At 46.0% G+C, this 70655-nt stretch overlaps 2 protein-coding genes, 1 non-coding gene and 1 pseudogene across 4 annotated transcripts; 1 reads left to right on the plus strand and 3 right to left on the minus strand.

Annotated features, from left to right (window-relative positions):
- The first annotated feature begins 13342 nt into the window (after positions 1 to 13342).
- On the plus strand, positions 13343 to 25921 carry Cnot11 (CCR4-NOT transcription complex subunit 11). Of its 2 annotated transcripts, XM_060369915.1 has the most exons (8): positions 13348 to 13979; positions 14916 to 15080; positions 18517 to 18669; positions 21000 to 21202; positions 23077 to 23279; positions 24744 to 24848; positions 25294 to 25390; positions 25467 to 25921. In XM_060369915.1, the coding sequence occupies exons 1-8, from the start codon at positions 13469 to 13471 to the stop codon at positions 25662 to 25664; spliced, it is 1635 nt and encodes a 544-aa protein (XP_060225898.1). In that variant the 5' UTR covers positions 13348 to 13468; the 3' UTR covers positions 25665 to 25921. The 2 variants fall into 2 exon arrangements, with proteins under 2 accessions (XP_021511196.1, XP_060225898.1); XM_021655521.2 differs by lacking the exon at positions 24744 to 24848 and having other exon boundaries at positions 13343 to 13979.
- Positions 17533 to 18323, minus strand: LOC110559885 (large ribosomal subunit protein mL46-like; annotated as a pseudogene).
- A 3481-nt stretch (positions 25922 to 29402) lies between the features above and the next one.
- On the minus strand, positions 29403 to 29517 carry LOC132648420 (small nucleolar RNA SNORD89). The gene has a single exon (XR_009586822.1). It is a non-coding gene; the product is annotated as a small nucleolar RNA SNORD89 (small nucleolar RNA).
- Positions 29518 to 31665: 2148 nt separating this feature from the next.
- Positions 31666 to 55907, minus strand: Rnf149 (ring finger protein 149). The gene is made up of 7 exons (XM_021655523.2): positions 55331 to 55907; positions 45650 to 45900; positions 44455 to 44523; positions 41066 to 41148; positions 38754 to 38850; positions 35666 to 35861; positions 31666 to 32812 (listed from the first exon to the last, which is right to left on the minus strand). The coding sequence occupies exons 1-7, from the start codon at positions 55779 to 55781 to the stop codon at positions 32769 to 32771; spliced, it is 1191 nt and encodes a 396-aa protein (XP_021511198.2). The 5' UTR covers positions 55782 to 55907; the 3' UTR covers positions 31666 to 32768.
- Between the last annotated feature and the right edge of the window lie 14748 nt (positions 55908 to 70655).

Consider the following 70655-nt stretch of genomic DNA (forward strand, 5'->3'; position numbering starts at 1 on the left):
CTAAGTTATAACATGGGGACATCTTGACCTCAGGTTCCTAGTTTAGATAAGCTGGGTGATTTTCCACAGGACTCTCCATCAAGGGCATCTAGTTAAACCATTTATTTGTTTGTTTGTCTGTCTGTCTGTCTGTCTGTCTGTTTGCTTGTGGAGGCAAAACTTAACACTATGTAGCCAGTGTGGCCTCAAACTCTCTACTTTGGTGCCTCAACCTCCTGAGTGCTGAAATCAAGCACGGCATGTTAATTAAGCATGGGTGATTTGCTGTTGTCGTTTTCAGAGAAAAGATGGTCTTTCAGAATCCAGATTGTTGGAGTCTGAATTAAGGTTATGAGGGTCTGACGAACCGTGACATGAGCCACGGGAACACATCTGGGAGGCTGGCATTTCTTTAGAAGGGAATTTGGAGGGCCAGCAAATGTGGCAAGGAACACAGGAACGCCCGTGGCCTTCCTCCATTATAGAGAATAGTTAGAGGAAATCCCTAAGATATTTTTCTAAAGACATTATTGTGCTTATTATAGCCTTGGGCATGCTGGGCTGTGAAGCCGGCTTCTCTGACGGACTGTAACCTCCTCTGTCATCAGAGGAGTTTGATGTGATGATAACATTGAGCCTGACTTTGCAGCAGAGTCCCTGGTTTCCCATTCCACTTCTTCCAGCCTTGATCAGGAAAGATTTAGCCAAACTCTCACCAAATATGGGGGGGTGGGGAGGTTAATTTAAAAAAAAAATAACAGGGTTTCCCTAGTAAGGGGAACAGAAATTATTTCTGACATGAACTCAATGACTGGCTCCTTTACCCTCCCCCACCCCCACCCCGAGGGAGGAACAGCCTTGCTAGGCCACAGAAGAGGACATTGCAGCCAGTCCTGAAGATACCTGATAAGCTAGGGTCAGATGGAAGGGGAGGAAGACCCCCCTAGCAGTGGACTTGGAAAGGGCCAGGGAGGGGATGAGGGAGGGTGTGATTGGGAGGGAATGAGGAAGGGGGTTACGGCTGGGATACAAAGTAAATAACCTGTGATTAATATATATATGACAGGGTCTCACTGTGTAGCTCTGGCTAGCCTACAGTCATAGCTTGCTATGTAGACCAGGCTGGCCTTGAACTCAAAGCTCTACCCCCAGAGTGCCAGGCTTAAAGGTGAGTTCCACCATGTGTGGCATAGATTTACATCCTAAAAGTTTACATATTTATTATTGTCGATAAAGACAAGTACCAGAGAGACCAATGTGACCCAGGCTCCCCAGCAAATATGGAGTTAGACGGTTCACAGAAGGAAGGGGGTTAGTAAGGAAGGGACATGTGAGGGCCACACCCAAGAGAGCCTTGTCTTTCTGCTTCTGGTTCTCCCCTGGAGACACTGTTATCAATCATATTTTGTGTGCGTAAAATGTTTAAGGAAAGGGGTTGGGAGGGACTAAGCTTGATTCAAAAGTGTTTCACGTCCTGGATTTGTGTTCTCAGCCTGGAGGGGAGGATGTGGGAGTTGGCATTTGTGTGTTGGAAGTGTCCACGTAGCCAACAATGGACGCTGATATTTTTGCCCAATTTCAAAATGAAAGGGAAATAGCGGGTCTGTGGTTGGCAGTAAGAGCTAGGTCGGTGACAGTGATCGCTTTTTACTGCCATCTAGTGGCGAGAACATGCATAGACCCACCCTCCACCCCACACCTCCATTCTGATAGAATAATCTTGGAGTGTTTTCTCCAAAAGACTCCTCAGGTGGCACTTTTCCTTTTTGTTTTTCGATACAGGCTTTCTCTGTGTAGCCCTGGCTATCCTGGAATTTGCTGTGTAGACAAGGCTGGCCTGGGAGATTTGCCTCTGCCTCCCAAGTGCTGGGATTAGAGGTGTGCATGGATCTGATGTGATATACCTTGGTAAAAACCTAGTAAACACTGATTTATAATATAATATTTTTGACGTCTAGTTTTATACAAACGTATACACTGTTTATAGAGATACGGAATTTTATTAGTTTCATTTGTAGGCAATATTGATAGACATAAACTCTTTTTTAAAAAATTGTAGCCTCACTAAGTAGCCCTGACTGGTCTGGAGCTCACTGTAGATGGACCAGGATGGACTCACAGAAATCCTCCTGCTTCTGTCTCCTGAGTGCTGGGATTAAAGAATCCCTTATAGACCTTAGACTAGATTGGTCTGTGAACAAGCCTGAGCAGCATCTCTCACATGATTCTGGGCTCTGCCAAATGAACAGTTCAAGTTAAGCAGGGCAGCCGACGAGAGCACTTCCGGCCTCCCTGCCATCCAGAGGTCAGAGGCAGCCAGACGGCTGGCAGCCCTCACGGTCGGGTATTAACCAGCCATGTACCCCACCGGGCACTCTCACAGGTCCCCTATCAACCAAAGCTGTCACTCCTCAGCCTCGGGGCACAGTACCCTCCCAGCTTCCCCGCTTCCTCCTAAGGGAGCTTAAGAGTCTCTACCTTGCTTTGTCAGGCAATGCAGAGGTGAGGAGAGCTGCTCCAGGTCTTCAGCATGCTGCCGGCCTTTAATAAGCCACTTCTCAAACAAGACTCGGTGCCACTTTTCCATCTCCCTATCTCTCACTCTCTGTCTCTGTTTCCCTCTCTCTCTAACTTTCTTTCCTAATTGGCTAATATCTAGGAGGAGTGGGAAGCAATTTCCCATCATACACAGCAGATATTTCCGCTTCTTCAATAATTTTGTTGTGGTTGCTTTTTTGAGACAGGCTCTCTCTACATAGTCCTAGCTGTCCTGGAGCTATGCTGACCATTTGGCCTGCCTCTGCTTCGTGAGTGCTGGGACTAATGGCGTGTGCGCCATGCCCAGCTTTTAAGAAGTGTCGTCTTGAGGATGTATTTATTCTCATTCTGTGTATATGGGTGTCTGGCTGCATGACAGTCTGTGCATCCCATGCATGCTGTACCCTAAAGGAGACCCTAAAGGAGCGCCAGTCCCGGGAGCTGGAGCGCCCGATGGTTGTGAGCTGCCGTGTGGTGCTGGAATTGAACCTGGTCCTCTTGAAGAGCAGCCTTAACTATTAAGCCATCTCCCTGACCCTCAGTTAGTGGGTTTGTTAGTTAGTTTGTTTTGTTTTGTTTGCTTAGGTTTTTTAAACCTAAAAATATAAAACATGTTCATTTAGGAGTCAGATGAAGGTGGAAAGAAAGAAAACAGCAGGAGAGGCATGTTAATTCTGAACATGGCTGCTCTGGCAAGATCTTCTGAGTCTGTGTGATCCACCAGATCACACCTTTAATCCAGGAGACAATGACAAGCAGATGTGAGTTCAAGGCTAGCCTGGTGTAGAGCAAGTTTCAGGGAAAGAAAGCTTCGGTCCAGGTGTGATGATACATGTCTTTAATCCCAGACAATGAAGGTAAAGTTAGTTTGTAGAAGGAAGCACCCAGGTTTGAAAGTGATGTCTAATTGAGTGGCAGAAAAAGGTACTGAATCAAAGAAAAAGTTGACAGTATAGGATATGCCCAACTCTCACAAGAAGAGAGACTAAATGGAAGCTACTGTAGGGACAATGAAGAGAGAAAGGAAGCAGTTTTTACCAGAACAGTAATGGAGAGACAGGTTGCAGAGAAAGAACTCAGTTGAAAACCAAATGAGCCAGAGAATGAGAAGGAGCCAGGAGATTAGAGCAGATTGTTGGAGTTAGTTTCAGGCCAAGGAGAGCAATTCAGAAGAAGCCAGCTTTAATCAGTCAGCTGGGAGAGGAGTTTGAGCCAGAACAGCTGAGTTGAACCAGCCAGCCCTGAGCTCAGTAAGAACAAGACAGGGTGAGCTCATTCAGCAGGAAGTCTCAGAGGCGGAAAACATTGTAGTCCTAGGTCAGATTGTGTGGAGGCTGGAAGCTTCCAGGACTGGGCCTAGGTTAGCAGACGGAGGTGGTAAGCCTCCCAGACAACTGAAGCAGGCGAATCAGACATCGCTTTACAAACATCCGCTTAAAGCAGTCGCTGCTCATAAGCTGAGCCTGTGCGAGCACGCGCCGGCGGGAATATTCCAGCCTCGTTGAGAACAGGACTCATTGGCCTAGGTCTAAGGAAGGCCGCGACACAGGAAAACCCAAAACTGAGGGGGCCCCAATTAAACACCTCAGCATCACATGATTTTTATTTTTTAATGGCCAGGGTCTCATGAAGTACAGGGCAGACTCAAATCCTTAGGTAGCCTAGGATGCTCTTGAATTGACCTCCAGTTTCTACTTCACTGGTGCCACTGTGCTCAGTTTATGTATTTTGGCCATGGAGCCCGGGGCTTCATGCATGCTAAACTAGCACTCTGACAACTGTGCTACAGAGGTCAGGTGCACTGTGCTCCCATTGCCTCCGACACCAGTGTCAGAGGTCAGAGGTCAGGTAGGCACAGTGTGCCCCGTTGCCTTTGCTGTGATGACATCTCTGAGGTGTAAGGATTAGTTGATTGGAGCAGTGATTGTGTAAGTATCAGGACCTTGGCGGCTAGGTGCTTGGGTCTCAGCCTCACATCGATGAACCCGAGCTTCACTTGGGCCTTCCTGGGTGCGCAGTCTGTGTTCTTTCCAGGTCAGGCGGTGAAGAATCCACCCTCAGGGAGCATCAGTGCTCTCAGCTTCTAACCATGTGCACTAAGGAAATGCCGTGGAGTTTGTGCTCCTGAACACCACAGATTATCTCATTCCCCCAAGTCTCAAACTACCCTGTTTCCCGTCCCACACACACCGCAGAAACTCTGTCCCTCTGGAGGCAGAGTTAAGGCTCCCACCTCACATCTCCTAAGGAACGGCATGTTCTGACTGGGTTTTTCTTCAGTAAAATGTGAAGTTTTGGTGATTAGCAGGCTGGGGGTAAGGGGTGGGTGCAAAGCAGGTTTTATTTGGTGACAGATTTGGATTGAAGTAATCTTGAAAGAGTATCCATCTCGTAGATCCATGGAATAGAGCAGATCCAGAAATAAACAGCCTCTATCATCAGAGTCCCAGCCAAAGCACCCTAGACACTTCAGCAAATGGTGCTGGGAAAACTGATGTCCACCATGCAAGAATGAGACTAGGTCTCAACTCTATCCCTGTTTGAAGATAAATTCAAAATCCATCAAAGACCAGGGGTGAGCCACTTCCAGATGTAAGCACAGGTGATGTTCTGACTGGGATCCAACCGCTGGGGAAACAGCAGCAACAACTGATGATGGGATATGATGGAATGAAAGGCTCAAAAAGAAGCAACAGGACAGGGAGGAGACAGCCTACAGAACCGTACTTCCGGTTAGCTATTCATGCAGTGTGTGTGTGTGTGTGTGTGTGTGTGTATAGCCAGGTCATGTAAAGAATGAAAAAATTAAACAGCCCAATCAATCAATACATGAGAAAACAAACTGATTTTTTAAAAGAACCCAAACATCTAACAATGAAATACCAGAGCATGTTCAATATTTTTAATACCAGTGAAATACAAACTACAGTGAGATTCTGTCTTACCCTGAATCACAACAGTATCACCAAGAAAACAGCCAGAAATGTTGGTATTAAACACAGGTCTTGCTCCAAAGCAAACAGGCAAACATTTTAAGCTGGGGATGGTGGAACAAAGTATGGTCCTAGCATGCAAGAGACTAGCCTGGGCTACAGAATAAGACCCCATTTCAAAAAGAAGAAGAAAATGAAGAAGAGGAGGAGGAGGAAGAGGAAGAAAAGAAGGAGGAGGAGGAGAAGAAAAAGAAGAAATCTATTTTGAGCCAAATTTGAGTATACATAATCTAAGAATATGAATTCCAGTTGACCTGAATGACATACAAACACAAGCAATGCATTTACCAGTACATGACTGGGTGCGTGGCTCAGTGATAGAGCACCGCCTAGCCTGCTCAGTGCCCTGGTTTCAAGCCCCAAAACTTCAAACCAAAGCGAAAGAAAACACTTTGGTGCATACCCAGTTATGGCAAAGTGGAGAACTCCAGGAGCCAGGTGCTGCCTGGAATTACGTTTAGCTTCAAGACATTGAGAGCCTTTTTTCTGAAAGTGAAGCAGAGGTTAGAGCAGACACGGAAGGGGATGAGAAACAGCTCTACGGGGCTGACAGATCCAGATACCCAGAGTCCCAGAACTGTGAAGTTCTCACCAGTCTATGGAACCTTCAACCCAGGTGGGACTATTTCAGAGACTGCAGTTCACGCTGGAGAAGGTGTGAGTGGGGTGGAGCCGTTAGGGGAAAGGGCTCTATCCCGCACTGTCCAAGCTGCCTTTCTCCCGGCTACCACTAAAACTTCTCACGCGTGGCCAGAAGCATCCCTGTCTGCTTGCTTGCTTTCTTGGACTGGGATTTCTAACTGCACCAGCACCAGGCACACACGTGCTAAACGGGCATACATGTAGGCAAAACACGTGGACATAAAAGAAAAATGTCCTGTGGTTTTGCACGATGGTGGCTGTTTATAGTCTTAAATTGCACGGGGTGGGGGTGCTAATTACCTAATTCACCTTCTACAGGAATTACAGTTGGTGTGGCAGAAGCCAACCCGACACGGGTAGGTAAGGGGATGGGTGTGAGCAGTCTCCCTGCGGTTTGGGGAAGAGCCCTGTGATTCAGTAGGTCAGCAGCGGTTGGGAAACAATGTTTCGGGAAACTGTGGTTTGACCCAGCTCAAAAGTTCATCGGTGAATCAGTCAGACCTGACTACCCAGGGCCTGCAGATGAGGGTATCCCCGCAGTTTAAGCTGAGTGGCTGTGGGAGAACACGGGAGATTCTGAGAGCCTGTGAGACCCAGAGAGACCTGGGCCACAGCTCCAGAGAGAGAGAGAGAACTCCAGCAGAGAGGCGGGGCACACGCTGCCCCGAGCAAGTCTCACCGCCCTCGCAGGCGTGTGCTCCAAAGAGCCTGCGGTCCTAGAGCAACCCTCTTCGCAGGCATCACGCCCCAGCCACTCTCAGGGCGGCACGGAGGAGCCTTCCCGAGAAAGGAATCGCTGTCTGTTTGGATTGCTCACGGAGCCCACGCGCCGGCTCAGGGCTAGGCAAAGGCACTTAACCTCACAGGGGGCTCTGTTCTGCGGGGGACGTGGGAGGGCCAGCTGGAAGGCCGGGGAGCTGGCCCTCGTGGAGACAAGCTGGGTGTGCGCACACTCTGCCAGGGTGGGCCCTCCCGGGACAGCTCCCTTCGTCCATCTGACCGCGCACCGCTCTCAGGACTGGGTGCGAGTGCCACCGCAAGGGGGCGCCGTGGGTCCCGACACAGCTTATTCTCACGCCGCCTGGAGGACGAAGGCTTGCGGCCTGGCCGCTCACCCCTGCTGGTGATGGTCCCAGACGCTGGTACTTGGTAACACAGCTCATGCCAACAGCGCTTTGGGAAGGTTTGAGCCCTGAGTGTGGCCAGTTTCTATGGTAGCGACAGTCACTCAGGATTGATGACACTCTAACACCCCGGCTCTGTGTAACCAACGTTGTGTAAAAGGCTGATAAGCCAAGGCACATCTTCAGAAGAAAGCCACCCACAGAAAATGGTAGTCTCAGCCCACCAGATACACGAATCTCAGAGTAGAAACACAATAAATGCACACACACACGAAAAAAAGACAACAGTTTCAATTACTTTTTTCGTAAGATAAAAGAAAAAAACAAAAACAAGAACCCAGAACGCCTAACTGCCCAATAAAGGCTCAAAAGAATTATTACAAAGAATTCCACTGAGGGTTGGTAGACGGTTCATCTGTCTGGTAAAGGTACCTGCAGCCAAAACCCAAGGACCTGAGCTCAATCCCTGGGTCCCTCAGAGTGGGAGGGGTGAAGTGACTCCTGCAAGGGTCCTCTGTCCCCAGCACATATGAATCACACATACATGTATCCACACACGAGACAAACAGACATCAAAAACCAGTGAAATCCTAGAGAACAGAGATAATGAGTTAAATGAAACTAGAAAGACACTGCAGAAAATGAATTAGAAATTCAGCACAAAGAAGTAGGGCTTTTGAAAAAGAACCAACCCAAAACCTTGAAAATGGGCACATCCAGTCTAACAAACAGACCCAGCCTTAACAAAGGCTCCAGGGAGCAGAAAGGTGAATTGCAGAAACAGCATGTGAATTGGAACCTGAAATCAACCATTCAGGCACAAGAAAGGGTTGGGAATCACTTTCTTTCTAATGTTTATTGAACTTAGTTTGTCGAGAAGAACAAAATTTAAAATGATACATGAAAGGAAGAAGCAGTCTGAAGGTTGCATCTGAAGGAGAAGATGAACTTAAGCTTTTGGTGGTTTTTCTGCCTCTCCACTTGGTGTGGTGTCTACACCCCTAGTTCCAGCACTCGGGAGGCAGGTGTAGGTGGGTCCCTGTGGACTGGAGGCTAGCCTGGTCTACACAGAGTTCCAGGCCAGTCAGAAAGAGCCTGAGAAGCTGCCTCAAAAAACAAAACAAACAAAAGCAAAAAAGCTTTCAACTGTTCTGTGTATTTGTGGGAATGGTTTTTCTTGAGAAAAGATGTTTACAAATCACACTTTTCACCCAACCTGTAACCAGGTTGGCAATGTGCCTTGAGATCATTTATAACTCTGCAGTTCTGCTTGCATGCTGGAGGCAGACTCAACTGCCCTCCAGGACATGGTAATCCGTCTCTCTGTGCTTTGGTGACCCATTGCATTACATTTCTGCTTTCTCTTTGGAGACTCTCTCATTCCCCTGACTGCGTGTGCGTGCGTGCCTGTGTGTGTGTATGTGTGTGTGTCTTTCTATGTGTGTCTGCCTCTGTGTGTATGAGTCTGTGTGTGTCTGTCTTTCTGTGTATGTATCTGTATCTGTGTGTGTCTCTGTGTGTGTGTGTGTGTCTGTGTGTGTCTTTCTGTGCGTGTCTGCGTGTGTGAGAGAGTGTGTCTGTCTGCCTCTCTCTGTGATGTGATAATCAGGTCTAAGCCCATTTGCTGGAAGCATGGATTTCCTGAGAGCAACTCCTAACCAGCCCCTCCAAATCTGTTGACATACAGGTGATCTAGAGTGATGCAACTGATTGTGGCGCTGTGTGTTGACCTGAGTTGGCAGCACCAGAAACCACTTCTCCTTACGAGACTCCTGTAAACGATTGACCATGACAGAAGTTCCTCACTCCCTTTTGTGGCCTCATTTGCTGCAGGAATCAAGAACATGGGAGGATGGTCTTCGTTCAGGACTCCATTACAGCTCTTGGGCTAGACACCTCTCTTTTAGATTTAGGGAGCCAATGCTGAACACCAGTGCTTCCCCCGCTGGTCCACAAGACAGAAAGAGAAGTAACTCTACCAGAGTCAATCTACAAAAGCAGCAGAGGCCAAACCTTTCTGAAAAAGCAGGGCCACTTGCAAACAACACCAAAGTTGTTCTTCTTTAACACGGCATGTGGTATATAGAGTGGGATCTATTTTTTGGGGGGGGGGCTGGGGCTAGGGGGCAATATTTTATAACCAAACATAATATCCAGTTTGTGGCACTCAGTGGCAAGTATACTAAGAAGCCATCTTTCCTTGGAGAAAGAAATGTTTTTCAATAGAGTTGGGTGACTTCCATATCGGTGTAGGACATCCAGTAGGATCAAAGGGGAAAAAATCCCACATGAACAGGCAAGAAAGATGACTTACACAGTAACATAAGACCCCAGTTCAATTCCCAGCACCCCCATGGAAGCACGCAACTATTCATAACTCTAGTATTAGGGGATGTGGCGCTCTCTTCTGGTCTCCATTGGCACTGCATACATGAGGTACCCAGGCATGCACACAGGCAAAACACCCATACACATAACAAATAAAATAACAACAACAACAAAATACCAGGAGAAACCAGAAATAAGGAATTAGGGTTTGCGGCTCAGTTGGCAGTCACTGCAATGAGCTGCAGTAGAGAACTGTGTCAAAGGTCAAGAGAGTCAAGAGAGATGAGCTCATCAGCCTACACAGCCACTTTGCCCTCGGATCCATTGGTGCTAAGACATGTAGCTGTAAAAACCAGCAGCCAGACAAGGCTACCACTGCTTTGAGCCCCTTCAGAACCTCAGTCCCTTTGAAGTGGCTGCTTTTCATAGCATGCTGCAAATATCTTCATGTGCTGGTATACCAGATTTGGCCCCAGGAAGTCAGGACCACAACTATAGGAGGCCTTTGACAGAGTAAAAAACAATACACACAGGGAGAGGACGTTACCAACACATAAATCTTACAGAGGACTCATACCTAGAATTTAAAAAATTACACAAATAAAAAATAAAATTACACAATCAGTTAGAAAGAAGACAAGGATAAGAATAGGCAGAAGGCTGTAACGAGAATCCTGCAGAGGAGGGAACCACTGGCCCAGAACCACAGAAATAAATAGTCCTCTTCATCAGACATTGGGTGTGGTGCTTTGAAGAGAAATGGCCCATGTGTGTGAACACTTGGTGTATAGGGAGTGGCATTAGGAGGTGTGGCCTTGAAGAAGTGTGTCACTGTGAAGACTGGACTCTGTGGTCCTATAGACTCAAGCCTAACCAGTGTGTCTCAGTCTTCCTTCTGCTGCCTGTGGATCAAGAGTGGAACTCTCAGCTCCTTCTCCAGCACCATGTCTGTCTGTATGCCACCACCCTTCCCGCCATGATGATAATGGACTAAACCTCTGAACTGTAAGCCAGTCCCAACTAATGGTTTCCTTTATAAGAGCTGCCACAGTCATGGTGTCTCTTCACAGCAATAAAACCCCAAATAAGACATTAGGAAAGTAAAAAAAAAAAAAAAAAATGTTGTTTGAGACAGGGTCTATTACATAACTCTGGCCAACCTGGAACTAGCTAGGTAGACCAGGCTGGCCTTAAACTCACAGAGAGCCCTGATCCAGCTGTGCCTTCCTCCTGAGTGCTGGGGTCAAAGGCCACCACCCTCAAGCAGCTCAGCTCCATTGTAGATCTCATCACCCACAGCAGAGACAATGCAAATGCTCCTCTCAGGTGCAGCTTTATTCTTTAAAGAATTTTTTTTTAATTTTCTTTTTTTTGTTTCTGTTTCTCTGTGTAGCCCTGGCTGCCTGGAACTCACTCTGTAGACCAGGCTGGCCTTGAACTCAGAGATTGCCTGCCTCTGCTTCCTGAGCGCTGGGATGAAAGGCGTGCGCTGCCACCGATGCTGGGCTCATCTTTGGTTCTTCTTATGTCCTTGTTCATGGAGTTCCTGCCTCTCCTGGGAATCCATGAACTATTCACACCTGGCAGGGCACCCAAAGCAGACCTCAGGTTTAGCTTGCTGAATCAGTGGGTTCAGCTGGGGTGGGCACTACAGGAGTGTGGGGGAGGGGTTACCCACAGGAGCATAGATGGTGTAAGGACAACTATACCACACATGCTCCATGAACCCACTCTCCAGTCCGTTCTGCTAACAGAACCTTAGCAGCCCCATCTTGTGAACACAGCTCTTCTGTACCAGGAGGCTGCAGGAAAACTTAAAGGAGAAAAGGAAGGAAGGAAGGAAGAAAGAAAGAAAGAAAGAAGGGAGGGAGGGAGGGAGGGAGGGAGGGAGGGAGGGAAGGAAGGAGGGAAAGAAGGGAAAGAAAGAAAGAAAGAAAGAAGGAAAGAAAGAAAGAAGGAAAGAAAGAAAGAGAAAGAAAGAAAAAGTAAGGGAAGCAGAAAGGACAGAGCTGCTCCAGAGGAGAGCTTAGGTAGAAGCAGGGAATTCTGGGAGAATCCAGAGGGGTATGACCAGAGGAAGCTGAACCATGTGGGGAGAGGGAGAGGGAAAAGGAAGTGGGAAAGAGAGAAAAATCAGGTGCAGCAAGCCAGGAGTCCAAAGATACAAAAGGGGTGGGAATCACATGTTTGGGTTATATAGGGAAGAGCAGGGGGAAAGGCAGGCCAGCCTCTAGGGTGGAGAGTTCAGGGTAGAGGGCAAGGTATGCCAGCCATACCAGCCAGGACAGTTAGGGACCTGACCAGGTCAGCTTTGCTGTGTTCAATAGGCACCTCAGCTGTTTGTCCCCGGTTTGAAATTTAACAATTAAAGCCACATGACAAAAGAAGCAGAGACCAGAATGGTGCAGTTATAAGCAAAATGCCAGAAGCTAGAACAGGATGAGAAAGGGTTCTTCCCTCGACACCCCAGAGGTGAACGGCTGAGCTGATCCCGATTCCGGACTTTCAGCCTTAGGAAGGGAGAGAAAATGGACCCAGTTTGTGGTTATGCCAAAGAAGTCCTAGAAACAGACACAATGGAAGCAGGAACGAAATTCTTGGCACCACATTGACCCACGTTGAGATATTTAAACACGAGCACCTGTCGGTTTGGTTATTGTACACTAGTTACAAACAGCGCGTACAGTGTAAAGGGGCTCAACGAGAAGGCAGCTGACTTATAACAATACAATAGGCTAATGTGAATTTCCTCCATCAGCCGAGTTATATTTTCTGCCGATTGTAACAGAGCCCCTCTACAGGTCTAACAGTAAAGAAGCCTTTAACATATGCACCACACGCAACACTCGTGCCTCAGAACTTCCTTGAGAATTTCGGCAGGAAGCAAACAGGACACTTTCAGCGGCTGCCGTTATTCAGCGCAGGGTGACAGGCGATGCTGGTGGCATTCCTGAGGGCTTCTGTGGTTCTGGGGTGGGTGCCAGTCACCAGCCGGAGCGCGCGGGGTGGGGGTCAGGCAGTGGTGCTTTTTAACATCGGAATCAGATCACAGGGAACCGGACCAAAAGGCTGGTGCGTCCAGAACCCAGGGTTTTCGGCGTTCAGACAAGGCGTCGCCAGAAAAAGCACTCTAGGGAAGGCTAAGGAAAAATTACAGCGAACGGTTTTGTGAACGAGCATTTCTTCGAGGCCCTTTCTCAGATTTGTGTGTGTGTGTGTTAACCTTTACTTATTTATTTTTAAATTTTCTGGAGACCGGTCTCCCTAGGTAGACCTGCCTATCCTGGAACTCGCTTTGTAGACCAGGCTGGCCTCGAACTCAACAGGGACCCGCCTGCTTCTGCCTCCCTGGTGCCCGTGGGACACGATCCCATCTCCGAGAAGTTTAAACTGGTTGTGAGGAACAAACCTGCTGGCGCTGGCATCGGCAATAATTTCAGCGCGAACCGTCAGGGATGTTATCCTAAGCCAGGCAGCACCTAAGACCTCGCTCTCAGATTACTGGGAGTATTTACTGGGCCGCCCCGGCGCCACCCGCCCCTCGAGGCTCGCTCCCGAGGGCTTCGACCACGCAGCGGCCTCAGCCCGTGTTCCTCAGCCAGGGCAGGAAGGCCCGGTCTCCTGCCACGTGGCCCCACCTCTAGGGCGCCCCGCCCACTTCCGGCTGCGGCGCCCCGCCCACCTCGCGTCTCCGGAACCTCGGCTGGGCGTCGCTCCGCCGCTGGGGCGCTGTTTCTCTGTTCCGACCGTCCGGCTTCCCCGCTGCTTGCTTTGCGACGCTGTCGTGTAAGGGCGCGCTTTACGGCCGCGGGGACGCAGCGCCAGGGCCTCTCGGCCGGGAAGCAGGGGAGGCGGGCGAGGTTGATGCCCGGCGGCGGGGCGAGCACGGCGTCTGGCCGGCTTCTGTCCTCGGCGGATCACAGAGGGGCGCGAGAGGCGGCGGCGGCGTTGCGGAGCGGCCCGGCGGGCGCGAGCGGAGGCCGAGGCGGAACAGGTGGCCCCGGGCCGGGGACTGGAGGCCCCGGGGGCCCCGCGGGCAGGATGAGCCTGACCCCGAAGGAACTCTCGAGCCTGCTGAGCATCATCTCGGAGGAGGCGGGCGGCGGCAGCACCTTCGAGGGCCTGTCCACCGCCTTCCACCACTACTTCAGCAAGGCCGACCACTTCCGCCTGGGCTCGGTGCTGGTGATGCTGCTGCAGCAGCCGGACCTGCTGCCCAGCGCGGCGCAGCGCCTCACGGCGCTCTACCTGCTCTGGGAGATGTACCGCACCGAGCCGCTCGCCGCCAACCCGTTCGCGGCCAGCTTCGCGCATCTGCTCAACCCCGCGCCGCCCGCCCGCGGCGGACAGGAGCCCGACCGGCCCCCGCTCTCAGGTACAGCCCGCAGCCGGCTGTTGTGCGGGAGCTCAGCGGCCAGGAACATGGAGCCTCCTTGCAGAGGACCAACCCTCCCTCCCCTTCCATGCTTTTTTTCACTAAAGTAGGGGAGGGGTGGCCCAAAGTTGCAAGTTTTGTTTTTTCAAACTCACCCCACTCCATATGATCCCTCCCAATCAAAAAAGTCAATACATAGTCCATCCCACCGAAGAGCTGTCAGATGCTGCTCATTCCTCATTTTAAGGCCCCGAGCTATGCGAAGCTATAGGCGGTGACACCGAGTCCATCCCCCTTTACAGTCTCGGAGTAAAGAAGTTGATAGCGAGAACCCCAAGAAGTGGCAGGCTGAAATCCATCCACATTACAGGGCATCTAAACAGCAGCCGCTTCTTGGTCTGCTGTAATGTGACCTGAAGAGGATGAGGTTGTTTCTACTTCACTTTTAGAAGATGCACGTCTCCTGGACAGTATTGTAAGAGTGTTTCTTTGGCAGCATTGCTGAGGTCAGGCAAAATTAGATCCGGGGATGGACCAAGGTTAGCCCTCTACCCCACAAACCTAGCCCAGTCACAGGCTGCATTTTAGAATTTTTTTCAAGTATATTTAAATTAGCCAGAACACCAAGCCCTAGAAGGCATTTCTGAATGCTATGATATATAAGCTTTAGCCTTTGCAGGAATTGAGGTATTCGATAACAGAAAATTCTCAGTAGTTATTAAAACTATAAGTTTCATTGACATTTACATTGATCTCAAGTGATATATTTGTTTATGGGCTTTCTAAGTGTGTATATTCGATTAACTGGAACTCAGTTACATTTCGTTCATAGAAATAGCTTGGTGTGGCAAGTAGCAAATGCTAACTTTGACCAGATTCAAGGTAATTTTTTAAAGTAACCATCGGAGAGAAATCGCTATACATTTTTATTTGCAGGGTTTTTGCCTCCTATAACTCCACCAGAAAAGTTTTTTCTTTCCCAGCTGATGCTGGCACCCCCAAGGGAACTCTTCAAAAAGACCCCTCGCCAGATTGCATTGATGGATGTTGGAAACATGGGGCAGTCTGTGGACATTAGTGGCCTCCAGTTAGCCTTGGCAGGTAAGGAGGGGCCAATGACTTGGGCATTCTTCTCTTTTTGAGGTCTGCTACTTAAAATCACAATTGTTTTTCCTCAATTTACACTTTTGCTTGTTTTTGTTTGATCCTCTCCCATGCTGTCCTGTTCCTGTTTTTTCTCCATCTCCCTGTCTGTCACCCCTCTTTTTTTTTTTTTTTTTTTTTTTTTTTTTTTTTTGTTTCTTTGTGTGGCCTTGGCTGTCCTGGAATTTGCTGTATAGACCACACTAGGCTCTAACTGAGAGCTCTTCCTGATTCTGACTCCTGAGTACTGGGTGTAAGAAAAGGTAGGCCCCACCAAGGTCAGCTCCATCCCTAATTATACCCTTCAACACTGGCACCCCCTCCCTCACTCCCCTTTTTCTTTATTTTGTGTGCTTTTGGTTGACACCCCCAGCCCATGCTCATCTTCCCACCTCTGCTGTCCACCCTTGCTCAGACCCTTTCATCCTTGCATGCCCCTCTCACTTTCATATGTATCATGTGTTAACTTTCTTACCACTCTTCTTAAAGCCTCCTTTTAACCCCTCATGGTCCCTCTCCAGTTTCCCGGCATTTACCTCCACTCCACATTGTATATATGTGTATAAGCTAAGCTCTGCATATGCAGGGGAACACTGCTTGTTTGTCTTTCTGGCAGAAGGGAGTGACTAAAGCTGTGTCCTCCCCTCAGGTGGAAGCTGTTCAAATCCTTGTCTTCATCTGCTTCATGCCCTCCCCAGAGTTCACTTCAAGGTTCACATCTAAGCCAGGTATAAGGACACAGGCCTGTAATTTAAGCTCTCAGGAGGCACAGGCAGTTGTGTTTCTATGATTTCTGGCCCATCCAGGGTTAAATAGTGAGACCCTGTTTGTAAACAACAAAACATAAGATAAACAAACGCACCCAAAATACAGATGATCTCTGTTAGGCTTGAAACAGAGCAGGGTCTATGTCTTCTTTAAAAACACAAGCAAAGAAGTTGCTTTTTAGTGACTCCAAGTGGCAGAGATACATCATGAACAATCTGCTCATTTCACAAGTTTTATTTAAAATTCCCAACAAATCCCTGCTATATCTTGACTTCCCAACATTTTGCCAATTAACTTGTTTGGAATTTTCACTTCTCTCCCCATGCCGGCTGTCTGTCTGTCTGTCTATCTGCATTTGGTGGTGTCTGGCTTGTTTGTAGTCTCTGATGTGTGAGTCTGAATGTGTTACTTGTCTCTGCTATCATGAGTCTCAGTATTTGCCTGGTCTCATTATCTCTAACAAAGGGCTTTGTTCTGTATTTAGTGGACAGCACAGAAAACATCCCATGGGGTGGGAATGAGGGATACTTTACAAAAATCCGTAGTAGATCAGGTCACTGACTCCAGCTGACGCCAAAGTAAGCATACTGCTGTTAGGATCTATCTGTGTGTGCTGGATCCAGTTTTGTGCTAGATATTACTGTATAAGGTCTCTTTCCACCTAATTTAGGATACAGCTCTGCATTAGCTTATGTTGTAAATGCAAGGGGAAGTAAAGTTGGTTGTTGTTACATTGTTACCTTAAAGGCAGGTTAAACAAGCTGCTGAGTACACTGTAGTCTCTTGGGTCAGGTCTTGGGTGACCTCTGGGTAGGGTATATTATTTACTTAGCTGTGAGGCCAGCTAAAGCTCTAGTCTCTTAGAGTGTTAAGAGATATTTTCATAAACTCTATCACTTAAGCCCTCTGTTTTTGTTTTAATCTTTAAAAATGTTTTAGATTTATTTAAATATGTGAGTGTTTTGCCTGCATGTATGTATACACACTACATACGTGCTTAGTGCCCTTGGAAGTCAGGAGGGTGTGGGATCCCTGGAACTAGAATGGTTGTGATCTGCCATGTTGGTGCTAGGAATAAAACGCAGATCTGCAAGAGCAAGTGCTGTTAACTCCTAAGCCAGCTCTAGCCCTAGTCCTCTGTCTTTAAAGTGAATCTGAAACATGCATTTGTATCTTCAAAACTATTATAAATTCAACACTGGCAATATATATTAATCACTTGTGTATTGTCATAAAATACCATGACCCAGGCAAACTATAGGAGGGGAGGGAAAGATGAAGCTATTTCCTTCATATCAAGTGGAAAGAAATGTTAACATGATAAACAACTAAGAAGCTATATAACTAGGCTTTTCATGGGCCTAGAAACTTTTTCAGAACTGGAGATTTAGGCCAATTCATTTCTCTTTCTTCCGGGCTCAGCAGATCTGTTAATTCACTGTAACACAGCTTTAACTTGCTTTAGAGAAGCACTCTGTCCTGGCCCCACTTCACTGGGCAAATTTTCCTCCAAGGACAAATCAGAATTCAACACAATGATAGACACATTTAATTCTCAGAGTTTAGTCTGGTGCTTGACAGTCCGTTAATGGTCATCTACACTGTCCCTGAGGTCCTAACGCTTGACCTGTGTGAGTATCATCTACAGGCAGCTGAGGCCATCAGAGGTCCAGTGGAAACCGCCTGACCTGAGCCAGGTGCTTAGACTGCAGATAGTCACCCACAGGTGGGGCCCTTCTTTCTGGCCTGCACGAAGTCTCTGGTGAGCAGCAGAGCTTTGAAGATGACTCTGACCACAAGGTCACTCTCTGCCTGAATTGCCTTGGGAGCTTGAACTTGTAGGCACTAGGCATATCCCTAGGAACTTGGCTTCCATGTTTTCTAAGAGTGTGGCCGGGACTTGCTCAGCTGTCCCTTGACGGTTCTTCCCAGACTGCCACTCTGCTTGGGGGAGCATCCAAAACTCTTGGTCTCCAAGCTTCTCTCTGACTGAGAGGACCGGTTCCTGTCTACCCTCGATGCAAGGAGGTTCTGTCATTTTTTTATCAGCCTCTTATTCAGGCTCCAGGTTTGAACTGTCAGAATGCCTGCTCCCACATCTCTTCCAAATCTTGTGCAAGCATCATGCCCTGCTCATCTTGTTCGTCATCATAAATGTCAGCTTTCTTCCTCACCAGTCGCTGAGTGTCATCCAGATCTCCTTCTACCTGCTCTAGTACCCGCCATCTCCTCCGGGGATGGAATGAGTGGCTTGGTGGTCAGCAGTGGCTGCCGCACACACAAGGTGCCCAACAAGCGCCATGAAGACCGGCTGCATGAGGGCACAGCCTCAAGGGACGGACAGCAAAAACGTAGGCTACCAGCCCAGAGCCGGCCCAGCCGCCACCAGCCTCTAGCTGCCCCTAACAGAGTATGCCCTATGGGCACCATCATCTTTCTGCTGAGTTAAAGTTTTTTTGTACACCCTGCTCTGTTCATGGTGTTCTCAGTTTTAAAACATTCTGTCTCTCCCCAGGCTCAAATAGCCTTGATTGTCGCCTCCACCTTCCAACTGCTGAGATTACAGGTGTATTGCCCCAGGTCTGGCTGAAATGCTTTAAATGCTTCTTGTCTGGGTCTGTTTCAGAACGTCAGTCGGAACTGCCAACCCAGAGCAAAGCTAGCTTCCCAAGCATCCTTAGCGACCCAGACCCGGATTCCTCCAACTCTGGCTTTGACAGCTCGGTTGCCTCTCGGATCACAGAGTCTTTGGTCAGCGGGCCAAAACCGCCTATTGAAAGTAGGTATAGAGGAGTGAATCTTATATTCTCACACACTCTGGAGTTTTTCAGTTTTGTTTTGTTTTTTGATACTTTGTTGTCATTGACTCTGGTGAGAGACTTCCCACCTCACCATCTAGAATACAGTGGACAGAAAGCCAGTTAAGGCCTAGGACGTTTACTATATGCCGACCTGGAGCTAGGAACTCAGATTTTACCACTGTGAGTCTGTATTTGTTTTAATGAGACAGTCTCATATAGAGCAGGCTAGCCTTGAAACCTCATGTGTGGTTGGGTCCTCCTGCTTCCTCTCGACCAAGCGTTGGGCCTATGGCGATGTGCCCGTGTTGCCCATGTTCAGCTTTGCTTCTTTACTGTTTGGAATGAAACCCAGGACCACCTGTGTGGAAGGAAAGCCATCCCCGGCTGAGCTGCATCTGCAGTCTGGAAATGGCTCTTCTCGTACTCCCTGTCCAGTAGAGTCGTTTATATGTCAGCGCTCTTCCCAGTACCTGTCTCTCAGTTTTACTGACCTGACAGTCCTTACTATAATTGCCAACAAACAAACCCACTGAATTTGAACTAACCCAGCTGTACCATTTGGTTTGATCAGATTCTGGGTGGTTTGAAGACATTCCACATGGGGTGGGAACATCACCCCTCCCCACCCTCACCCCCCCATCACAGTGCGCCCAGGACTCTGATGTTTCCAATTATGATTGGATTTGGTTTACTCTGTGTGGCATAAGTGGGTTTGCTGTTTGAAATTTCAGCTGGTTACAAGCATGTCTGCAGATGCATGGCATGTGATGGTTTTTTGAAGACAGGGTTAGTTAACTGTGTAGCCCTGGCTGGCTTAGATGTACTCTGTAGACCTGGCTGGCCTGGAACTCAGGAACCCGCCTGCTTCTGGGTTTGATTGCACGGGCCATCAGTCAACTATGTGAAGAACTGAGTGTTGCCACACCTCAGCATCCCTGCCTCACAGGAGTACTTCTTGAAGTACTGCCTTGGTAGTGGCTGAGGAAATACAGCAATTCATTCTGGTGATGTTAGTGGGAATCATTGGAGGTCTTTACTTAGTGATTTTTTTCTGCCAGGAAAACTTTGTCAGTAAATTATAGATTTGTCTCCAGTTTGGCTGAGCCTAGTAGAACAAAGTGGCTTCCGTCCTGTATGGGAAATGCTCTCTGGAAGGCTGGTGACGAGACTGGGTAAGATCTGCTCTCGTGACAAAAGAGAGCACTTACTGCTGTACACTCAACACAGTGGAGCGGGAGTCGGTCTCCTCTGTCACAGCTCAGCGGGAATGACATTTTTGTCTCCTTTCCTTAGCGGGGCCTTTCTTTAGCGGGGTTGGGTAGATAGGTGGGTGTGTCTCAAGTACTAAAATGTACAGTGCAGGTTGTCTTTCTTGAGACTGGTAATTTGGCTAGAGCTCTGTGGGTTCCTGGAGTTAGGCTGCAAGTTTTATCTAACACACAGCAATCCACGGGGGCAGGCTGTGGGCCTCAGTTGCTGTAGTGTGGGGTTTTAGCTTTCCTTCTGTGCAACCAAATGAGGTTTGGTGTTAGTTCAGAAGTACTAGCTGTTTATTTTAGTGTGCGGAGAGCTGACAACTTCACACCAGCCGAGAGTTATGAGGATAGCTCCAAGCACTTCGTATAGCATTCTGAGGTCCTCAGTGCCGAAAAGAGAGAAAGAAAAAAACAATCATAAAATTTTAGTTATAAGTTAGGTGTGGTGATGCATACCTTTAATACTAGAACTTGGGAAGCAGAAGCAGGCAGATCTCTGTGGGTTTGAGAGGAGGATGTTCTACATGGTGAATTCCAGGACAGCCAGAGACTTTTAAAAAATTAAAATATTATCTAAAAATATATTTTTAACTTTAATATTTAGCTTTTAAAGAAATATTTTAAAAAATAATAAAAATCTGTTTGGACTTTTGCATCCTCAGCCTAGGGGGTATGCTTGCATTAAAACTCGCAATTCATGCTCATGTTTTCCTCTCCCTGAAAAGCATATTTGGTGTCTGGTATTATGCTGAGGGGCTACATGTGCGTGCGTGCTCTTGGTTGTGATTTGAGTGGAGCTGTAATTTTATTTATTTATATTATGTAGATAAGTGCTCGAATTGAACTCAGGACCTCTGGAAGAGCAGACGGTGCTCTTCACCACTGAGCCGTCTCCAGACCCAAAACTGTTGTCATGTCACTGTTGAAGTATGAGTTTTATCCTGTGTCCTTACTAAAGCATTCCTGTACTTCATTAACTGCCGTGCACATTAATGCACGTGTGTGTGTGCAAACGTTAGCTCCCAGGTAGTCATGTCTGACTTCCATCGCAGGCCATTTTCGGCCAGAATTTATCCGCCCACCGCCGCCGCTCCACATCTGTGAGGATGAACTGGCCTGGCTGAATCCCACAGAGCCCGAGCATGCCATTCAGTGGGATAAATCAATGTGTGTGAAGAACAGCACTGGTGTGGAGATCAAGCGAATCATGGCCAAAGCCTTCAAAAGCCCTTTATCTTCTCCCCAACAGACGCAGGTATGTTTGCATGAGTGTCCCTTTTGTGCCCACCTCGGGGTTTCCTTCCCATAAAGTGAGGTGAGCAGTCGTAGGTGTGAGCCAGCAGGAGGAAGCCGCAGGTCTTTGCCACCTCTGCAGCTGTACTCTGGCCTTTCCCCACTGGGCAGTTTTGTGCTGAGGAGTGTGGAAGTCTAGTGAGTGAAAAGGTCATTTTGTGTCAGGAGAGGTGGGGCAGGAAGGGCCTCAGCCCAGCGCACTGTCCCGGCGCACGCCAGCTGGCATGTCGGCTACCTGTGCATTAGGCTGCACAGTGGTTTCGGGGCACTACAGTGCCCTAGTGTTCAGTGGCAGACTCGGCATGCCGCCCCTGCTGGTCGGGGGCAACCAGACGGAGCACAGGCAGCCTGTGGCTGTGGATTTATTAGATCTACACACCTGCACGCTAGAGCTGGTAGGGAGATGTGGTTACCTCCCGTCCAGTTGATCACCTAGACTCTGCACTTTTAAAAAGACTTGTTTTAGGTGTTTTGTCTGTATGCATGTCTGTGCACCATGTGCATTCAGTGCTCACAGATGCCAGAAGGGGCAGCAGATCCTCTGGAACTGGAGTTACAGATGTTGTGAGCCTCCCTGTGGGTGCCGGGAATCCAACCCTGATCCTCTAGAACAGTGGCAAGTGCTCCTGTCCGCTGCACCATCTTCCAGCCTCCCCCCAAATGTTGTTGAAGTGATGTAGTAACAGTTGTTTGTACTTCCAGTTTGCTATTGGACAGTCATGAAACATTCCTGCGTGGAATATACAAGTAGATATAAGAAGATACAGGGCTGGAGAGATGGCTCAGTGGTTAAAAGCACTGTCTGCTCTTCCAAAGGACCCAGGTTCAATTCCCAGCACCCACATGGCAGCTCACAACTGTCTGTAAGTCCAGTTCTAAGGATCTGATACCTTCACCATGATGCACATAAAAAAATTAAATAATTAAAAAAAAAAAAAAAGAAGAAGAAGAAGATACAAAGTTAAAAGGATTGGGCACGGTGGGTGCCTATAATCCCAGCACTGGAGGCAGAGCTTGAGAGTCAGGAATCAGCTCAGGCTCTACAGATAGGGAGCCTGAGGCCAGCCTGGGCCTGGGGACCTGGCCTCGAAATTGAATTTAAAATAAAGAAGTATGTATTTGCACAAAGGAAAAACATTTTTCCCATCTCCTGGAACTGAAAAGCGTGGGTGTGACTTAACTGTAAAATACGACAGGCAGAAGACAGGAAGTATTTCCTGCCATCCTTCTGGGTAAGACAGAGCGTGACTAGGTGAGCCTCAGATAGCCTTGGACTCACTGTGCAGCCCAGGCTGGCTACCTCCTGCTCCATGTTTATGTCACTGATGTGTGCTGCCACACTCAAACAAGTTGAGTGCTTTTGGAGAATTTTAAGAATTGTTTTTTTTTTTTTTAAGGATTATTTATTGCATATGAATACTTTGTTTTCATGCACACCAAAGAGGGAATCAGATTCCATTACAGATAGTGAGCTGCCATGTGGTTGCTGGGAATTGAACTCAGGACCTCTGGAACAGCAGTCAGTACTCTTAACCACTGAGCCATCTCTCCAGCCCCAAGAATTGTTATTCTTAAAATTTATTATTATGGTCATACTGTTTCACTACCAGACAAAGGCAAGGCTGTCATGTCTAGAGGAGGAATGAAGTGGTTTTTTAAGTTGTCTTTTATTTTTGTATCGTCACAATTTGGATCTGAAAATATATGAAGACATAATGGACATGGCTCTGAGGATAAATTAACAAGGATAATTTCTTTAATTCTTATTTTAGCACTTGGTCTGTGTGCAGGAGAATTCTAACATGACTCAGGAATGTCTCCATTTGTTTTGCTTAGCTCCTTGGCGAGTTGGAGAAAGACCCCAAGCTTGTGTACCACATCGGCCTTACTCCAGCGAAGCTTCCGGACCTTGTGGAGAACAACCCTTTAGTCGCTATAGAGATGCTGCTGAAGCTGATGCAGTCAAGCCAGATCACGGAGTACTTCTCTGTCCTGGTCAATATGGACATGTCCCTACACTCGATGGAAGTTGTCAATCGGTGAGTGCTCCACCAACGGCTGCACCAGCCCTGGCTAAATTACCTCACGCTGAAAGGCTGCAGCGGTTTTTTTAATTTCTATTTTTTTCTTTTCTGATCCTGTTGAATGCAAAGTGATCCTTAGTGTTGACTGCATTTTAAGAACTCAGTCATTGACTTTACTTCATTGTCGTTTGTGCCCCTTACAAATAAATCCAGATATTACACTCCTCGTCAGCCAAGCTGGCAGCAGGCACGTGTGGGTCGGAGCTGACCTAGGCATGCTGTTGGGGTTACTAGTGTTCTCCCGGCAGTTTTTGTTTTATTTGTTTTATCCTGAGTTTATTCACCTCTACAATATATCGAACTGCATCTCTGCTTGTGAGCAGATTAAGGATAAATACATGCAGGTGAGTAGAACGTCATTAGTAACATCATTTGTAATGTCAGTAGCTGCCAGGAAAGGAGTCTCTAAAACTTGTTCCTTTTTGTTGTTGAGATAGAGCCTGGGTATAGCCCAGGCTATCCTGAACTTGCTGTGTGGAAGGCTGGCCTATAACTCACGGAGAGCTGCCTGCCTATGGCTCCCAAGTGCTCGGATGTTTTGTGGTATCCCAGCTCCTTCTTGACTTTGCTTACTGATCATCAAGGAAGGAGTGTGTTCTTCCCGTTGCTGTGCTCTATATAATTTTCATCTTTTCTTTTCCTTATAGGTGCATCTTAGGAAAATTTTGAATTAAACGTATGTGGGATAGGGCATTATGTTGCTGAGCTAGTTGTTTTGTGAATGCTGGATCATGGGCGTGAACCAGGTCACAATGTTCTCAGCACCCACACGAGTTGGCAATTGCAAACTTGAACTAAAGAGTCGCTGCATCAGCTGGCGACAAGAGTCGGCTGGTGACCCTGTACATAATGGGTGGGGGGCAAAAGTCGGCTGGTGACCCTGTACATAATGGGTGGGGGGCAAAAGTCGGCTGGTAACCCTGTACACAATGGGTGGGGAAAAGGCCGTCGCCGACCGGCCACTGCTGGAGCCACGTTGCTTACTTCCACCTCTCCTTGCCGGGACTTCCTTTATTGTAGCTGCAACTGCTGTTTTTGCACTGGCTATGTTGTGCCTGTGGCTGGAGCAGTCTGAGTGTTCACGCACCCTCACTGCATTCCTGTAGCACTGTCTTTACCAGTCAGCCGAGTCCTAGTTTTGCCTGTTTTCTAGCACCTGTCATAACTTACTAAGGGTGAAGCGGCCTTGCTGCAGATGCACAGATCTTGGTGTGAATAGTGGTTGGTGGCAATATTCTTACACTACTTCAGAGCTGTCTGTTTAAAGCCATATAGCTTTAGAAAAGGCGGCATGGACTCATTCACCTTTTCAGTCTGTAGGTAAAGGTTCGGAGTAGCCAGCCCCGTGTCCTAATGTTTCCTGAGCTCAGGGTGGAATTGTTACCTGACTCCCTAACATTTGCTTACTTCTTTGGAAAGTGCTCTCTTGACCCTCAAGCTTGTTCCTCAGCTGCTGAGGCTTCTTCCCGTGTTATCGTGTAACGGCTGCCTCCAGCCAAGCCTGCTGGCTCTGCTCAGTTCTCAGTAAGGCCTGTTTTCTGTTATATCAGCTAAGTTTTTAAGGCTTTACCAGGGTCATGTTACTTTTTCAGAGCTCCATTTTAGTCTGGTTGTATGTTGTGCTGTTTACTGTACACTTCATCAGACACAGTGCCTCTCCTACTAAGTTTTGAAAGATGGCAGTAACTGCTGATGTTAGAGTTTGGAAGGGGGCAAGACCATGAGCACAGTAATCCAGCCGGAACTTTCAGGGACATGGTGCTCACTGCTTAGTGGAAACTAGAGTGTGATTCATAAGCATACACTTATCAGAAGTGTCAGAGGGTTCAGTGGCTTTTGGGTTTAAAACTAGAGAACTGGGTCACATAAATTTTACTAGCTGACCTCAGGGAAATTTTAACTGCAGATTACAGTACTTCTCAGTACTAGCAAACACAGTTAACAGCTTAGATTTTCTTTTGTGAAACAGACTAACGACAGCTGTTGATCTGCCTCCTGAGTTTATTCACCTCTACATATCGAACTGCATCTCTACTTGTGAGCAGATTAAGGATAAATACATGCAGGTGAGTAGAACATCATTAGTAACGTCAGTAGCTGCCAGGAAAGGAGTCTCTAAAACTTGTTCCTTTTCTGTTGCAGAATCGCTTGGTGCGCCTCGTCTGTGTGTTTCTCCAGTCGCTGATCCGCAACAAGATCATTAACGTGCAGGACTTGTTTATTGAAGTGCAGGCCTTCTGCATCGAGTTCAGCAGGATACGGGAAGCCGCAGGCCTGTTTCGATTGCTGAAGACACTGGATACTGGGGAAACCCCTTCCGAGACCAAACTCTCAAAATAGTACCTCACAGACCTGCTCTTCTGTTGCTCAGCTGTACTTGGATTGGCGTTTAAAACTTGTAACTCTTGAGTAGATTGCTTGCTTTATTCTACAAAATATAAACGACACTTTATTTACTTAAAGCAAAAGTTCCTTTTTCCTAGCTAGGTTTCCCATGGATGAATTTTGGTAAGAACTTGAGGGAAATGTATCTTTCTCTTGCTGATGACAATCCATTGCAGGAATAGCTATTCTAAACATAGTTATGCAGGAAAGAATGTGTTTTTCTTTTGAACTTTATAATACCTGCCTCTTTTAGAAAACAAACTACAGATTTCTGAAAACAGAACAAAAAAAAAAAAAAAAAAAAAAAAAAAAAACAAAACAAAACAGAAAAAAACAGGACTGTGCTTTTGTAGCTTCTGGTGTGAAAATGTGTTCAGTGGGAGTAAGTGAAGACACTGAAAAGTGGACACGCAGCAACTCCTAAGCGGGCTCTGAAACAGTGTTCTTGGGCCACTATGAGCCTGTGCACTTGCAGGTGGGCCTTCGGCCAGGCTCCAGCAGCTCCCATTAGACAGCACGGTCTTTGTTATCTTGAGGACAAACTCAGCTGCTCCACAGCATTTTGGGGAAGGTCAGTGCTTCAGACAATGCAGCCTTCACTTTTCTCTTTAGACAGGTCCTGCCTATATAGCCCTGGAACTCATGATGTAGGCCAGTCTGGCCTTGAACTCAGAGAGCCTCTTGCCTCTGCAAGCTTAGTTTTGGGTTTTCAAAACACGTTTTTTCTGTGTAGCCCTGGCTGTCCTGGACTTACCTGGTAGACCAGGCTGGCCTCAAATGCAGAGATCCACCTGTCTCTGCCTCCGAGTGCTGGGATTACAGGTGTGCGCACCACTGTGCTCATGCTCCTTTTTTAAAAACGTCTGATAGACCGTTTTACTTTAAAAAATGATGAAAATTCCCTATATGGTGGTGTTTCTAGAAATACTGTATGGGGAATGCTCGTCAGCATTTGGCAAAAGTTGAAGGAAAGCAAGCTTGGCGGTTCTGTTTATTGTACAAGTTGCAGTGTTTTAGCAGTGGAGAAGAAACGGGAAATGTAGGCGTGACCCCCCTCTGAACTAACACTAAACAGCCGACTTTCTCAGTGCCCCCAGCGGCCACCACCATTGTGCAGATGGCAGTAGAACAACCGGTGGCCTAAACATTTAGAACGACAAGTTTCAAGGACTGAGGGAAACCGCCCTATAGCTGGCAGGCATGCTAATCCAGTGTGGCTGTGGCTGTAGACCAACTGCAAATTGAAAACTTACTGAATATCAGCATGGCAGCTTCTCAGGAAGGTTGTGTGTGTGCACTTGTCTTGATTGTGGCTCTTGCGCATGAACTCTGCAGCTGACAAATCCCCTGTCAGGATGTTAAAAGGATGGCTGCTTACGAGTTTAGTGAAATACATTTAACTTGCAGCTAACAAGAACAGAAATAGGACCCATGACCAAACTCTGAAACTTTATTTAACATGTTTTGTCCATAAGGCCAGTCACAGCCTTATTAAGCTTATACTAGATGGTATTTAATTATTTGTTCATTTTTAAAATGTACTTGCCAGCCAGGCGTGGTGGCGCAGACCTCCAGCACTTAGGGAGGGGGCGAGGCAGGTAGATCACTGTGACTTTGAGGCCAGCCTGGTCTACAGAGCGAGTCCAGGACACAGAGAAACCCTGTCTCGAAAAACAGACACAGATATATTAAAAATATAATTGCCAAGACAAACACAATATCCCCCAATAAGGCGCAAGCTTGGAAGGGACCCTCACAGTGAAAGCTGTACTAGAAAGGCACAAGCATCTCAAAAATCTCATACTTATGTGTATCAGAAAACAAGCTGTATGGTGACACACACAGGAAAAATTCAAATTGTCCCTCTTGATTTTGGAATTCCAAGTAAAATTCTCAAGTAAGGACCCTGCAATAAAGAAGGTTAAGATCGCAGTCTTGGTGTTACCAGGGAGACGGCGCCTGTTTACAAGAGCACCCATGCTTGGCAAACATCAGACATGTGAGTTTGTAACACCATAGAGGGCTCTTGGTTTAGCGTGTTTAAAGGATGGTGCACACACCAGTGCAGCCAGCCCTGTGGTCCCAGCTGTTTGGGAAGCCTGAAGCAAGATTGCCTAAACCTGGCAAGTTAAGTGCTGCCTGGGCAGCAAGTTATCTCAAAAAACAAACAAAAAAACTATAATCTTGAGAGTCCGTGAATAACCACAATCAACTTTTAAGTATAATTAAATGAGTTTAATTTTAACAGGTTAAATAACTTTGTGAAGTTTTTTAGTCCACCTTAAAAGTCTTCCAATTACCTGTTCAAAAGCAAAACAAAACACTAATCAGTAGGAATAAAGAGAACTTTTTTGTTTGTTTTTGAGACAGGATTTGTCTGTGTAGCCTTGTCTGTCTCAAACTCGATTTGTAGACCAGGCTGGCCTTGAACTCTTAAGAGATCTGCCTGCCTAGCGCTAGGACCACAGGCGTGCGCCACTGTGCCCGGCTGAGAGTAGAAGTTTTATAAAAACATTTTGGAATCCCAAAATACAAGCACTTAAATAAATCTCAGCGGCATTTATTAATGATTTAAGCAACTTTACAGAAACGATCACTAAGTTTATAGGCCCGTTCCCATTTACAGCTAACTTTAAGTAGCACACTTTGTACATTCTAGTTGACATTTCCAGGTAATTGTGGGTCTGAGTTTGATCTATACAGCACTTTGGACAGTATTTTAAGTAGCTCTTGGTAACAAAAGAATTTGAGAAATTAATAATTAGAAAAGTTTTACAGATTTGTTAAATTTTAGTAACTGCTTACTAAATCTAATTTCTTTTCCTCCTGATCTTTTCTTGTAATTACTGTCTATATTAGGAACATTCAAGACTTACAAAAGTCTGAGGTTTGGTAACTATAATGGGTCCATTGTAATACGGTTTCTCCGAGGCTTCTCATCAGCCCAGCACACAACCTACCACTTGTCAAAAAGAAGGACGTCCTCATGTTTTTTTCTTTTGGTTTTTCGAGACAGGGTTTCTCTGTTTAACAGAGCCCTGGATGTCCTTGCTTTATGGAGCAGGCTGGCCCACGAACTCCAGAGATCCACCTGCCTCTGCCTCCAGAGTGCTGGGATTAAAGGTGTGTGCCACCACACCCAGCTGCTGCTCATATTGTCAGTGAGTGGGCACAGATGGGTCAGCTCATGGCTTCGTTCTAAATTTTGCTGTAGTTGGATGCAAGAAGCTGCATGGCAGCCGCTTCACAGTTACGAGTGATAAAAGCGGACAGACTTCCTAAGGCTTAGAACACGAATGAGTTGGAAAAGGCACAGGCTGTTCTTCAGAAAGCTGCCCCTGGCTCAAGCCACATCTAGCATTAGGAAACGGTCAAGCAGTGTTTTCCTGACCTGTGGAAACAATGTCAAGGTCTAGCTAATAACAGATGCACACTGACTTAACCTTATTCTTCCCTGAGCAAATATCCCCCCCTCCTCCCAAAGAAACTGCTGCCGAATTTGGCTATCTTATTCTGGAAGGGATGTTACTTTTACAAGTCTTTGACTTGGTAAGTGTAGCTAAAGGAACACTGACACTGTGGTCGGTGTAGTCAGTCTACGACACTGATGGTTTCTCTTAGCATAGAACGGCCTTTCCTGGCCCCTCCCACTTGGGAAGTTGACCATAGGCAGGAAGCTTCCACCCTGGCATCACTGAGGTCAGACTGTGATTCGCTTCAGGAGGTTTTGTCATCGTGTGCCCACACAGAGAGCAAACTGTTGATGGAGACACTGCAATTCGGCCTTTTATTGTCATCATTCCTCAGCAGCCATAGGAAGCAACCATCTGGGAAGAAAGGGTCAAGACCCCAATCCATTCAGCATGTGAGACAATTACCTGCCAAGTGAGACCATGTGGTCACAACTACGGTTTTCTCCTGGGGGAGGCAAAATCAATACTGCAGAGTGAACGCCAGGAGAGCAGAACCACAGCAAACCTTCGTGTCACAGACTGCCTCTTTCATGGCCTCCAATCTTCACTATTCAATCAGAAGCGGTCCGCATGCCTGTAATCTCACCAATGAGAAGGCTGAGGCAGAAGGGCGGGGTGAATTCAAATTCAGATCAAACAATGAGACCCTGCCTTAAGAAAGTAATCCTGCAATGGCTAATAGTTAAAATACTTTACCTTGTTCTACCATGACATCTTGTTAACACCGGCTTCCTTAGCTGTCAGAATGATTCCTGGTATGTCTTAAAAGACAGAGCACTGTTTGACTTGATTTGGAACTGCTGTTTTCCTATTTGAACTGATCACACTGAGGTTCATCGAGAACTTGTAAAACCAACTTTGAGACTCCATACAAAGTGCTCAAAATCAGACAGACTTTCTGCTTCAACAGCTCACATTTATCGGTTGTACATTCCTTTCAGTAAAATTCACCATGTATTTTACTATGAGCAGCTGCAGGCAAACTAGAAAAACTGTGTGGTTAAGACTTCGTAAAGCATTACTTCTGTCTTAGACCTGGCTTGGCACTGGCTTCCTGCTGGGACAGCCTCTGCCATTCTCTGGAGACCTGGGGCAGCCCTGATGCTGATGTTCACCTATGAAGATGCAACATGGTGCCATGGGGATGCTGATGTTCCGCCTATGAAGATGGAACATGGTGCCATGGGGCTGACCCAGAGGCAGCTGTAGAGACAGTGTCCACGCACAAACAGGCTCAACATTAAACTCTCAGTCATTATCGATAAGAAAATCTCAGAGTTGTCCTGGACTCATTTATAAGGATGCAATTCCAGAGACTCACAAACCTCACTGGACGATTCCTGTGTATATGGAGGCAGCATGGACACTGTTGGAACATACCTACGGCTGCTGGACACAGTCATCATGCCACTTTGTTAAGCTCACTAGTAGTGACCACTAACCACTAAGCATGTGGTTCAAAATGGGAAAATTTCCCTTGTACCTATACCTGACAACAGGACCATCAAAGTCCTCCTATAGCCAGGCATGCCAAGTGGAATCTCTGTACACCTCCCTCCCGATTCCCAGGGGTTCTGCTGGCCATCCTTGTCCAGGAGTGGGCCAACATGCACAAGTTCCCAGGACCCTTCCCAGACTCCAGGGACTCCTGTTGGTCCCAGACAGGAAACACTGAGGATGCTATCCAAACATCAAACAGCGGTCACTGACAAACAGCAGATGGAGAAACTGTATCACACCTAGTTAGGGCTCAAGACCAGAACAGATCACTACAGACTAGAAATGGTCCCACTTAGATCAAGAAGTAGCTGATGGTGAATAAAGCATCTTGTGAGGAAAGATGAAGTACAAAGTTTTGCTCTGGAGAAAATGGAAAATAGATCTGAAAATGCCAGTGCATTTATTCCTAAGTCTGTGTGCAGAGGACGTGCTGTGAATTGAAGGTGACTATCTTTCACTTGGCAGAGCCTTGACCTGGAGAGTGAACCTAGATGGTTCCTGATGCACATCTATCTCCTGCCCTGTGAGCAGTTTCAGCAGATGGCATTAATGCAAAAAGCAAGAAAGACGGCGGATCAGTGACCTCTGACTTCTGGTGTCAGATAGGGATAGGCTTCTTAAAGCCTTCTTTCACAGGGTGAAGGGCACAGTGCTGCCTTTCAGAGAACCCAGGTTCAATCGCCATACCCACAAACCCCACCACCGTCTCTATTTCTGCTTCACAAGATCTGCTGCCCTCTGCTGGCCTCTCTCGGCACTAGCATGCAGACGGTGCGCAGTCGTACATACAGGCAAAGCATCCATACAGAAAAACTTGAAAAAAGAAAAGACAAGCACTCGGTTTATCACTGAAGTGTAGAGTGTTTTGAATCAAGAATATATTTTCTCTTTCCTGTGGGTAAAAAGTGGCACTTTCTACTCTCTGTAAATGTTTCGTGCTGAATGTTGGGATTGAGTATGCCAAATAAAATTGGTACATAAAAAACTTGTCAATAAGCATTTATTTTTGTCTACAAAGTAGACATGCAGCACAAGTTTAGGATCAGCAAGACTGCTCACTCATGAAAGTGCACTTGAAAACTACACAGAACTCAGGTAACAGTCTTCAAAGATTTCACCTTTGAGGACATAAAGCAGAGGAAAGAAGGAGGAAAGTCACAGCACTGAATTAGCTTAAAATCTCATTAGGAAAACGCTATTTTAGCCTCACAACAAAATCAAAATTTTAATTTAAAATTTTTAATTGTAAAGATTAAATCCACTGAAATATACTAATCATTTAAAAACAGTATGCCTACTTGATTTTCTTAATGAATCACTATTTTAATGCTTTTAACATGCAATATGGTATTCTTGACATTTTTCTAATTTGTAGAAAAACATGGATAAATTTCCTTCCTCCAAGTGTGAAAAGAAATTAGGCAATAAGGGTAAAAATGCAAATCATAAAATTATCTAGTTTTCTTTTCACAATTCCACATAACTAAAAAACATGCTTGGTTTTGGAGTCTCTACGGACAATGTAGTGCAAGACAGTTAGCTGAGTTCTTCCTCAGCCCCTTCTTGGAGGCGAACGGAGTCTTGCGCCATCGGCCAGGGTTGGCTTGAACTCAAGAGCCTAAGCCCTCAGCCTCCTGAGTACTGGGTTTACAGGTGTGCACATGGCAAGATTTCTATTTCGTAAGTTCTAAGAGTCCCTGCTTCAGGGAAAGCCCACGTGATCAATCATGAGTGACATTACACAATCCTACTTCAACTTGGCGAGCTCTGTGTAAAGCCTGAGACTCGGAGTCTTGTCTTACAGTACCACAGAAGCTAGTCTAGTATTCGGAACCCACACAGGTATCTGTGACAGTCTGACACAACAAAATCTGACAGACATCATACTTTAGTAGATAAATAGATGAAGGCTAATTCAAAGTCTTTTAGGAATAAAATATCTCAGCCCTTTGTATATCAAACCTGAATCTGAAAGGTAAAGTAAAATAATATCCACTGTTTTCAAGTATACAAACTATACCCTAGAGTAAAAAACTAAATGTCCTGTAGTCCAAGCCAAGGCCGCGGTGACACTCTCGGTGGGGCGCTAGCGGACGGCACCTCCATGCTGGGAATCACTCCTGCCGGCTCCTACAACAAAGCACCAGAAGCCGCCAGGGATCAGTAGGTCTGTCCAACTACAGCTGTACATGTGGAGACAGTAATTCAAGAAACAAACTACACACATTTAAATACAACTTACCTGAAAATGACAACCCATTTCCAAGACAGCAAGTAAAGGAAACACGGAAATACCCTTGCCTTCCACACTCCAAAGTGGGGTCATTTCTTGAGAAAAGAAATTTAGTTTTCTTTCTGGCCTCAAGCCAAAGCAGCGTGTGCACTTTGACTCAACAGGATTCCGAAAAGCAAACTTCCTTACTACGCTGAATACACTGTTTTGTAATGGTTGGTTCAGTCAGCCAGCAACTGGTGGGATCAAGGCCCAGCGTTACGACCTTGTGAAATCCATCCCCAAGCCGCCAGTGAATGCCTGTTCCTCTAGTATCGATTCAAACAGTTCTAGGGGCCTGGGCGACACTAAGCTCCTAAAGTGCTTACTACCCCAGCCGGATCCCAGACACCCAAAATAGCTGTGTGTGGAGAAAGGGGAGGGGTGGGTCCCTGAGGCTCCACAAACAGCCAGCCTAGCTCACTGGGCAAGCCTTAGGCCCTGATGTCACACTTGCGGTTGACCCCTGGCCTGCACACACGCGTGCACACTGCACTTACACCACACGTGTGCATCCCCCACATACATACAAAATAAAACTCAAGTTCTAACATTGCTTGAAGTTTCCCTAAACATGTTAAAAGGCCAACTAATTTAATTTGAAGCTTACTGTTTTGGAATCTTTCAGGATAGCCAAATTCAAAATTAGAAGCATCAATTACTCTCAATTAAAATAATCTATAGATTAATTTTAATAAAATATTAGTGGGATTTTCTTTTAATGACAAAATAATTTTATAAGCATGGGTATTTTGTTTGTTTGTGGGTGTGTGTATATATGTATGTATACCACAAGCATGCCTGGTGCCTATAGGGGCCAAAGAGGGTATAAAATTCCCAGAAACTGGAATTACAGATGGTTGTGAGCCACCATGTGGGGCTGGGACTGGATCTCAGGCCCTCTGGAGAGCAGCCAGTTGCTCTTAACCACAAAGCCATTTCTAGCCCCCTCCCCCTTCTGTTTGGAAATAGTGCCTGACTAGGTAGCCCTGGCCTGGAACGTCTTAGGTAGACCAGGCTGGCCTCAAGCTCAAAAGATCTATCTGCCAGTGCCTCTCCAGTGCTGGGATTAAAGGCATGTGCTATCACACCAGGTTCAAAATAATTTCATAATCAGTATTTATTTACTTATTTATTTTGGTTTTTCAAGACAGGGTGTCTTTTGGCTGTCCTGGACTCACTCTGTAGACCAGGCTGGCCTTGAACTCAGTGATCTGCCTCCCCAAGCACTGGGATTAAAGGTGTGCACCACCATGCCTAGCTTATTAAAGAATGCAGAAGAGAGGCTAGTAAGATGGTAAAGGTACTTGTCAGCAGGTACAGGCTCTGACAAGCCTCACAACCTGAGTTTGGTCCCTGGGACCTACGGGAGAAGGAGAGGACTGACTTCAACACTCGCAAGGTGACAGAGCTGGGTATCCCAATAAATAGCTCAGGTGGCAGAGTACCTGCTTAGCATGCACTCAATGCTGGGTTTCACCCCAAGCACGGCATAACCAATGTGGTAATACATGCCTATAATCTCACACTTGGGAGGTAGTGGTCAGAGGAGCCAAAGTTCAAGATCATCCTCAGGTTGCTAGAGAATCTGAGGCTGCATACCTAAGACACTGTTTCAAAAAGCAATTTGACCCATAAATATAGGTCTCCAACACCAAGAAGAAATAAAGAAACCAAGGAACCAAGGGAGAGGATACAAAATATATGACAAAGATCTGTACTGTCTTTCTCTCTGGGTGTACTGTATTGTAGAGTATTTATTTTTTCAAAACAGAGTCTCTATGTAGTCCTGGCTGTCCTGGACTCTCTTTGTGGCCCAAGCCACAAGACTCACAGAGATCCTCCTGCCTCTGCCTGCTGAAATTAAAGGTGTCTCAGCTCAATATTGAACTTAAAAAGTTCTAAGAAAGGGTTAGAGGTATAACGCTTGCCAGGCAAGCCCAAAGCCTTAGGTTTGATTGGCCCCACTGCACTACAAAATAAAATAAAATAAAACATGGCTTCTCTAAAGACTCTGATGCTTTGAATGAGGATGGCCCCACGGGCTCGCATGTTCCAGCACTCAGTCCCCAGCCACTGGGACTGCACTGGGAAGAGTTAGTGGTGTGGCCCTGCTGGAGGAGGGTCAATGCAGATGGGGGGGCTGAGTGTTCAAAAGCCCACACCAGGCCCAGGCTCCCTCCCTGTGTCCCTCCAAGTGTGCTGAGATGTGAGCTCTCAACTACTGCCATGCCGCCTGTTGCCAGGCTCCCCACCATGATGGTCAGGATGTGCTGTCACGGCATTAGAAGATTAACCAAGACAGAGCTTGAACTAAGAATTAGTATGACTTGAGAAGCAGAGGCAAGACAACTGTGAGCCATGCTATGTTACATAATACAATGAAACTATAAAAACAAAAAGCCCAACAGAAAATGTAGAGATGAACTGACCAATTCAAAAGAAAATTTAAAAGCACAACATAGTCACAAAAAAATAGCAAATTATACAGAAAGAGCATCATGAATTAAAAGAGCAGTTTACCAAACAGGATTTATGTGATATTCCCCCATTCTTGAGAAACACGTGTGCTTGAGAATTTATTTATCCAAAGGTTAAAATGGTATCTCCAAGTGTGGGACTGTAGTTTTCATGTATGCTTTTGTATGTCTCTGCTTTCCACTCCATCCCATCCCTGGTAATGTCACGGTTTTACACTTGCAGCCACATACCTAATAACGCTGTGTCCTCCCCTGCATCTTCTTTAAAACAGGGGCGGTGGGTCCCGGATTCGCTTGAGGAAGATGATGGAAGGTTGCTTTCAGCACTCCGGTCCTCATCTTGGGATGTCACACTCAGATTCCCAACAGAAACACTTCCTGGGGAAGCTTCTGGGATGGGCGGGTCCTGAGTGTCCTCAGGGTCCCCCTGAGAGGCAGACAAAAGGCAATGACTTTCTCAGTGTCAGTGAGCAGTGTGGGGTCATTTTGCTAGTAAATTCATGTGAGACACCCTTGACACTCTATGGGGAATCTGCCGGGAAGCACACTAGCTCCTATATCCGGTGTCATGAGAAAAGGGTACACAGCTTTCTAACACCTACCAAGTTTGGCTTCCTCTAACGACAGTTTCCCTGCTTGATCTAAGTTGCATCTCCCCTCTTAAATTATTTAAAGAGTGGATCTGTCTTGAAACTAACTTCTTGCAGCACTTACGAAACCTGCTGAAGCCTCACAGCTGCTCCCAAGAGGCAGCCAGCAGCCCAGTGACAGCCCTGGGCTATTCTATAGCGCACACTGGGGCATCAGAGACAAACAGGCTCCCAACAGCTAAAGGCTTCATGTTCTGCTCGTTTTAAAAATCACTTCTGCCTCCTTCCTTACGTACAGTCTCAGCTGTGGTTCATCTCCAACTTCCCGGCCTTCTACTTGGTGCTGAAGGAAGATACAGGCGGCCAGAGAGCCCAGCCACACCACAGTAAGATACAGCACTAGTGGGCGGGGGCTTTAGACATTCTTTTTGGCTAACCTAAGAGCCAAAGCTGCACGTGGGCAGATGAAAGTGCTGGCAAGAGACTAAAGTTTGGTAGGCTGTGCGCGTGGGGTTCACGGTCACTCAGCCCCCTTGGGTTCTCAGACATCCCTGTCTGCTCTGGGAACACTTGAATACCACCCCCTCCTCTCTCACCGGTAACTACCCATCCTAAACATCCAGCATAGCTCTTTGCTGACAGCAACTCCTAACTCACAATGCCAACTCCTGTTTAGCCTCACCCCAACCTGTTTTTCAGAAAAGCTGCCAGACCTAACTCCCCGCTGAGCTCTGCCTAAGTTCATATCCCTGTGCAGCAGCTCTACCTGTTATGTACTGAGGTGACAGTCACACTCCTCCATCTTTCCATGTCTAAATGACAACAGAAAATCTTTCTTTTCTGATCCAGGTGGCTACGCAGTCTTGCTATGCTGCATCTCTGAGTATGTACTGGCCCCGCTTGGCCTGAGTGAGTAATTCCCCAAAGTCCTTGCATTAGTAAAGAGACTATATCTTATTTATCTCTGGGCCAAGTCCAATTTTACACCTTAAGAGAACATTCCTCTGACCAGTGTCTACCCAATGAATACAGTGGACACAGCTACAAAGCAAAGGACTGTCTGTTGTTCTCTCATGTCTCTATCAAGGGTCACTGTGACTCTACTTGTGATAGGAAATAGAGACCTCTAAAAACTGAAACATTACAAGCAAGACAAACCCATAGCTTTGACATTACAACAGCTTTCCGTCGTTCGCAAAGTAGGTCACACGCTTTGTTTCTCTATAGTCTAGTAAGACAATAACTCAACTTTATATAAAACGAAGACTGATCTCAAATACATGTTAAGTGCACATACTCTCTGAACAAAATGTAGGAGGATGCAAGTTTTTGCTTAGCTGAGAACAGAAATCGGTCTCACATAAGTGTCAAGCCAGGAAAAGCTGGTTTAGAATCACTCGACAAAGACAACTTAACTTCACACAGCTTGCTAGCTCACCTCAGGGCGGGAGACTAACTTTTTCAGGAAAACCATTCATCAAGCTCTGTGTTTTCTCATTTAAAATTCTGAATCATTAAGGCTCAGCCTCTTGCTGAACTGCAGTTTCTACAGTATCTACAGTAGAGGACGTGAACCAAGCCCTCGGGGAGGCATGCTATCCCAGGCTAAAGGACGGATGATTAGAAACTGCCAACACAGGAAGTTTAGGAGTTCTCTAAGGAAGACACGTTCCAGGGCAAAGCAGGAGGCGCTTGCGGCACAGCAATCCTTTAGTGCGGCCTGTTCTCCCTGAGGGGCTGTAACGAGGGGGTCCTGGGCCACATATGAAACACTCCAGTGCCTGGCAGCAGTGAGGACACAGGAGGTGTACCAAGGCAGAGGTGAAGGGAGCCCTGCAGCCAGACCTGATCCATGGCAGCAACTCAGGACACCGTGGGCGCTCACATGGCAACCATGGCTTGAGCTGCATAGTCATTCATCCAGCGTATGCACTCAAGGACTGAATCTGGCACTTCAGCACAAGGCATGCAAGCACTCAGGCTACACTCCCGTCAAATGCTCTTAGCCAAGACAAAATATTATTCGGAGGCATAACAGATCATATGGAAATCTAAAACAATCAACTGCCGCTAAGTAAGGAAGAAATACCTTATGTTTGAAACCAATTCCTCATCAGTTAGCTGTGAGACCTTAGATGAAAAGTAAGCTGCTCCTGAAGAGTAAACAACACTGCTTAAGGCCTAGAGCAAACACTTGGCTACTGTTACAATCTTTCTTTTACCCCCACTTCTCCTGAGGTCCTTGCCAATCAAAACATCACAAAATAATGGGCAAAACCTAACACAGGACAATTTCAGCCTGCAGTCGTTAACCGTGAAACCCAGACACAGTGCACACAGATGTAAAACACTGCTGGGGGTAGTGTGTAAAGGGTTAGAGAGTGTGTAAACTGTGTCTCTGAAGCCAGAACATGCAGAAGGCAGCTGTGTTCCCTACAGCCTATGACCAAACACACGTGGCACAGGACACCAGAGTATACAGAACTACACTGTCTCAGTAGTTACAAGCTGGGAACACGCAGCATGCTAATTTATTCTGTCACACACTCAGCTCACTGATCTACGTGGACTACTCCACGAATTCATTTAATGGTGAAAACTTCCTTAGAAGAGAGTACGGACATCAGAAGGAGCATTTCATCTATTCCTCTGGCCTCTGGTCAGTAGTAAAAGTGAGATACTGAGGAAGAACTGGGCAGAAATTGAATATAAACAAAAATGTAACAAACCCAATATCCCAGGGCTTTGATGACATCAAGTTTACACATTGGGCATGTTCGATGATCCAAAAGCCATGGGTCAATGCATATTCTATGAAAAATATGCCTAAAAAAATTAAGTATGTATTAATATCTTAAAATAAATGTTTCCATATCTTATAAAGGAAATAATGCACTTTACCAACACATCCCTTTATTAAAAATTAGCCAACAATACATCACACTGTAGTCTAGTCACTTATCTAAGTTATCTTCTAGTCTATTTTCCACTGTAACAGATTTTGGACTTGAATTTTTTTAAGTGAAAGTTCTTTGTTCCACAAAAATAGGGTGGATCTATTTCCACCACATACTAAGTTACACGTGTGTGTGTGTGTGTGTGTGTGTGTGTGTGTGCTGTTTTGCTTTGCTGGCCTAGAATGCGCTCCGTAGCCCAGGACTGCCTTGAATGTAGACCCCTTAACACCCCTGTTTCCCAAGCACCAGGGCTGTGCTCTGTCCTTAGGCCCGGCCACCTTGATGTGCCTTGTAGACGACTTCTGAACCATTTAGGTGAGGACGGCCATAACTAAGCTGTTGGGAACAGGCCGACCCTAACCTGCCAGTGGCTTCTACAAAATGACCCAGTGGAAATACAGAATACTCACCGGTGAGTGGCCGAAAGAACAGTCATTTCCTCGTGCACATTTATAAACCCTCTACTAAGCAGCTGCTGCTACCACAGAGCCACATACACACCGTCTTGCTGGTTTGTGTCAGCTTCTGGCCCTCCCACGCGATGTGTAACATGAAGCACAGGCGTTGAGGCTCAAGCCCCTGCGTGTGTCAGGCAGCACAAACAAGGAGCTGCGCCTGCTCGTCTCTGCACTACAGTGGCGACAACACACTGTTCATTATCACTACTTCAAAGACTTTATCTTTAAACAAAACGCTGCCAGTGCCATTAAAAACAGAAATTCTTAATGCTATAACAGTCCAGTCCAGCCTGTCATTCACCTTCATACTGAAACTGACTGACCCAGAAGAAATACTCAAAACAAAAGAAAGAAACTTGTAGTCTTGTTGGGGGAGGCTTAGCATAGTGCTCAGGAGAAAAGTGGACAAGATGAAACCCCAATGCAGAGATCTCGGATGTGCACACATAACGTATGTGCACAGGTCAGAGCACCGCCAGCACGTAGCTCCCGCCTCTGTATGTAATCTTGAGCATCACTCTGGTCAGAAAGACCTGCTCCAAAAGCAACTTCAAACTCTACCCTCACGCTTTTCTTCAGAACACGGCATCTTATACTGGCCTCATTCATCAGGTATCTACTGCGCTGACCGTATGTAAATGCTGACACATTTAGACAGACACTTTCCTCAGGGAACCATTTTAAACTTTTTTTTTTAATTTCTTCAACAGAGGTATCAAGAATTCAATCTACTAAAATGTACCATATACATAGTAAAATGTTTTTTTAAAAAGCAAATACACCAATTTGTAACTTGAGTCTAAAATACAAAAAGTTTAACTGAAATTTATCAGACTCTAAAAAATCTAACTTGTACACATAAAGCAAACAATTTTTGCTTTTGTTAATCAACAATTCTTTTATTTTGGGGAGGGGCTGGTTTTTTGAGACAGGGTCTCTTTGTGTAGCTCTGGCTAGACTGGAACTCACTCAGTAGACCAGATAGATTGGCCTCAGGCTCAGAGATCTGCCTGCCTCTGCCTCCAGAATGCTAGGATTACTGGCATGTGCCACCTGGATAATCAGCAATTCTTTTATTATTTATTTGAATTTTTATGTGCACTGTTGTTCTGCTTGCAAGTATGTCTGTGTGAGGGTGTGAGATCTCCTGGAACCTAAGTTACAGATGGTTGTGGGCTGCCAAGTGGATGCTGGGAATTGAACCAATGGTGACCTCTGGAAGAACTGCCAGTGTTCTTAACCACTGAGCCATCTCTCCAGCCCCTAATCAGCAATCCTTAAAACAAACAAACAAAAAAAACTACTGCCTGCCTCAACCCATTTTCAGGTCACTGAAGGCTCTCTGCCCTGGCCTCTTTTCATCGCAGCAGCAGTAGGAGTACAATGGCGTCTAAACCAGCCCTGTAAGACCAAAAGCCAATGTAAAGCAAAGACACACAATGGCTCTTAGTGGTCACCTACAAGTTTCTGAAGCAGAGCAATTTTAAGGAGTCTTGAAGACAATATGAAAAATGAGACAGCAAAGATCACAAGAACTTCCTGTCAGAAAAGCATGGAACTCTTATCAGAATACTGAGACTTGTTTAGTAACTTTTAATTATCTTAGTAGGAAAAAAGTATTCATACTTGCATGGCAGGATTCTGATAACATCCTTGACTTTAAAGTTTTCAATACACACTGCACAATTCTCAGCATCAATGTCAAGTCCCTGCAAAGAGAGGAAGAGCCGCACATATGTGACACAGACAATACTAAATCAGAAAAAGAAAACTGACTTAACAGTGGAGTCTATGCTGTTGAGCAGACTCTATGCTCCATAGACTCTACAGAGTCCATACTCTATGCTGGAGCAACCTGATCCTGAAACACATTTCTTCGTTCATTGTCAGAAGTTATTTAAAGAAATTGAATGAAAGGGGGAAACGGTGCTTGAAGAAACATTAGACTGTCAAGAGCTACAGAAATGCTAATTATGCACTTTTCCAGGGATGTCCCCAGTTCCCAGGCGAGCCTCAGGTTCACTGTGCAGCCAATGACCTTGATTTTCTGATGTTCCTGCCTTCACCTTCCAAAAGCTTGGACTACAGTAGTGAACCCCCAGGCCCAGTTTATGTGGGGCTGGAGACTGAATTCAGAATCTCACCAATGCTATATCACATTCTACAAAGCTAACTATACTCCAACCATGCCTGGTATTACGATAAAAATGAAGTATTTTCAAGTATAAAACTTATAGAGAGAATGAGTATTCAAAGAAGCTGTTTGTGTCCTGAAATGATTTACAAGGAATTTATACCTCTGAAAGAACAGTTACAACTCGGAGAGTGTACAGATGCCTTCATACCTGAAAACTTCATTGGTGTTACCTTCCCACCCCCAAATTAGAATGAGTCAACCCTTTTGAATACAAAATGACCAAAGGGGGCTGGAGAGCCGGCTCTGTGGTTAAGAGGACTGACTACTTTTCCAGCACCCACATGGCAGCTCACAGCTGTAACTTCACTCACACATACACGTGCAGGCAAAACATCAGTGCAGTAAAATAGAAATCATTAACCAATGAGCAAAGGTATAAAGAAACAGAAACTGCCGCTGCAGGGTGGGAGAGCTGCACACTTCTCCGTGTCAGGATCTACAGGCCGCAGGCTTTCCTGAGTAAGGCAGCAGAGCAGGGCCCAGCCCAGGTTCTGAGGCAGGGATTCAGGAACCCAAGCAGTGTGCACTCTGAGGCGCAGAACTTCACGTTCTGGAACACAGCCACACCACCTTGAGTGATTACTTAAACATACCCTTGGCCATATGTGGCAATTATGAGGAAGCAGTAAAAACCTGATTTTGTATGTACATGTCATTGCCAAAGACTATTAAAATTAACTTTATAACAGCATTTTAAATCTTACGTTTTTTTTTCATTAATTCACTTTACATCCCTATAGCAGCCTCCTTACCTCCTCTCCTTCCAGTCCCTTCCTTTCCCCTCTCCTCCGCCCACACACCCCTCCCCCTTCTCCTCGGAAAACAGGAGGCCTCCCGTGGAGACTGCTCTGGCATATGCTGTGATAGTTCACAAAAAGATTTACTTATTATTATTGTGTGCCGAGGCCCTGCATAGATTTACGCAAATTTGTGCGTGCATGAAGCCTCAGAGGCCAGAAGCAGCGGCCCGGCAGTATGGCCCGGCAGGTGCTTCACTCCTGACCACTGAGCCGTCTCTCCAGCCCCTTCAGTTATATGCTGTGACAAATTACTTCTATTCACATATCATATGGTATACAAGAAGCCATTTTAAATTCTTTAATCGTTTATAAGCTTATACATTATTATAAGTAAATCTACAAGAAAAAAGTTTAAAAAAAAATCACTTGTCTCCAGAACTGGATAAGAAGTAGACTGAAAAAAAATTCATTTTCCCATGTCAGTTTACAATGTAAAAATGTTTACATTTTAAAAAATGAAAAAAAAAAATTAAACAATTTATTTTGACAATTTTAAAACAGGTTCCTGGTATCACAGAAAACATTTTAAAATGCTGGGTATGGGGAGAGAGCAGCATCATTTACTTGAGTGTAGGGCTTGGCTCGGAGGCCGCACATGAGCCTGTCTTCCTACATGTAAAGGTGAGCTTCTCTGCAAGGAAGGGCCATGCCGTAAGCAGTAGACCTCTGATAGTCTGTACGAAGGACTGACTGCCTTCCTGCAAATGGACTGACGACCAAATAAATATTTAGAGATCAACTCTCACAGCTAAGATCAGCATCTAATTTATAAATTTCCAGAAGAATCTGTTACTCCCTCTGAAAAAGCCTGCCCACGCTCTGCACAGCTAGTTACTAACTAGAACTCTCTGGGCGGTGTGCACCACTCTGCTCCAGTGTGCCCAGGTGGTGGTGCACGCCTGCGTGATCCCAGCACCGGGGAGGCAGAGGCAGGCGGATCTCTGTGAGGTCGGGGCCAGCCTGGCCTACAGAGAAACCCTGGAAAACAAAACAAGTTATTGGGGAAGGAATGAACCACCCATACAATCCAAACACATCCTAACCCTAAACACACCAAAGAAGCCAATAATAACAGATTTCAATTTTAAAATTCAAAGGTCTATAATTTAATGTCTTTTAAGAAAAGTCCCTTAAGTAGGGAAGAGGAAGAGATTAAGAAGTTTCTTTTCAGTCTTCCTTTCATGAAGGCAAGTGAAGACTGGAAGATGAAACAGACTGGGTGTTAAAGCTTACTGAGCTAAAATGAGCAGTACGGAAGCAACTGAGTCAGCCCACAGGTACAAGGCAGCCTAGCCTGTCACTGTGGAGGACAGCCTCCTCAAGAGCAAATGCTACTGCATTAGCAATTTTTCCTTCTAAGGGTGAATCCTTGAAGGGTCAGTACCTCAGGGTCAGGCTCCACGCTGTTTCTGAAATGCTTTCAATCTCTGACTGAGCCTGTCAGAAAGTTCCTTTTTAAAGATGTAGTCTGGAAATCTCTCTCCTCTACAGATGCTCAGTATTTTCTCTCTGTAACTGAGGGTCTTGAAGAGAATGCTCATACAGACTCATCTTCAACAGAATGAATCTAAAGTATTCCAGGCGCACACTTTCTCAATGCATGTCATCCTTACAATCATCACCTTGGCCTACAGGGACTTCTAAAGATACGACTCTTGGCACGTTAGCATCACTAAGCTCGTACAGTGCAGTAACTCTCTTTACGTCAAGTTAAACTCATTGATCCTGTCAGGGAGGCGCTGGAGCCAACCCAGGACTCCACGCGTGCTAAGCACGAGCTCTTCCACTGAGCTGCAGCCCTGGCCTGTTCTGTACATTTACATGTGACTACTGGCTGCCACAACAACCTCTTCATTCGTTACACCCGGCAACTCTCTTTACAATATGAAACACATACGTGAAGGCTTGACAAAGAAGCTCATGCTTGTTATCACTGAACTGTAACAGGGTAGAAAATACTTCTCAAACACACAAACACCCTCCAGTCTGAAGCAGACAAAGCACAATGAAAGTATTACCTTCTCTCCATGCTTTACAGTGTGCAGTGGAAGCTGGCCAATAACTTTCTTAGTTTCCTTTCTATGATTCTTGGGGAGGAAAACAGTAGTATTAAATAGTCTTTTAAAAGTAACCCACACATTACAATGCATGAAAATAATTTAGAAAAAAAAATCTTAACTTTTAATATATAAGAGAGCCATATAAATTATAAGCTACTTGGTAAGAATTATCATCATCATCACCATCATTAGGAGATAATGCTTCACTCTGAAGTCCTGATTGGCCTTGAGCTTGAAGCACCCAGGATTACAGGCATGAGCTACCAAGCCCAGCTAAGAATGTATTTCTTTACTTCCTTCCTAATTTGCAATAGCAGGAGTAAGTCTAGGCCACACAAATCTAAGTAAATACCCCACCACAGGGGTGTATCTCCAGCCCCAGAGTAGCTGAAATGGAGCCCAGAGGAACTCTAGCCCTCTAAAAATGTGATGTCATTTAGCCACACTTTTTCAACTTCCAGGAAACAATTCCTAACTTGTATACTGGCAAAAGTGATGATGCCCAGGAAGAAGGTACCACCCACTCTCAATAAGTTGCTAAGAGTTCAGCCTAGTTTCCAGGCCAGGAAGCCTACTGTGCATCAGGACGGAGGAAGCCGGTGGGAGCCTCTGGCTCTTTTCTCTGCGGCCATGAGGAAAGGCCTACTTTCATGAGTGGCCTGTCAGCTACTCCAGGGCTGGCAGGGCAGGCAGAGCAGGCCCTTCCTCTTTGCTCCTCACCCTTACGCCAAGTCAGAAAACAGGGTTCCTGCTGTCACATGCCCTTTTGCTAATCCCCTGTCTATAATAATACTAAGAGGGTATGTGTACCTGCAGGAACCAAATATACAGAGTGACCCAGACTTAAAAATCATTCCAATTAAAAATTTTATCAGGAAGAGCCGGGTGCAGTGGCGCATGCCTGTACTCCCAGCACTCGGTGAGGCAGAGGCAGGCAGATCTCTGTGAGTCTGAGGCCAGCCTGGTCTAAAAGAGAGCCCAGGATAGCCAAGGCTTACACAGAGAAACCCTGTTTCAAAAATAAACGAAAAAATTTATCAAAGTCATATGAATACTTCAGTAAACCGAAATTAGTGTGGCTAAATGAGCAGTATATAGACTGCACTTATGAGCTGTCATTTAGAAGTTAAGAGGAAGACGTATCCGTAGCTACCTGACTGCCGAACTGTGAGCCAGTATACAGGAAGCGCTGTATGTAATAGAATATCAGCCATGCTAGCGAGATGATCATCATCGTGATGAAGGCGATGGCCACAAACACCACAGACTGACCGCTGACGAACTCCTGCATGTGGCGGGTACCCGTCCCTATGGTCATTTTTACTGGAATGCCTTTTTGCACCAAATCAAAAATTTCTTGTCCTTTTGGGTAGCTAATCATAATGACGACTATGCTTCCTGTTCCTGCACAAAAGAAGAAACAAATAAAGGAGACAAAGGTCAGGTCAGACAGAATGTGCATCAACATATACATTTGAAAACTTGAACACAAATGAGTTTATTTTTAGAAAAACATTAACTGATAAAACTGGTTCCAAAAGAGAAAACAGGCTGTCTGAAGCAGAAAATCACTATGAACATTCTCCGCATAGTAGGACACCTTTTAAGTTTCACAGATGAATCTATTATCAGACCTTTAAAGAAGCACAAAATACTAGTGAGTAGTTTTTTTAACTATTCCGCAGCTAATTAAAAGGAAGAAAAGAACACCTCAGGCAAGTGGTGAACGCCTCCAATCCAGAGGTGGAGACGGGAAAAGTCCTCAGTTTTCGGCTAAGCCTGGACTACATACTAAGTGAAGGCCAGTCTGGCTACACAGTGAGAACCTGTCCCAAAAAACAAAACCCAGGAACTGTGGCTGCGGCTTAATGGTAGAGTACTTGTCTGGAATCTACAAGGTGTGGGTTCATACTCCCGAACTATAAAGAAGTCTATCTAGGGTTAGTAACAAGAATCACACAGGTTAATTTCACTTATGAACATAAAATGCCTCAAACGTGGCCGTCAGAATTAGAGAATGTGTCTACAGAGTGAATTCCAGAACAGCCAGGATGACACAGAGAAAAAGAGGCCTATGAGGACTCTCCTGTGACCTCTACCATTCTTTCTTGAGTTAGTGTCTCACTATGCAGCTCTGGCTGTCCTGGAACCCACTATGTATGTAGACCAGGATGTCCTGGAACTCATGGAGACCCACCTGCCTCTGCCTCCCAAGTGCTGGGATTAAAGTTGGGCACTATTCCACCTAGCTTGTGATCACTACTATTTAAAACTGCTTTGAAGACATGAGCAGACCTGAGACAAAAATAAAAAGAGGCAAAAATCTTCAGTTTTATTATAACTCTAGCTATAAATTAATACAGCAACCACAAAATATTAACAAATACAACTTTAAAGAACAAACAAAAAATACTCCCTTCTAAAATGACATCGAGGATAAGGAATGATCAGGAAAACTTTTTAAACAATGAACCCTGTGCTAGCCTTTACAGCTAAGCATTAAAACAATATGGTGGTGGCGCATGAATATGTCCATGGAATTAGATAAAACAAAAGGTCCAGAAAGAAACCCAAACCACAAAAAGTAGATAGCAACTGATAACAGAAATCAATAAAGAAAACGAACTACTTTTAAAAACTAGATTTAGGCCAAGGCGTTTTATCTGGGGAAAAATCTGTACGTTCTTCTCACAGTGTATGCCAAAATAAATTACTAAACCAAAAATGATAAACATGTAAAGAAAAAGAAACATACAAAATCCAAAAAGAGAATTGCAATATGCACTATTAGAGAAAAAAATTCAATTATAAAAATCTGCCTAGAGGTTCTTAAAACCACCAGGTGTGGGGGAGCAGAGGAAGAGATGACAATGGGAACATAAAAATTGTCTTCAAAGTCAAGGATAGAGTAACAAATGGCCAATTTGGGAAGAATAGATATAATAAACACAACAAACTAGTTTCTTGTTTGTTTTTTCCAAAACAGGGTTTCTCTGTGTAGCTTTGGCTGTCCTGGAACTCAGACATTCACCTGTCTCAGACTCCCAAGGGCTGGGATTAAAGACATACACCACCACTACCCAGGCAACAAACTAGTTTTTTATAAGATAAAGAACAACAGAAAAAAAATTTTTTTTTTAGAAAAGTTTAAGTTTTAAAAAATGGCTGCTTTCCTGAGAAAATAATTCAAACACCACACACACATAAAAAATCACAACTGGTGACAGCACAACTGGTGGCCTAAGGACCGATAAGCACCACCTCTAACTCTGCACCATTCCTTCACAGATGCGTCCCTGTGAAGATGCAGAGGTACCAGCAGTCACCTCCCAGTAACCAAGTGTTCAATACATGAAAACATGCTTCAGCTATCTGTAAGACTAGCCGAGAGCAAAGTTTCCACTGCAGATCCACAGGAGTCAGCATGTCTGTGCGTGTACACGGCAGGGGTGGGAGAGAAGTGGAGAAAAGGGGGGAGGATGAATTACTCTTATATGGGCAACTATGGCTACCATAAAAACTTGAAATTCAGTTGATTTGTTCCAGTATTATCTGTATCCAGAAACTTAGATGTAATCACACATAAACATGATGGAATATCTGTAAATATATTTTATTCAGTGGTTTAAAATGTAAAGTGTTTATCTTATACGTGCTACAGTACCCCCCACCCCACCGGGTGAAAACAAAACAGAGACTATTTTTATCTCAGTGAGACATATAGTCCATTACATTTCCGCTGTGACCTAGCCACTGGAACTTTGCTACTGAAATGCCAGAAGGGCGCCTTTCTAAAGTGGCTTCTGTGTGCAAGGTGACACTGGAACCAATTTGAATCTAACTAGAGGAAACTGCAGTTTCCTGAGCAATAATGACCCTGTTGCCACTGGGAAGACATACCAGGAGGCAAGTATTGACAACCTTTAGGAAAATAAGCATTCAGCAGTCCAGAAACATGTATAACAACAACTAGGACACAGGCATGACACACCTAACATTATGACAAGGTAGAATGCTTTTTTTGTTTGGTTTTGGTTTTGGTTTTGGTTTTGATTTTTCAAGACAAGATTTTTCTGTCTTATAGCACAGGCTGGCCTCAAGCTCACAGAGATGCACTTGCCTCTGACTCTACAAGGTGCTGGGTACATGTGCCGCCATTGCCTGGGCTGCTAAAAAGCCTTTTAATAAAAAAAGAAACTTGCAGAACATTTCAAGTAGGAACAGTGGTATGATGCTGCCATCACGGTTAAAAGCTTTCATACAGAACCCCAAGTGGCTTCTAGCTACAATTACCAGTTGCTACAATTTCTGGCACCATTATCCTAACATTCCGTTTGTGACAGTGCGCGCGTGCTGGGGAACAACCTCCATTACTGAACATCTCACTTAAAGCAGAAATACTGCCATTTTACAGCTGAGGGCTGAGAAATCTTCAGGGATTTGTTCAGTGTTACATACCACTTGGAAATGATGGCTCTCAGGGTCAGAAAGGTCATCTCCAAGGCCGTATTCACACCTTGAATTTTCTCCACACAGTGCAGCTACAGAGCCAGATCTGGGTTCAAATCTCATCTTGTTATTCTGCCAGAGGGGAGGTATGTTTCTGAGCAAACTGTTCTCTGAGAATGTTTCTTCAGTTTGTTTGTTTTCAGCTAGTTTGAGAATGACTCTTCTTTGGGCTGCCACTTACTGAATAAGCAGGCAGAATAACAAAGAACTATGGATATAAGGGATAATCTTGTTTGGAGTGAAGGAAAATCTTTCCCTGACAGGCACTTTTACGTTTTATCTTCAAAAATAGAAAAAGTTTCACAAATCAAAAGACAGGCATTTTTCTAGGTCATAAAACTATCACAGAATCCTATCTGAGGTGCTGAGATGGCTCCCGGGTTAAGAACACTGGCTCATGTTCCAGAGGACCCAGATTAAAATCTAGCACCCACATGGAGCTTGCAACCGTCTCTATAGTTACAGTTTCAGGAGATTCAGTGCCCTTTCTGAACAGAAACTCAAATAAAAAATAATAATTTTGAAAAGAATTATATTTGAGACGGTGATGAGTCTAGCTTGGCCAGTTACTACAAACAGGCATTTTGTTGCATGAAGACAGAAGTGAAAAGCTAACCAAGATGAGAGAAGAGCACACGTAGCTCACTGAGTGGAAAGATACGGTGTTGTTCAAAAGCTGTGGCCTGTAGGACGGTGCCCAGGACCGTTGCCTAGGGCGGCTCCTGCAACAGTCTGAACATCAAGACTGCTTCCAGTACCTCGTTTAAACTGATAAAGCTCAATGATGACCTTTTCTACCCAGTGACTGATTCACTTCTCAAAAACATTTTCAGGGTGCCCCACACCTGTAATCAGATACCCAGGAGGCCAGTTCTCAAGGCCAGCCTGGTCAATACACCAAGAACAATTCTCAAAGCCGGGGCAGGCAGCTGAAGGAGCATCAAGGCAGAAAGGTGAAAATGCACAGGCTCCGGAGTGAGTTCACCCATAAGCTAAGGAATGCCAAGCACCCTACCAACATCACCCAGACTCTGCTTCCTGACAAGTCACTGGCTCTCTCGGCCAATCCAAAAGAGCTAATTAGCCCTGGTAATTTTGTACAACTGTGCCTGCCTGCATTGGCTAAGAAATCTCAGCTGAACAGGTGAGCCTCTTCACAGGACTACAGAGACTTGAAACAGAAGTAACAAGTCTTTGGAATTCTTTTTCTCCCCCAGGGCTTAATGTTGCTATCCTTCTCGCTTGACTAAAAAAGGTCATCTTGCACAATCTCACCCACAAAGTAATCTCTATACCTTACTTCAGGAACAGGTCCCTGAGGCAGTTTCTACTTCATTTATCTCTTAGGCTGAGCACAATGTCATCACCCCCCTTCTTGAGTAGAGACCAGTATTTTTAGCAGGCCAAATTACCAGTAACAGAACTTCAAGTTTTCCTATGCCAAAAAATAAAATGGTATCCATTTCCTCCTCAAACGTTTCTGCTCTTCTTGATACTTTGTCAAAAACTAAACAAACACATTTGTGAAGAATCTGCCCTTGGACAATAACTTTAAAATTTAGTATCAAGACATATGATGTACTGTACCATTTTTTCCTCCCAAGGAAAGTAAAGTCTATTTCAGTATTGTCTTGAAGATAAGAACTACTGAAATACTTAAAGTAGTAGGTTAAATTTCTGGTGGAGAAAACTAATTTAGCAGCAATAACTGATCTTGAGGTTCCAGTAACAGAATCTCCCGAACTTTCAGGTTTTCTTTTTTATAAACTGCCACATTCTAATCATTTCTATTCTCCTGGAGAATTCTCAACAAAACCAAGACGTAGGGCAAGCTCAGCTTAGCCTCTACAGCGACACCTGCCTTCCCTTTGGTCCCTGTTACCACTTTTATTTTTAACTGTCTGTTGAGCACACATACATGCATTCAAGTGAGGCGTTCAAGCAGGCTAGAATCAGATCCCCTGGAGCTGGAACTACAGCCCCATGAGTCATCTAATATGGGTGCTGGGAACTGACCGGGGTCTCTGCAAAAGCAGTGCTCACTGCTAACCACTGAGCCATCTCTCCAGACTTGGTGAGGTCTCTTTTCACACATCTTGCTAATTTCTTTGTAGGTCTCTCCTCCCTAGACAAGTACTACCCGTTCAATTTATAAGGTTTCTGTGGCACGGAGCATGAACAGCCCACGGAAGGTTTCTTCATGAATTAACGGGTTTGAAAAACTGGCTTATCTACCAAGACTACAGCTGAGAGGAGAATTATGGTACAGGGAATAATCTGGAATGTAAATGTCTTGTTATACAAAAACAGAAATTTTTGTATGGTTGGCTAGCTCATAATGACACAACTCCCAACTGGACAATACTCTAAACAATTATACATATTTTGTATCATTTGGTTTTGTCAAAAATTGGGGAGGGGGTGGGAATGGAGGTAAGAGACCTGGAGAAATGGTTCAGTAGCTAAGAACCATTAGGTTTTTAGCAGAGCCTGATGACTCTCAGACTCACACGACGACTTACACGCCTCCGTAACTCCAGTGCCCTCATCTGGCCTTCACGAGCAGCAGCCATGCATGTGGTACATGTAGACTAAACACTCACACACATAAAATAAAAATAAATTAAGAAAAAGAAGTTGGCCAGTACGATGATTTCTGCCTCTAATCCCTGCGGTTGGGAGGCCAAGACAGAGGATCATGAGTTAAAGACCAGCATGAGCTACTTAGCAAGATGACATCAAAAGTCAACACACAAACACAAAACAACAAAACTTTACCACCACTCCCTCCCCTGAAAATGGATTTGTTGAAAATCCTACATAACACTCCTACTGAGAACCCTTCTGCAGCTTTTCCTTGTCAGTTCATTTCAGACCTTTGAGCCTTCGTCACTACTCTCACTACACACAAGTCCCCCGCGCACCACACACACACACACACACAACCTACTGTTACTACACCCAAGCCCCCCGCCCACCACACACATACACACAACCTGTCACTACACACAAGTCCCCCGCCCACCACACACACACAACCTACTGTTACTACACATAAGCCTTACGCCTACCACCACACACACGCACACACACACACACACACAATCTACTGTCACTACACACAAGCCCTCCGCCCACCCCCTCTCCCACATAACCTAACATCCTGAACCTGCCAATCAACAATCAATCTTCCTGGGGACTGCTCTAGTTGAACCCCATCTTCTATGAGGCTGTTAGGGTACCATGTCTGCCTCTTTGTAGCACCAAGCTACATTTTAAATTCCAGTGTGAAGCTGCAGATCATTTGAGAGCATAAGATTAAACACAATCAATAATGATGACCTCCACATGAAGACCATTCAGCAAGAACCACCAGCACAAAATAAGTATCTCAATATATGGCTTCTGTCAAGTTGGGTTTTGCATTTCCTTTTCCCAAGACTAAGTTCTTACAACTAGTCACAGTGAGATTTTGATTGAAAGTCTTATGATTCCCATCACTGCAATACTGTGGCCATTTTCAGTGCTTGTAAAAGCCCTGAGTTGTCTTTAGGGTTGCGATGTGCTGTCGCCATTCCAGCCTTTTCTACCGAGTGTCTTTGGAAACACTCGGGTAAGCAGGTTAACTGGCTGGCTAGGTAGGTGTTCACCCCCCGCCCCCCAGCTTTCCTGCAATTCCAACCCTTTCTCCAGCCCTATGTCAGTTGTTTGGCCCTCCGTAAACAACATTCAAGAATGTAAAATGCCATTCTTAAAATTTCAGCCAGGAGCGTGTTACTTATTAACTGACAACAACCACAGTAAGGCCAGCTCTAAGACTGTAGCAAATTTAGCTTTTACTTACTTTTCTTGGTCAAGATAATTTCTACAACTTTGAGTATCAACACCCACCCTTTAGGCTTTGTAAGCCCGGTGTATAGGGTTCAGTTAGGCGTACGCTCTTCTGACCTGGGAAGGTATGGCTATTACTACCAACTGACACACCAGAAGCCCTTCACAGACAGGTACTGTCTCAGGTATTTCCGACTCTAAGCAGGTACAATTCGTGGCCAAAAGTGGCTACTAAACCTAAGTCTGCCAAAACCAGAAAGCCAGGTCCAACTGTAGTCCTAACTGCTATTCTGAAAGAACACAATCTTAAAGCAATGGTGCTTTAAAATCCTTGACTTTGGTAAAGATTTAAAATGTGAACGCTATCCAGTGCTAAATTCCAGTGAGAGGAACAGTGCGTTTCAGAACTGAAAAATTCTCCACAACTCTGGAAGGTTATTCCACTTCAGAAGCCCGATTCTGCCTGTCTCACAGAACCGGGGTCACACACAGCACTAAGAACAGCTGGGTTGGTGGGTTTCCCGGCCTCAGCTACATCCTGACATAAAGAGGAAACCAACCTAGGCCGAAGCTGCCTAAGCGGCTGTAAGCACAGCCAAAGCTGGCTTCTCAGCTCTTCTCAAGGTGACAGCATCCTCAAGCCCTATGAGAACCAACCTACAGTCTGACTTTGTCTCCAGCTTTCCCTGTTTATCAGCCACACTGCTAACAAACTAATCTCCCTGTAGGTCAGTGGTTCAAAACGCTAGGTAACTTTGTTGCTCCCTGAAGTTCTGGCAAAATCTCCAGGCATTGTTGGTTGTTTCAACTGTGGGGAAAGCACAATGTGGGAAGACAGGAATGCAGCCAAACATCCTTTAGGGTACCAAGTAACCTACACCGAGTTTTAAAATGCTTTTGAGTTTGTTTCCTTCCTGGAACTATGGAGTTAAGGATCCACTTTAACGGGCCCTCAGGAAGACTCACTGCATGGATACTTTCACACACTTTCAGAAGATGCTAATGCTCCTTTAAAAAAAAAAATCTCAGAATTGTTATTGTGCGAAGAAGAAGGGTGGAAAGGAGGCAGACAATGGAAGAAGTGTCCCTCCACCCAGGATTCTAATTAACATGACTGGGGTGTTTTTCTGCATCCGGATAAATTACACATCCACAATATAAACAAGAAAGGTTGCTGAGCCCTGTTTAGAACAAGTGTTGTCTGCCTGGGAGGATGTTCATGTCATTATCAAAAAATGCAGTAGGGTAGAGTTAGGAAATTGCAGGGTGACGAGTCTGTCATTTAAAAGAAAAAGTCTACACTAAGATGTGTGTGCATCCAGAAACCCACACACCCAACACCTGGGAGTCAGGTCTGCCACCGATTTCCCCGACGGCCGAAGTCGGGGCCACTGCACAGGGGTGCATGTGTCACGCCAGGCTCTTTCCGGAGACCTGTGGGCGATCAGGCTAAGCTGTCACCCAGGACTAACTGCAGCGAGGCAAACCATACTCATCCTGTGGTCTGCAGACAACCGAATCTCGTATTCCCGAGACCCCAACCTCTTCAGGCACGTCTTCATTCTGGCAGACGACGCTCGCGCCATTTTAGATACCCCTTACCTCCTACACCACCCAACGATGCCCCTACAACGTGTGCCCATTTCTCTGCTCATCTAGAGTCAACCTTCTCGAAAAAGAGTTGAGCTATAAGCCGAGAGCACTTCCTTGCACCAAAAGGCCATCATTTCCAACCTTCTATGAAAACGGCCAAGTGCAATGTCACTTCTGTCTTTTTTTTTTTTTTAATAAATTCTGTGCGGCATTCACTCCAAAACAACAATAACAACAAAAATGTAACACAGGGGGGGAAAGGATGTCTTAGTGGCAGCAGAAACTTAAACCAAAAACTGCAATCACAGGAAGTTCAGAATGAGTCAACTGTGTGATGCCTTAAAGCTGATGTGCTCTCAGAAGGCACAACAGAAATACAATCGAACTCTGGGTCCCCGGAGAGAACTCTGTCCTGAACACGGTTATTTTGCAAACTCATCTCAAGTGCAACCCGCTGTCCCTGGAATAGTGTACTTGGGGCTGACGGAGGCAGGGCGGTCTTTCCTTCAATGAGCACAGTAAAAAGATTTCGCCTGAACTCAGAATTGTCCAAACACAACGAGCCAATGTGGTCGCCCTACACATGTCGCGAGGGAAACCAAGGCAAGAAAGGCCAGGATTTCCGACTCAGGGTTTGGAAAGCACTCAGAGACGCCTGGTCAGCAAGACCAGCCTCCAAGCCCTCTTCACCGTAGGTGGCAGAAGGGACAATGCCGGTGCTCGGGCGACCTGCGACGGGAACCTGTGGCACGCGGTAGGAGCGTCATCCCGCGGGCGTCCCCGGCTACTCCCCGGCCGGGGGCGCCTCCCTGCCCCCTCGCCCTCCCGAGGTGCGGCTCCAGCCCGGCGCGCGCACGCACTTCCCTCCGCACAGCGGCCGGGCGGCCCCCGGCCTGCTCACCCGCGTGCGACATGGGCTCGGTGGCGTTCCCGTAGCGCTCCTGGTTGTAGACCACCACGGCCGAGGCGTTCCTCCGCGCCGCCGCCAGCACCTTGTCCTTGAAGGTGCAGCCGCCCCGCGCCACCAGCGCGACCCAGGGCGCGGCGCCCAGGCCGCCGGGCGCCACGAAGCGCGTGTCGGGCGCGCAGCCCTCCTTGTCCCCGGGCGCGCGCGGGATGCCCACCAGGCCCTGCTTGTTCTCCCGGGGCGAGCTGTCGCCGAAGCGGCCGCTCTCGGACACGCTCAACACCGTCAGGTTCGAGCGCGGGTCCACGTACTCGATGCCCACCATGGCCGAGTACCACTCGAGCGCCCCGCCGCCCACGCCGGGGGCGCACAGGAACAGCGCCAGCAGCGCGAGCGCGCGCCGGGCCCCCACGCCGGCCGCCGGCCGCCGCCGCCGCGCCGCCATGGCCGCGCGGCCGGGCCGCCGAGCAGGAGCGCGAGCGCCGAGCGAGCCTGCCAGCGCCAGGCCGGCCCGCAGCTCTGCGCACCGCCGAGCGCGGCGGGGGGCGGGCCCGCGGCGCACGCGCACCTGAGGGGGCGTGGCGACGGAAGGGGCGGGGCCCCGCGCTCGGCCGCGCGCTGTGCGCAGGCGCGAGGCTCTGTGCGGCCGCGGGGCCCGGGCGCCCTCGCCGGGAGCGCGCGGATGCTGGCGAGGGTTGTGCAACCGGGCCGCTAGTGTCTGGGGAAGTTGGTGCGGTTCGGGCAGGCCGGCGTGGGACTGCGGTTGTGTAAAATCTTTCAGAGGGTGGAGTTGACTGCGCAAGGCAAAGGCCGGGCTGTCCAAACCACTTAAAAATTTAAACAAACAAACAAAAAAAAACCAAAGCCGCCCTCAAGTTCTCCTGGTGCGTTTGCTTGCCAACTTTATAATAGGTTTAATTCTCTGTTGCTCTTCTCTCACGGTGCGCATCAGCCCTGTCCGTAGGTCATGTGTAACGTGAGGCACTACATCGAAAGAATAAGGGAAAATGGTTTGTTTAGAAATAAATGCTGGCTGATAAATAGTCCGATGATAACACTGTGCGTGGGTATTTGTGTGTGTGTGTGCGTGTACACCATTAAATGATCCGGAACACACTAAACATAGTTAAATACATGTACAGTATACACTCTTTGCTCCGATAAAAACTGGGGTTTTGGGGGGACCCGGAGCTGAGGTTTGAGATGCTCAGTGGGACAGCATTCCCCCACTCCAGGCTTGAAAGGTATTTCCTTTTCCTTTGAAGAATACAGTGTCTTACTAGACCCCAATAAGTCGGTGAGATTCCTCCTTCCTGCTGAGGTGGTGTCACATGTCATATATGAGTTACCAAATATCAAAACACATTTTAAATACCTCTGCATTGAAGAGCTCCTGAATATCAAAATACACTGAAAGCTAGGAATTGTGCACATTAAGAGCCTATGGCATGGTTACACATTGCTGGGCACCTTTTTGGGGGACACGCAGGTGTATGTTGTGACCTTCAATGTGTCTTCTCAAACCCGACTTACATTATAGCTCTGAGGGGCCTCAGGTACCCTCACAGATCTCGGCTGGTCAAACAGGTTCTCCTGAGAACCACTTATACAAGGCATATCAAGTCTTTAATTAGACCGGGCTTTCAGCAGAGGCCTACTTCCGTCCTGATGGAGCAACTGAACTCACGATTTCAAAATTCACCGTGCGGTCGCGCCACGTCTCCTGAGTGTGTTCCCTGTGAGGTTTGTTCGTGTTATTCTCTCTCTCGTGTGAGCAAAAGGCAAAAGTTCCCATTGTGTAGCAATAGGCTGTGTGATTTGTGAAATCATATTTTGCTCATCTCTTTATTTCCACCAAACAAACCACTAAGGAGCTGGAAAAGATGTTCAGGGCTTTGATTTCCGATTGACTCATTTGTCTTCCTTCTTTGTACAAGGGTCTATAATTACAGGAAATCGGCCTTTGCTGCTCAGACCGTGTGTTTTCTGTTGGACCTGTTTCTCTTTTGCCTTTTGGATTGCATCTGTGGTCTGAGACACAGCCGGAGTTCCAGCTGTGAGTAGCTTTAAAGCTGAATCTCTTCTCCCATCCCCACTTTTTTATTCTTATTTTATGTGTAGCAGTGTTTTGCCTGCATATGTCTGTGCTCTGCACACCATGCGTGTTTGGCGCACCGTGAATATCCCATTAACTGGAGTTAAAGGCTTGCAAGTTAACATGTGAGTGCTTAGACTCAAAGCCGGGTCCTCTGAAGAGCACTGCTCTTACACGCTGAGCCATCTACCGAGCAGTCCCAGTAGAGTAATTTTTAAAGGCCAATCGGATTTCAAGATTAAGGGCTTTCCCTTGTTTCATACCCAGACAAAGGCTGTGTGTTGCAGCCTGAGAAACAATCCCTAGGATCCCTGACTTTATGTTCTAGCCGTGCAAAGACCTGTAGTTCCCAGAACACGTCACTGTGGTTTCATGCTGTCGGAGACATTATTTCTTCTTCCTGAAATGACCTCTTCCTTCTGCCTCTTGTTCTGGAAAACACTGCATTGGTCTTAAAATGCCATCCCCTCAGCTGTTTCCTCTGTAAGACCTGTCGTGGCTGACTATGGGATCTTTCTGTTTCTCGTGCATAACACGTATATACATTATTTTTTATGCTACTGATACTGATTTCCAAGTAGGGTCTGGGGCCTTCACAAAGGCCAGGACTACTGGGCTGCTCTTCTCACATGCCTACCTCAACTAGAAGAATGTACTTGATATATAATGAAGCAGCTTTTTACTATTCCACAGTAAAGGACTGTATTATGAGTAATCAAACACTTGCTCAAAAAAGTCCACTGGGCGAATGGGGCAGCCCTGGCTGTCCTGGAACTCGCTCTGTAGACCGGGCCAGCCCTGAACTCACAGAGCTATCTGCCTGCCTCTGCTGGGATTTAAAGTGTTCGCCACCACCTCCCAGCGGATTTTTACTTTTTCATCATGAGACCGAGCCTCCGCTGTTCTTAACTGCTACCCTCGGCTCACACTTCGGAGTCCTTCTTATGCACGGACTGCCCAGAACTGCTCCAATTCCTCTTCTCTAGATGAGCTGGCAGGACTTATCCTCAACACTTATCTCTGGAGGCGGGGGGAAGAACAGCAATATCTTTACCTTTTAATCTTTTTAGTGTGGAAAATTCCAAACAGTTCTCAGAGTAGAGAAACTAACAGAATGAAGCTTGAAGCTCCCCTCACTCAGGTTCAAGAAGGACCGGCACGTGGCCATCAGTTCAGGTCGGCGCCTGTCTCTTCTATTACGTTACTCTAAAGGGCATGCCAAACATCACCCAATCTTGTAATGATTCTAACACGTACCCATGATGGTTACCTTTTGTTAAGTTGATTGGATTTGGAATCGCCATGGAAACACACCTCTGAGCATGTCTGTGACGTATTTCCACAAAGGTTTAACTGAAGAGGGTGCCAGCATTCCATGGGCCTGGATCCCAGAACGCATAAAAAAGCAGAAAGCAAGCCTAACAGTAAACTTAGTCTCTCTCTCTACTTCTTGTCTGCAAATGGAGTATGGCCAGCTGTCCCACGGGAGCATCATTCTCGCTTCCTGGTCATCACAACCGTAGCCTCGGACTGGGAGCCACAGTAGACCCTTCACGCCTTATGTGGCCTTCGTCAGTGTCACAGCAACAGGAAAAGCATCTGTCATCAGAAGATCGGTGCCAAGAGTGCGGCTGTGGCTATGATCAACCTGACTGTGTGCTTGGAAGGCCTCTGAAACCTCGTGGGAGGAACATGGAAGAGTTCGGAGCTTTAAAAAAAAAAAAAAAATCCAGGATTGCTGGAATGCTGTAAGCTGAGCTCAACTGGCAGGCTTGTGGGAGTTTGGAGAATGCTGAAGGGGAAAACAATGTTTCATGGGGAACACAGCCTACGAGGAACCGGGCTAGAGGGCTTTTGTACTATACAAAGAATCAGGCTTCGTCCTGCCTCTTTCTTCACATTTACATGAGGCTGAATTGGAGTGTTTGGTGGAGGGCATTGCTGGACGGCAGGGCAGGTGGCTCTGGCATGGCTGCTGCACACTGTTCTCAGGCCTGCACTGAGAGACGGCAGGGCGGGCGGCTCTGGCATGGCTGCTGCACGCTGTTCTCAGGCCTGCACTGAGAGCAGAGCGATGTCAAAAGACGCACTTCGCTGAGAGAAGCAAAAGAGGACGAGGAGGTTGCAGACAACGCATGTCGGTGAGGTTAGCGACCCGCGGGAGACCGCGCTCACCACCAGAGGCTCCAGCTTGTGAAAATGTAGGTTAGTAGAAAGAAGAGAACCTGTTCTTAGGTTGTCACCGAAGCAGACCCCTGCCCCCAAATGTTTCCCCAGGGCCAACCAGGAAGGCATACAGCTGGCACAGCAGCTGTGATGCAAGGGGTAGGGCGGGCTATGTCTCAAGCAGATGGCAGATCTGGCTAAGGCATCCATGGAGTGTTTGTTTTGTAGGCAAGAGAGATACAAAGTAACAGGGCTGTAGTTGCTTGCACCTAGTTCAGCAAGCCAGGGGACAAGGCAATGAGCTGTCTTGTCAGAGTCCCTGCAAGGAAGACTTGCTAGGTGTAAGGCCAAGAAGATGACACCCAAATTGCAGTGGAATTCCAATTGTGCTGGGAATGGCAAGAACAAGGATGTTTGCAGAAAAAAATGTCTGTAGGCCCTAAGTAGAGCTACACCAAGAGAGCAGCTATGGGTGCTGTGGGAAGCAGAACTGGAGGGGTGAAGACGACCAAGCCCGGAGGGTCCATCCTGAGCACAGACACTGGACAGGGATCTTCAGGATTCAGTGTTTTCTCTGCTTGGTTTCAGTCTTGCTTCCGTCCTGTCTTTCCTTGCTTTGCCCGTACTGGAGTGAGAAAGTTTACTATTTTAGCTCCTTTCATCTCCTCGTAACACTATATTCTATTTCCCCTTCCTTGGAGGAGTCCCTCCTCACCACTGGTCTCTCCTGAGACCCCTAACCTCTGTGGTTGTTATGACTGAAACATGCACATCTAAAGGTCAAAGGCTAATCTCCACATATAAAAGGAAACCTACGATATTTGTCTCACTCCGAATAATTGTTTGTAGATATATATCCACTTACCTCTAAATTTTGTTTTTCTAAACAGCTGAATAGTAATATTCCATCATGTAAACATACCCCGTTTCTGTTATCCATTTGTGAGTAGATGGCCGCGTCAGCTGATTTCAGCTTGTGGCTACTGTGAACAGAGCAGTAGGGAACACGGATGGGCAGGCATACCTGTACTAAGATGTGACGGCTTCTCTATATGGCCAGTGAGGTTGGTCTATTTACAGCTTCCTGAGGAGCCTCCGCACTCATTTCCACACTGGCTGTACCAGTTTGCACCCCCATCAGCAATGAACAAGTGTTCTTTTTCCCCAAATCCTCCTCAGCATTTGCTGCCATTGGCGTTTGCTGATCTTGGCCCTTCTGAGGGCGGTAGGGTGAACGCTCAAAGCAGTTTTAACTTGCGTTTTCCTGCTGCCCAAGGATGATGAACAGTTTTTAAAGTGTTTTTCATCCAAAGTGTGTTTTGTCTCTTTTGAGCATTCTCTGTTTAGTTATAAACCTCATTTTAAAGTGAGTTTTAAATTGGGTTATTTATTTTTCTTATTGTTCAGCTTTAGTTTTTTATGTATTCTGTCTGGATACTAACCCTCTGTCAGGTATATAATTGGTGGAAAAGTTTTCCCCATTCTGCAGGCTGCTGCTTTGTTTGTACATTGCTGTCCTTTGCTGTAGAGGAGGTTTTTTTTTTTTTTTTTCCATTTTTCTTTAGGTTTGTGAGGGCCCATTTATTAACTGGTTACTGCCTGTGCTCCTGGTGTCCTGTTCAGAAAGTCCTTTCCTGTGCTGATGAGTCCGAGCCCGTCTCCACTTTCTCGTTCTATCAGGATATCTGGTTTTATGTTGAGATCCGTGGCCCATGGTTTGGACATGGCTCTTGTGCAGGGTGGTAAATACGGATCTATATGCATTCTTCTACGGGAAGTTGTATAGTTTAACCAGAGCCACTCGTTGAAGATGCTGCCTTTTCTACACTGTGTTTTTGTCTTCTTTGTCAAAAATCAGGTACCTGAAGGTGTGTGGAATTATGCCTGGGTCCTCAATTCTATTCCATTAATCCACATATCTTTTTTTACGCTAAGACCATACTGTTCTTACTACTAGCTTTGTAATACAACTTGAAATCTGGTGATATATCCTTAAGTTATTTTATTATTCATGGTTGTTTTAACTCTACTAGGTTTTGTGTGCATGTGTGTGTATTTATATATGAAGCTGAAGATTTTTTTTCAATTTCTGGGAAGAATTGTGTTGGAATTTTGATGATGATGATGGTATTGAATTTGTAGATCCTACTGATCCATGGCTATTAAAAGTCCTTTCATATTCTGGTGCCTTTTTTAATTTCATTCCTCAGTGTCTAAAGTTTTGTCATACAAATCTTTTATTTGCTTGGTTAGTTATCCCAAGATAATTGTTTGAGGCTATTGTTTCCCTGGTTTCTTTCTCAATGTGTCTGTTATTTGTATATATAAAAGCTACTGATTTTTGCGTGTTTGTGTTATATCATTCTACTTTGCTGAAAGTGTTTATCAGCTGTAGAAGTTTCCTGGTGAAGTCTTTAGTGTATAAAATTATGTCCTCTGCAAACGAGAATCCTTTGACTTCTTCCTTTCTTATTTGTTCCCCTGATCTCCTCCAACTGTCTTACTGCTTTAGCTAAGACTTGAAGTACTGAGCTGAATAGGTATGGAGAGAGTGGACACCTTCTTTTTTTCCTGGCTTTGGTGGAAATGCTGTGAATTTCTCTCTGTTTAGGATGAGCTTAGCTTTGGGCTTGCTGTAAATTGCCTTCATTAAGTTGTATCTCTAGTCTCTTCAGGACTTTTATCCTAAAAAGATTTTGGGTCTTATCAAAGGCCTTTTCCGCTAATGAGATGGCCATGCAGTTTTTGTCTCTCAGTCTGTTTATGTATAGATTGCCTTTATTGAGCCATCCCTGGCTCTCTGGAATGAAACCATCCCTGGCTCTCTGTGTAATCTCTGTATGAGTTCTTGAATTTGGTTTGAAACTATTTTACAGAAAATGCTTCACCTCTGTTCATAAGGGATATTGGTATATGGTTTTCTTGGGGGCATCTTTGTGTGGTTTTGGTAGCAGAGTACTAGTGGCTTCATAAAAAGAATTAAGAAGCCAAGCAGTTGTGGTACACACCTTTAATCCCAGTGCTTGGGAGGCAGAGGCAGGCAGCTCTCTGTGAGTCTGAGGTCAGCCTGCTCTGCAGAGTGAGTTCCAGGACAGCCAGGGCTACAAAACAAAACAAACTAACTAAATAACTCAATATTAAGAAATACTCCTTTGGTTTTTATTTTGTAGACTAATTTGAGGAAGATTGACAGACTTTTTTGAAAGTCTGGTAGGATTCATTCTGTGTTAGATCCATCTGGTTGTGGGATTTTATTTCTTTTCTTTTCTTTTTTTTTTTTTTTTTTTTGGCAGGGGAGTCTTAGTTACTGCTTCTATTTCACTGGAGATATGGGTTTGTTTAAATCAGTGGCTCTTAACCTTCTTAATGCTGTGATCCTTTCATGCAGTCCCTCATGTGATGACCCCAACCATAAATTTATTTCACTGTTATTTTATAACTGTAATCTTGCTACTGTTATGAATGGTAATATAAATGTCTGATACGCAGGAGATCTGATATGTGACCCCCAAAGGCACTGTGACCCAGAAGTTGAGAACCATCGGTTTAAGTTTTGTTTTGATTTAACTTTGGTAACTCCACCCATTTCTGTTGTGCAGTCCAGTTTGGTGGAATACAGACTTTTAAGGTATATCTTCATGGTTCTCGGCACCTCCTCAGTACCTGTTGTGATGCTGCCCCTTTCATTTCTAATTTTATTAATTTGGATCTTCTCTTTTTCCTTTTAGTTAATTTGGTTAAAGCTTTGTCAATCTATTTGATTTTCTGAAGCAAAGCAAAAAAGCCCAATAGCTTTTTGTTTCATTAATTCATTTTACTTGTTTCTATTTCATTTATTTCAGCCTCAAGTTTGGTTATTCATCCAATCTACTCTTCTGGGGTGTTTTTCCTCTTCCTTTGGTAGCACTTTTGAGTGTGTCATTAAGTTATTAAACTCAGATCTCCAGTTCTTTGATGGCAGCACTCAGTGTTACATACTTTGAACTTGTATCTTTCAGCTGCCTTCACTGTAGCCAATAGGTTTAGGTATGTGTTTTCATTTTCACTCAATTCCAAAAAGTTTTAGTTTAGTTTTTTTAAGCCCTTTCTTGAAGCAATTTTCATTCAGTAGTGGACTAGCCAGCTTGTGTGTGTGTGTGCCTTCTGCTGTTTGTATCCAGCTTTGATTCATGGTCGTCAGATAGGATGAAGGATATTGCTTTGTCTTATATTTGTTGAGACTAGCTCTGTCTCATGATATGCACTTGATTTTGGAGAAAGTTCCATGGGCTGTTGAGAAAAAGTTTATTCTTTAGTATTTGAGTATGTTTCTGGTAGGGGATGGAGGTCGGTGGTAACTCTCATGGCCAGCATCCCACGAGGCCCAACATCTGTCTCACAAAACAGCCCTGAACTGTAAGTCCGGTGGCCTGAGTTCTTCTTTTTGTCGTTCCCCTCAGCTCTCTTCTAGTCACGTGACTCCCACACCCTAATGTGCACGCTCTTTCCCTGAAGAACTTGTTAGAAGGCTGTGGGCCTCCTCTTGTGAGCTGGAAGTGGGGCAGGGTTCATTAGCTCTCTCTTCTAAGGACCCCCAGGTTCCTGGGCGGACCACCCTTCAGCAACCCTGCGCTTGCCCTTTGAAAGGATAAAAGAATCTTTAATGGTCTGTGCTGTCTGCTCTACAGAGTCCTTCAGGCAAACTGATGGCTCACCACAGCCCTGGCCTGACAAGGGTAGGATGACGGGGGCTCAGGGAGAACAAATTTGTGTTTCAAAGTTAATATTAACAGTTTAGGATTACAAATTGGTTCCTACTAATAAAATGCCCCAATCACATTTACATGTAGACTTTATTAGAAATTGTTGACTTTGTTTGTTTCTTGAGGAAGGAAAAGGTGATTATAAATGAACTTAAAATCCATTTTCCTAGGCAGGGTCCTTTCATAATGGCTAGGGGGATGAATTTTAGATTTGCATGCCCTTAGAAATCATGATAAATGAGTGAGTACTTATTACAACAGAAAACCACAATCACCTTCACAAACCCGTTAAACAGGAGGACTTCGGTGAATATTCTGAGTTATTAGAAGTCACTGCTGACGATGTTGGTCCTACTCTGAGCTTAGTTTTTGTTTTACACACATTTAAAATGCTTGTTTGTTTGTTTTTGGACACCTAATATCCTTGTAGGATTTTTTTTTTCTCTAACAGAACATAACACACCTAGACAGAGCATAGACTGGTAGTACTAAAAATCTCTGTTCAGGCGGTGTAAGTATGAACTGGGGGAGGACCAGAGAGCAGAGGACGTCTGGGAGGACAAAGATCCTGCTTTTCTAAGCTGCCACAGTGAACTGGTCCAAGGTTCTGACCGTCTGACTTCAGTGGGTGTTAGAAGAGAACAGGAAACCAGGAAATCTAGGCGAGCTCCTGAGAAGGCTCGTTTCAAGTCTAGAGTTCCAGGTCCTCAGTGGGCCCAGATGGACTAGACCTTAATGCAGGGCAAGGTAAGTAGAGGTCCCTCCCTGCTCCCATCCCTGTTTAAGAGAAGTGTCAGTAAAAGAGTTCATAAGTGTCTCACTAAATCACAGAAAGGGGCAATTTGGTAATGTTGACCATGAGGCATAAACTGGGACATTATCAAACGTGGTGTTGGAGGGACTGAATCAAACTTTAACTAGGTAGGTTCAAGGTTGGGCAACTATTTTCATAGTAACCTATTTTTTTTTAACTTGCTAATCAACCCTTTAGTTTTATGAACGCTGCCTAGTGGTGGTGGTGCACGCCTTTAATCCCAGCACTTGGGAGGGAGGGGCAGGTGGATCTCTGGTTTATAGAGTGAGTTCCAGGACAGGCAGGGCTACACAGAGAAACCCTGTCTCAAAAACAAAAACGGAAGAAAGAAGAGTAACAAGTTGGATGTCGTGGTGTCTATTTTCAATCCTAGCACTCGGGAGGAAGAGGCAGGAGAGTAATTGTGAGTCCAAGGCCCTGTTGGCCTATATATATGGTTTAAGGTTACCTAGTGGTAGAGTGAAAAGAAGAGGAAGAAAAGGGAAAAGGAAACTGGTGAGCCTGACTCCATTCTGCACAAGTTCTCCATATTTACTGTGTTCTTCTGGTTTACCCGAGCCCTTTGGCCCCCATATCCATGATGCCCACTGCAGTGTTCTTCTTTTGCATAGCTGTCTGTGACAAGACTAGACCATTGGTAGCCAAGACAAAGTTAACATAGCCATGTGTGTAATTGAAGTTGTTTTTTTGTTTGCTTGCTAGACTGGTTTTGTTTTTTAAGGCAGGGTTTCTCTGTGTAGCTTTGGCTGACCTGGACTCATTTTGTAGACCAGGATGGCCTCGATCTCATAGAGATCTGCCTGCCTCTGCCTCCCTGAGTGCTGGGATCGAAGACGTGTGCCACCACACCCAACTGTAATTTTAAGTTTTTAATTTTGTTTAGCTCAACATATCCCAAATACATCAACATGTGTGCAATATTAAAAAATTTGAGACCATTACCCTTTCTTTGTATAAATGTTTGGCATTAAGATGTGTTTTGTACACACAACACACCCCTGTTAGGGTGGGTTTCACTCCCCGTCCTCAGCAGCCACGTGTGGCTTATGGGCCAGGGCAGGACCAGGCAAATGCACGCGGGCTTCTTAACAAGAGCATGCTGCTTGTCCCACACAGGCCAGGTCGCAAAGAAGTGTTCCGACTTGTGCCGAGCACTGGAGCTTTCCTTCCAGCACCAGTCACCCTAGCTCCTAAGATGTTTATTTATCTGTAGCCTCTACTTGTGGAAAATAAGATTCTCCAATGAATGGCCCAAAGCGGATCCATAAACATTTTGTTGATTATAAGGTTGGGCATTTACTGTCGTAAAGACTGTCCCATCCTTGTGAAACAGGACGATAACATCCCACATAACCCTTAAAGGTGCGGAGTTGACAATGGTTGCTAGAAGCTCATAAACGGGGTCCATAATCTGTTAAATCCTTCAGCTCAGCGCTCTAGGTCATTTACTGATTGATTACAGGTTGTGTTAGCAAAGCAAAGCTTAGCAAAGGATTAGCAAGGCAATAAGCACCATGGTGGGAAACTTCCTTTGCCTCGACGACGCTGTGCACTGCGTGGCTGACCCGGAAACAAACAGCGGCTTCATTCACTTATCCTCATGCAACTGTCCCGTGGCTGCCCGGAAGAAAGGGCAAAGTTTCTTTATTCAACTTCACGAATCTTTTCAAATTATTGTTCTAAGCCCAAGGATAATTTCATGAGTTTGAGAGTAAAATAGAACAAGCAAGCTGTAAGCCTCCGTCCACCAGAAGGGAGATGGAGGGGAGAAAGACAGAGAGCAACCCGCTTGGGTTAGACTGCCGGGATTGGCAGGAAGTCAGCGGGCAGTCACGTGGAGGACAAGCAGAGGCCTGGCCTCATCTGTCACCAGTCACTGCTGAGGGCTGGCCTGCTCCTCTGGGAACACATGTGCAAGGCCAGACTGGTAAATACACCTCCACTGTGGAGATGTGTTAAAATTGTATTTGTTCCACTCAGGATATCTCACTTATTGCCATATAATTGCTCATGCTATTCCTTAAAATCCTTCTTATTTCTGTAAGTTTGTTAGTGATCACCCCCAGTGATAATTTAATGATGAATTATCTTATCTTGTCAGCAAAGCTAAAGGTTTAGCTTCTGGTTTTATGAGTTTTTCTCTCTCGTCTGATTCCCTTATTTCTATCATAGGCTTTATTTTTATTTTTTATATTTTTGAAACAGGGTTTCTCTGTGTAGTCCTGGCTGTCCTGGAACTCACTCTGCAGACCAGGTTGGCCTTGAACTCAGAGATCTGCCTGCCTCTGCCTCCTGAGTACTCAGATTAAAGCTGTGCACCACCACCGGCTCCTGTTGTAGATTTTGTTAAGTCCTTCCTTCTGCTTGCTTTGCAGCTTATTTCTTTTCTTTTCTTCTTCCTTTCTTTTTTTAAATTTTTTGGACTCAGTGTTTCTGGCTGGCCTGTAACTTTATATAGACCAGGCTGGCCTTGAACTCAGAGATCTGCCTGCCTCTTCGTCTTAAGTGCCAGGATCAAATGCCTGTACCATGACATCCAGCTCTTTTTCTATATTTTTTAAGATAAGAGTTGTTAGGTTGCTGATAATGTTCTAATTAAAACATTTGAAGCTATGAATTTCTCGTTAAGTACTGCTTTAATTGTCATAGTTCAGTGTTGTCATTTTATTCATTGTAAGGTATTTTCTTTATGTTGTTGTTTTTGACACAGGGCATTATGTAGCCCAGGCCAGCCTTGAACTTTAGACGTAGCTGAGGATGTTACTGATCGGGATCTTCTTAACTCTACCTCCCAAGGGCTGGGATTACAGACACATGTCACCATCCTTGTTCATTTTGTTGTTGTTCATTGCAGGATACTTTCGATATTTTCCTTTTAATAAATTACTTGATACATTGATTATTTAGGAATGAGTTGTTTAATTTATAAATTTCCCAAACTGCTTTCTTTTCTTTGTGTGTGTGTGCTATATGTGTGTGTGGTGTGTGCAAGCATGTGCATTGGGAGGTCTGAGGTGGGCAGCAGGTGGCTTTCTTCTGCTGAGACACGGTGTTGCACTGAGAAGCTCATCAGTTTGGCTAGGATGTCTGGCCAGTGGGCTTGAGGATCTTCGAGAATCCGTCCCCAAGTTGCTCTCATTTTACATCTCTGCCAGCAGCCTCTGTCCATCTGTTCAAGGCTGCATTGCACACATGCTCCAGTATTCCAAGCATTTTATGTTGGTTCTTGGGATCTGAATCAGGTTCTAGTGCCTTGATGGTGGGTGCTTTACTGATCCAGCCGTCTGCTTTCTCCTCAAATGTGAAGGGTTGACTTAGGGTGACGAAGACATCTCGGTACGGGGTGGCCCACGCTCTGCCCTGGTGGGGAAAGGCTGTGCATACGCCGCGAGGAGGAGCTAGGGTCTCCATGCCACCTGCTAATCTAAAAATGCTCTAAAAAAACAAACACGCACACAAACACATTCATCAGAAAAATCTCCTGGAAGGCAGCCTGCTGCAAATGTGCTTTGTGCTCGGGTGCTGCTCAGCGAGTTGTTTGCTGCTGGTCTGCTGTGAGATGAGGAGCTTGTTCCACATGTAAATCGCCTATTGTTTCCTGTGCTGTAAAGTATGGCGGAAAGCAGACAAATAGGCTCAGTGCAGCAGGACAGAAGGCTCACCCCGGCAGTGTGCTCACTCCCCTCCCTGTGGAGGAGGCATTGTCTGAGGAGAGACAGAGGGGTCTGGCCTCAGCCTGTTCCCAGGCTGTGGCCAAGAAGATAAGATGTTCCTATGTGTCCTGTTTCTTGGTAGGCTAAGGTCAGGACAGGGCAGTAAGGAGCACCAAGCAGGGAGTTTTCAAAAGGGAAGCAGTGAGGGTGAAGGAAACCGGAAATGCTGATCCAGGTTTTGGTGACGGCCTCTAAGCAAAGGTCTGAAAAGCTTGAAAATAGAAGTTAGAGTTAGAGACTAGGAAACCATTTTAAATGTAAATTAGCACGGAAGAGAAGTCAGGAAGGGTTTGAGAAAGACTAGATAGGGCTTAGACTCTGTACTCGAAGTTTGTCTTCTCACTGGGGGACAATAGGGACTGACTGGTGCTTGTGGAGCAGAAAGTGACATGGCTCAACAGCCATTTAAAGTCTGAAATCAGCCTTCCAGGTCGTGGGCGCGGTGCTCGCTGCTGTGAGGGACTGCAGTGCACCTGAAAACAATGGTAACGCATACAGCTGTGATGGAGCGAGTGTGCAGAGGACTTGAAAACTGCTCACACGTGAACAAGGAAAGAAAGGGTGTCGGGAAGGAGGGCCGAGCAGCTCCAAGGGGGAGCAGGCAGCACGAAGAACCGGTTGGGTGGGAAGATAATGATTTTGGCTGGAGCTTGAGGCACTTGGCAAGACATCCAAGTGGAAATGTGCATAGGTAATGTAGGTCAGCGCTCCAGAGAGACCTGCGCTCTGGGCAGCCAACCACACGGACATGGCGCAGAAACAGACGCCACTGGGGAGAGAAAGAGCTGCTTGCCAGGGGACAACCCTGGAGGTACGCTGGGGGCTGGATTGGAGATCCGAGAACAGAGAAGAGCCCGTTGAAACGCTGGGCCGACAAATGTTCAAGGATGAAGACCCCCCAAAAATGTGACCCCCAGGGAGGGGTGGGTGCTGAAGATGATGGCGAGCCATTGTCATACGTGGCCGACTTAGCGCTGGCTGTCACTCGAGGGACACTGAGCTCAAGTCATCTAGGCTGTGGGAGAAATCTCAGGGTAGGCAATCCCAAACAGTTCCTTCTTGGAGCAGGGACTGTCACCAAGGAGGCAGGGAGCTAGAGAAGACAGGGGCTGCAGCTTAGAGGAAGTCGCTGATGCAGCAAGTCTGCGGAAACGAGCTAAGAGCTAAGTTAAGAGACGCGGCCCCAGAAGGTCAGAGATGCTCTGCTTTCCACCATGCAGGGGAATAGAACAAATGCAAGGAGGCTCTACAGTCAGTTTCGCAGCAAGGATGAGCAGCTGAAGACACTCTTGGCAGGCACTCAGCTCCTCTCCAGAGGGTAGGAAGGGGCGAGGCTGGAAATAAAGGAGGAGACTGGCACACCTGCTAGGAATGAGCGGCAGAAACACGGCTCTGAATGAATGGTAAACACAGCACTGAGTCCACCAAAGGCCCAAATGAGTCAAAAACCCAAGAGCGTGCGGTGGATCCGTTGGCAGACTGCCAAAGGAAAACACAGGGAATAGGGAGTGGGACCCGAGCCAATCCCAGCCAGGCACCTGTGTGGTTCACATTACCATTGAAACCGAAGGATTGGTCCAGACCGTGTCCCTTACTGTATTTCCTTACCTGTACGGCATATATCTGGGTGTGGTTTTGTGTGGGTGTCAGTGCAGATTACACGCCTACAAGTTGCTAGCGTGTACGCATGGTGGCCAGTGGTCAACCGTGGGTTTGCTCCTCAGGGGACCCCCACCTTGTCTTTTGACAGGGGGTCTCTCACTGGGACCTGAGACGGTTTGGTTAGGCT

Source organism: Meriones unguiculatus, chromosome 16 (assembly GCF_030254825.1).
Source record: "Meriones unguiculatus strain TT.TT164.6M chromosome 16, Bangor_MerUng_6.1, whole genome shotgun sequence".
In the NCBI taxonomy this organism is placed as follows: Eukaryota; Metazoa; Chordata; class Mammalia; order Rodentia; family Muridae; genus Meriones; species Meriones unguiculatus.

Coding starts and splice junctions, on each gene's coding strand:
- Rnf149 (XM_021655523.2), bottom strand. CDS start 55,781: ATGGCGGCGCGGCGGCGGCGGCCGGCGGCCGGCGTGGGGGCCCGGCGC. Junction 45,901..55,330: donor CGAGCCCATGTCGCACGCGG/GTGAGCAGGCCG, acceptor TCTTTTGTGCAG/GAACAGGAAGCATAGTCGTC. Junction 38,851..41,065: donor ATCAGAATCCTGCCATGCAA/GTATGAATACTT, acceptor TAATTTTTTTAG/GCATATTTTTCATAGAATAT.
- Cnot11 (XM_060369915.1), top strand. CDS start 13,469: ATGCCCGGCGGCGGGGCGAGCACGGCGTCTGGCCGGCTTCTGTCCTCG. Junction 13,980..14,915: donor CGACCGGCCCCCGCTCTCAG/GTACAGCCCGCA, acceptor TTTTATTTGCAG/GGTTTTTGCCTCCTATAACT. Junction 25,391..25,466: donor TTAAGGATAAATACATGCAG/GTGAGTAGAACA, acceptor TTTCTGTTGCAG/AATCGCTTGGTGCGCCTCGT.